At 41.8% G+C, this 72,089-nt stretch overlaps 1 long non-coding RNA gene across 1 annotated transcript; it reads right to left on the bottom strand.

Moving 5' to 3' along the window:
• Window positions 1-22,944: 22,944 nt before the first annotated feature.
• On the bottom strand, window positions 22,945-52,649 carry LOC145411182 (uncharacterized). The gene is made up of 4 exons (XR_013899379.1): window positions 52,612-52,649; window positions 33,212-33,236; window positions 24,761-24,835; window positions 22,945-22,972 (listed from the first exon to the last, which is right to left on the bottom strand). It is a non-coding gene; the product is annotated as an uncharacterized LOC145411182 (long non-coding RNA).
• Between the last annotated feature and the right edge of the window lie 19,440 nt (window positions 52,650-72,089).

The following is a 72,089-nucleotide window of genomic DNA, read 5'->3' as shown; positions in this document are numbered from 1 at the left end:
CTCTGCTAAAAATGATTTCATCCGTACTAAATGCTCTTAACTCTGCAACTCGAATTCTTCCCGCTCCTTCTGGCACCTTGCCAAAAACCTTTCTAACAACTTTACCTCATATTCCTTCCTTCCCCTTTTCTACTCTGATGGCTCTGTAGCTATTTCTTCTAATGATAAAGCAGATCTCTTTGCTCAGTCTTTCTCCTCCAGTTCCGCCTTAGACGATTCCAGTGCTGTTCCTCCATCACTTCCCCCCTCTGACTTCCTCATGGCTGACATTAATATTTCTTCAGCTGTTGTATTTTCTGCCATCACTGGCCTCAATACTAGTAAGGCCTATGGGCCTGATGGAGTCCCTCCTGTTGTCCTCAAGAGCTGTGCTTCTGTGCTTACACTCTGCCTAGGTAAACTCTTTTGCCTTTGTCTATCATCATGTACCTTTCCTTCTTGCTGGTAGTTTGCTCTTATTCAGCCAGTTCCAAAGAAGGGTGACTGTTCTCAACCCTCTAACTATCGTCCAATTGCTATAACATCCTGTGTTTCAAAAGTTTTCGAGTCAATTCTTAATAAAATTTTTTTAAAGCATCTTTCCTATCACAATCTTCTTTCTGATCGTCAGTATGGGTTCCGTCAGGGACGCTCCACCGGCAATCTTCTCACCTACCTTTCAGACTCCTGCTCATCCTCCTTTTGGAACTTTGGCGAAAGCTTTGCCATTGCATTTGACACCTCAAAGGCTTTCGATCGAGTCTGGCATAAATCTTTAATTTCCAAACTGCCCTCTTACGGTTTCTATCCTTCTATCTGTGCCTTCATCAATAGCTTCCTTTCTGGTCATTCTATAGCTGCAGTTGTAGACGGTCATCGTTCTTCTCCTAGATCTATCAACCATGGTGTTCCTCAGGGCTCTGTTCTTTCACCAACACTCCTCCTTTTATTCATCAATGACCTTCTAAGCTGTACATCTAACCCTATCTACTCGTACGCTGATGATTCCACCCTTCACCATTCCATTCGGTTTCCGCAACGTCCATCTCAGCAGTTACTTCAACATGCAAGGGATGAGGCTATGGCACACCTAATATCTGACTTGGCACGTATCTCTGACTGGGGTAAAAATAATCTGGTTGTATTTAATGCATCAAAAACTCAGTTTTTACACCTATTATCCCGACACAGTCTTCCACAGGAGTACCCTCTAAGGTTTGATAATATCCAGCTCAATCCTGCATCATCCTTGGACATGCTTGGGGTTTCATTCACTCGGGACTTATCTTAGAAAAAATCATATTGCATCTCTTGTAAAACCTGCTTTCAAGAGATTAGGTGTGCTAAGCCAACTCCGTACCTTCTTTACCCCTGCACAATTATTGACTTTATACACGGGTTTTATTCGCCCCTGTTTAGAGTACAACTCTCATGTGTGGGGAGGCTCCCCACGTACAGCTCTTCTCAATGGGGTGGAGTCAAAGGCTTTTCGTCTCATCAACTCTCCTCCTCTTACTGGCTCCCTTCAACCTCTGTCTTTTCGCCACCCTGCTGCATCTTTATCTCTTTTCTATCACTACTTCTATGGTCACTGCTCCTCTGAACTGTCTGCTTGCATCCGTCCACCTCTACGACAGGTACGTAGCACCCGTCTAGCAACAAATTCTCATCCCTTTTCTGTCCAACTCTCTAACGCAAGAGTTAATAGTTACTCCCAGTCCTTCATTTATGCAACAGGTCAACTCTGGAATTGTCTCCTTCTGTCTGTATTTCCTACTTCCTGTGATCTCCAGTCTTTCAAATGCAGTGTGTCCAGGCATCTCGAAATGATCAGATCTTGAATTTGGCTCTCTTTTGTATTGTTTTTGTTTTTTCTTGTTGGGAACGGTTTGCGCGCTCTGGCCTTTGGTTCCTTCTTTCCTGCATAACAAAAATCATAAATATAGGGCATCGTAAATAGCGTCACTCTTCAATCAGATATAACCATGCCATGATGATGAGCTATTTATCACTCATTCTCATATCTACCGTGACCTGGGTTACGGAGGCTCCCTAACACCTCTTCCTAAGCGATTTATTTTTGGATATGGCTGGTTAATAATCATTTGTACGTTATTTATGAAGAGAACAGCGATATTAGAATGAATTTATTACCACGAAGAGGACAGTAAGGAGCTGAGTGCAAAAGAAATCGCTTAGGAAGAGGTGTTAGGGAGCTTGCTTAACTGATGAAAATACAGGCCTGGTGTTTGGGTACCTTTTGGTTAGGGTATACAGTTGACATCAGAAGTACTCTCACCTCTCTCTCTCTCTCTCTCTCTCTCTCTCTCTCTCTCTCTCTCCAAGGACTTTGAAAATCCCAGTGGTGATTTCTCAGCAGGCGACAACAATGACAATGACCAGTGGACAAAAAAAGTTATCGTCGCCTGCCTCTCATTACCCACACTTAGTTTCGAAATCTTGGAGAGAAAAGCTGGAGATAAGGCCTGCGTTTTTGATGCTGACTGTACATCTAGAGGAAGAAGACTAAGTATTTACAGACACTCGCAGTATGGTGATCTCATATTTTAAACCCTTCAGTTCCATGTGTCATGTATAATTTTTGTCTTGCTACTACAAAACAATTTAACTTAACTTACGAGAGTCCCCAGGCAGCAGCAGCAGCAGCAGCAGTAATAGTAGTAGTAGTAGTAGTAGTAGTAGTAGTAGCAGTAGTAGTAGTAGTAGTACCAGTAGTCGTTGTTGTTTAACCCGAGTTTGTTTGTCCGAGCAGACCCTTCGACCATAGTTAAGTAACTGGTTCTGTGGGGCCATCGTATAGGTACTGTATAATACAGTACATACGCCGTGTAGGAATCCGGTGACCCCTTGTGGTAGACAGCGCCTCGCCTGGGTCAGACCACAGAGCCTTATAGTATGCAGAGGCTGTCTCATAGGTAGCACCGCGTAATTTATGTAGCCGCCGCCAGGGTGGCGCTGGTGTAGCGGCAGCCATGTTACACCATGCCTGATGCCCACGTTTTTGTACTGAGCTGCTTGGTGGGTTTTTGAAAGCAGCTGATGATTCCGGAAAATATAACGCCATGGTCCACTGTGAGGCTTATGAATACAAAATTGGGCACAGGAATTCATCGAAGAGAGATGGCACTACATTTCACAAGTAAGAAATATATCTTGTTGCTAATTCTATGACATTAGTGACCCCTGGTGTGGGGCAGGAAGATTCTTCCCCAGTATCCCTACATGACTGAAGCCACTAAAAGGGGCTCATTTATCTTCAGTCTTTCTCTCCATGTCCTCTTCTCTTCTTTCACACACTCTCTTGTAGATATTTCCATGTTTCTTCCGGCCTTTATCAATCTGGACATTCGGTTTCGTGACATGAATAGACTAAGGACTTCCCACTCCATTTCAACACCATTACTTCGACGTAAAACAGCTTCAACATCACTATCATTTCAACGTTAATACCACACTATCTTTTCCCTTTCTGCCATTACCTTTCTCTGCCTTAGTGTCGTAAAGGGTAAATTCTGCACTTCAGCAACCTATGGCGTTGTTTTATACTCATTGGCTAAATGTACCCCATATAATTTGTTGTTTTTGTATTATAAGCGACGAGTGTAGGTATTTCAATATGGCGGGCAAATCACACGGTCGGGGCGGAGATAGCCTCTGCATACTATAGAGCCCAGTGGGTCGGAGCAGGGTCCTTCCCACGGCGAGGTGCAGGGAAATGAGATCTGGCTCCCGGGTAGACGCTGCAGCTGCTCCACTCAGGGACACAGCACCACCACGTGTAGGCTCCTCGTCAGCGCCACCCTTAGTAGCTGGAAGGGACACACGAACTAGACAGACCTGTGTGGACATGGCGAGAATAAGGCAACATATACGTTATGTTACTGGAGCCATTAATGACTATTACTCTATATAAACACGGAAGCCTGATATTTCCCTATCATTAAACAACACATCAAGGCCGAAGTGTCGGCAAATTCTTGATTAATTACAGTAGCTATAATTATCAGTGCGATTATACTGACATGATGAGAAATAGTAGTAGTGGCAGTAGTAGTAGTAGTTGTAGTAGTAACAGTAATAGTAGTCAATTAACCAATCAAGTAGTATATAGTAGTAGTTGTAGTAGTAACAGTAATAGTAGTCAATTAACCAATCAAGTAGTAGTAGTAGTTGTAGTAGTAACAGTAACAGTAGTCAATTAACCAATCAAGCAGCTATATTTTGTATCACGTGATACATAAAAATTTAAACCAGTACTATCTATCTATCTATTTATCCATCTCTCTCTCTCTCTCTATTTAAAATGAAAAATTCTGTACAGATAAGTTCAGTAGCTATGTACGTAAGTTCTGTATTCATCTCAGAAGTAGAATCATATTTAGCACTGAACTGAAGTTTATATCACAAATTACTGAATGTACGTGTAGTTTATAACTATAATCTGTATCCCTCTCACATATTCATGGTTTTGAGCCCAGTGTATTCGTGCATTTATAATACGTAATGGGTTTTATAATATGTCTATGCCATAGGTTTCTCTAAATAATGTCAATAAACGTGGAGCCTGTGGTAACAAAAGGATATAATGACCTAAATCTACATTATTTTCTCTTTTAACTGATTTAAAATATCTAGCCTGAACAAATGCCATCTTGTGTCTTGGTAAAGGCAACCCTGCTGCTTTTGACACACTGAGGTTGCCTTCAGTTCTGGGTAAGTTATAAATCTTTTTTGAGGCATTTGCATATGCGCTCTCAACTGTAAAAAAAAAAAAAAAACTAACATACCTTTTATGTTCCACAGATATAACCCATAATCTGGCACACAGTAACAAATACAGTATTGTCAGTGAATTAAGAGTTTAAATTTTCTAGTTACTGAATTAAAAAAAAAGAATTTAAACTGAACAGAAAATCATACTTGTCTGAAAAGTTATCTTGTATTTTATGGCCTAAATACTTACATATTTCTTCACAACCTCATACTGATTCAAATATATGATACTTTGTGCCTATTTCCTATTTGATACGAATATCATAATTTTTATTTTATTCATCAACTTCATATTATTCATTTTCTGTTTAAAAATGTACATATAATTCGAATGTGCTTTTCAGTATGGGCTAATAATGCAACATCACCTGTATATGCAACTACATTTATTCTAGTATCCCAGTGCAGCAACCTATATTTGTACTTGTTATGATGGCTTCTGTGCTATCATCCTTATACCAATTAAAATGTATTGGAGAGAGAACTCCTCCCTGCCTCACACCCATATTTACAGTACAATACTTCCCTTTGCCTTCATTCCATGTTATTCTTGTACTTTGATTCCTTAAATATCGCATTAAAATTATCACTAAGTCAGGGGGAACCTGCATTCCTAATAAAGTATGTCCAAATTTAAAATGATTTATATTCTCAGAAGACTTTGGTAACTCCATATAAGCACCAAAAGACTGCCTGTTTTGTGTGTGTGTGTGTGTGTGTGTGTGTGTGTGTTTGTTGTTAGCCAGGTGCTATGCGCTCATCGTAGTGGTGGAGGGATGCACCCTGACAGTTAATAGAAGCAGTGTCCACTGATGTAGCGACAGAAAAGAGATAAAGATGCAACAGGTTCAAGGGAGCCAGTAAGAGGAGGAGAATTAGTAAGACGAAAAGCATTGGACTCCATCTCGTTGAGATGAGCCGCAGGTGGGGAGCCTCCCCACGTATGAGAGTTGTACTATACACTGGGGCGAATGAAATCCTTTTATAATGTCAAGAACCGTGCAGGGGTAAAGAAGGTACGGAGTCGGCTTAGGACACCTAATATCGTGGATTCAGATTTTACAAGAGAGGTAATATGATATTTCCAAGATAAATTTCGAGAGAATGAAACCCCAAGCATGTTCAGAGAAGATGCTGGATTGAGTTGAATGTTGTTAAAAATTAGAGGATAGTCCTGTGGAAGATTTTATGAGGTTGAAAGATGTAAGAACTGAGTTTTTGATGCATTAAACACAACAAGATTACTTTTACCCCAGTCAGAGATATGAACCAAGTCAGACATTAGGTGTGCCATAGCCTCATCCTTTGCCTGTTGAAGAAACTGCTGAGATGGATGCAATGAAAGCGAATGGAAAGTTGGAGGGTGGAGTCATCACTGTATGAGTGGATAGGGTTAGATATATAGCTTAGAAGGTCATTGAAAAATAGAAGGCAGAGATTTGGTGATAGGACAGAGCCCTGAGGAACACCACTATTAATAGCTTTAGAAGAAAACGGTGGCTGTCTACAAAAGCAGCTATACGACGACACAGAAAGGAAACTGGAGATGGAAGCACAGTTAGAAGGATACAAACCATAGGATGGCAGTGCAGAAATTAAAGATTTATGCCAGACTCGACCGAAAGCCTTTGAGATGTCAAATATAATGGCAAATCTTTTGCCAAAGCCCCGAAAGGTGGATGACCAGCAGTCTGAAAGGTAGGTTGGAAGAGCGCCAGTAGAGCGTCAAAGGCGGAATCCATACTGACGATTAGAAAGAAGGTTGTGATAAGAAAGGTGCTTTAAAATTTTTTGTTAAAGAACAGACTCAAAAACTTTTGAAATACAGGATGTTAATGTAGTTGGATGATAGAGGGCTTGAAGTGGCTACCGTTCATTGCGACTGGCTGAATGAGAGCAAACTTCCTGGAAGAAGGAAAGGTACAAGATGAAAGACAAAGGTGAAAGAGTTTATCAAGGCAGGGTGTAAGAACTGAAGCACAGATCTTGAGGACAACAGGACGGACCCCATCAGGCCTGTATACCATGTTTGTACTGAGGCCAGTGATGGCAGAAAATACATCAACTGAAAAAATATTAATGTCAGCCATGAGGAAGTCAGAGGGGTAAGAGATGGAGGGACAGCACCGGAATCATCTAAGGTGGAGTTGGAGGTGAAAGTCTGAGCAAAGAATTCTGCTTTATCGATAGAAGAAATAGCTACAGAACCATCAGAGTGGAAAAGAGGAGGGAAGGATAATGTGGTAAAATTGTTAGAAAGGTTTTTGGCAAGGTACCAGAAGGAGTAGGAAGAATTTGAGTTGGAGAGTTCCGAGCGTTTAGTATGAATGAATTTACTTTTAGCAGAGCAATGAACAGACTTAGCACAGTTCCGGGTAGAAACATTGAAGGGATGAGATTCAGGTGTGGGTTGGCTCCGGTGCCTTTTGTACGCCTTCTCCTTGAGGAAAGCTTTAGAATAAGCATGATTAAACTTTTTTTTTTTTTTAATTTGTCACAGGATATGAGAAAGGATTGTACAATTCATGCCCGCGAGAATAACCTCCCTAATGCACAAAGCACACTGAGATGGCTCTCGGACGTGGAAGCAGTGATAACTCCAGGGAAAATCAGAGAAGTACTGCCAATCAGCAGCTCCAAAATGCCACAGCCACGGCTTCATGGGAGAGTCCACAGGCCTTACTGGAGTGACAGAATATGTTAAGGTGATAAGGTTGTGGTTGGAGGAGCCCAATGAAGAGAAAAGATTAACAGAATAAGAAGAAGGATTAGTTGTAAGGAAGAGGTCAAGTATTTTGGAACTCTCTCCAAGGCAGTCAGGGATATGAGTAGAGTGCTGTCCAAGCTGCTTTAGGTCGTTGACAATAGAAAAGATGTAGGTTTGTTCGCCAGGTGGATCAGTGAAAGGAGAGGAGAGCCAAAGGTGGTGGTGAACACTGAAATCACCTAGAATGGAGTTCAGAGAAAGGAGAAATTAATGGGATGTGTTCCATCTTAGAAGTAAGATAGTCATGAAATTATTCATAGTCAGTGGAATTAGGGGATAAGTAATCAGAACAGATATGTTTAGTCTGAGAATGGCAAGAGATGCAAAGCCAGAGAGTAGAGAATACAGAGGATTCAAGTTCGGGAACACGAGGGCAAGATATGTTGTTGCATACATATACATGACAGCTCCCTTTGGATTTGAAATGAGTATAGAGAAAGTAGAATACAGAGAAGGGTTTGCTATCAGTCTCCTCAGACAGTTGCGTCTCAGTGAGGAAGAGAAGGTGAGGTTTAGAGGAGGAGAGGTGGCGTTTAACAGAGAGAAAATTAGAGAAAAGGTCACGAATGTTGCAGAAATGAAGAAGTGAGTCAGACAGTGGTTCCAGGCATCTCGCTTGGTCGTCACCGGGAGACGGGCGGATGGTGGGCGCTTTGATGCCTCCCTCCCCCACCCTGGGGACCTCGAGGCTTGGCGTTGGGCTGCTGTTTTTGTTTAATTTTTGAAGTGTAGTGTGTACTGTGGATGTAGTTTGGTGTTGACAGTTAAAGGAACTTGTACTGGAGAGCATGCTGGCCTACTCTTTGTGTTACTGAAACACTGAAAAAGTTCAGCAAAGGGGGTTGGTCAGACAACGATTCACAAGGGTCAAATCAGAGTCCTTCTCCCAGCAAGGTGTAGTGAAATATGAGGAGGCTGGGCTCCCGGTTGGACACCGCAGCTTCACTGGCCAGTGTGCACAGCGTCACCACGTACAGGCTTCTCGTGCCCGCCTGTCTCCGTCGTACTAGGCCTTGTCGATACCTACACGCTCTCTGATTTTCGGGCCGTGCCCTAAGGTGTTTGGGGGATTTCGTAACACCTCTTCCTAAGTAATTCATTTTGCAAATTGCACTGGAATATTCTCTTGTCTTATATTCAAATACTTTTACATCGACATAGTTTGGAGCAGTGAAGTACAAGAAGGTACTGAAGTGTAATCTGCAGCATAAGTCGCTAAGGATGAGGGTTTATGCTGCCTCCTATGGGGCTTATAACACGGTCCTTAATAACACCTTCCTCATATCACACCCACCTCCACAGTAATAACATAAATGAACTGCTTCTAACTCACGCTTTATTAACTCTGCCTGAACTTCCAGTTTAAGTTACTTCTTGATTCATCGCCTGGGGGTGGAGGGTTAGAAGCCTCCCCCTCCCCCCCCTTCTGCTTGTCTGACTGTCTGTTTGTCTGTGGAAGATGTAGGTCATGTGGGAGGGGAGATTGTAATGAAAGAGATTGTTGCGCCCGCGCGCGTGTTTATGTTTGTGTGTGTGTGTGTGTTCGTAGGGCCAAACTGTCTTTAGTTCTCTTCAGTGTCGTGATATAAAGATTTCACTCATCTCCTCCCCTATGCTCTCTCTCTCTCTCTCTCTCTCTCTCTCTCTCTTAAAAACAAAAACTTCAGGCTACGATACTCAGTTGTTTTTAAATAGGTGGAGACTCTCGTCCTCTTCTAGCCTGTTTCACGTAGTTCATTGGCGGAATAAGACAATACTAAGGCTAAGCATCCTTTCCATGGCACTTCTTCGTGACTAGCACACAATCTGGCGTCAAAATCAAGAGTGGGAAATTACAATTTTTCGTCTAATGAAAGAGAATTAAGACAGTGCTACAGTTTAGTATCCTTTCCGTGGCACCCCTTTGTGACTAGCATCATGTTTTTGTGTTAATCTATTGTTACAGGTCCGAAGTCGGTTTGGAGAGACGGCATTTTCACGCGTATTGAAAGTGACAAAGACAGTACTACGGCTCAGCATCTCTTCCACAGTGCTTCTTCGTGACTAGCCCCACATATTTGTTATTGCAGGTGAGGAGTCAAGGTGGAACGATGGCAGTTTTAAGCCATATCAGTGTAAACAGAGCCTAGCAGCATATTCTATTGTTTATATTTGGCTTAAGCCCAGCATTCATAACGCAAAGGCTGTAAATTTAGCTCGGGATGAAGAGCACTGAGCATAGGAAAGCAAAACACCTTCCTTGGAGACACACTTGTGCTTTTCCTTTATTACCTCTTGTGGACGGAGTCCGGCGAGGTATTGTTTTTAGTCGAGTTTGTTTGTTTGTTTTTCTGTTTGTTGGCAACATTGCGGAAAAACGGCTGAATGAAATTACACGAAACTTTCAGAATATGTGGGCAGTGGTGTCAAAGTAAAGTTATTAAATTCTGGAGGTAACTGATTGATTATGAAAGGTCAAAATCAAGGTCACGGATTTTCAGAGAGCTATAACTTGAAAATGGTTGAATATATAACATACAGGAACGCGTAATATGGGGTTTCATTTGGCACCAAGACCTTTGACCTTGAATGGCCCTGAAAGGTCAAATTCAAGGTCACGGATATTCAGGGGACTAGAACTCGAAAGTGGTTGAAGGTAGATATTTACTATCATCAACATATAGACAGATATTTACTAATCATCAACATATAGGAAATCCCATATGGGTATCTAATTGGTACCTTGACCTTTGACCGTAAGTGATCTAGGAAGGTCATACTCAAGGCCACGTAAATTCAGGGGGCTATAACTCGACACTCGTTGAAGATAGAGATATTTACTATTACAAGATATAGGACGTCTCATACTTGTTTTCATTTGGCACCATGACCTTTGACCTTGTGTCACCTTGAAAGGTCAAACACAAGATCATGGATTTTCAGAGGGCGCTACTTGAAAACATTTACGCCATTACCTTAGACTTTAATTGTGCTCTGACACAAAATTGCCGAAGCGAGTCAGTATTTAACAGCGTTAATATAATTGCTGTTGAGCGAGGTTTGTTGTGCCTGGCACCACTTGTTTATTTATATAAATATTTATTTGTTATTATTATTATTATTATTATTATTATTGTTGCTGTTGTTGTTATTACTGTTATTATCACCGTCATTGTTGTTGTTGTTGTTGTTGCAGGTGAGTTTTAATTTCTGGGTCATTGCTGTGTGAAGCATTTTTCAAAAACCCTTTCCATGGAGATATTATTCCCTTTTTGGAAGATTACTTTTGCCTGTCACAAGCTCTGGGGTGATCCATGCATACTTCTATACCACTTTTCATGCAAATATTATCTACACATCTTTTTGCATGGTTAGTTTGAACAGTCAACTGCTTTAAACCCTTCCTGGCAGTTTTCAGATACACTTTCTATAAATATACAGATATATACTGTAGATGTATCCATGCACATTACAAAACTACTTTCCTTGCAGAATGACTTTTTTGCTCTCTCGTCGGGTTAGGAGGCTCCGTAACACCTCTTCCTTAGTGATTTATTGCTGGATACGGCTGGTTAATATCCTTTTGTAGGTCGGGGCACCATCATCCACTAACTCGATGGATTTTTTTTTTTTTTTTTTTTTTAATGTGTCCGACTCTGGGCATAGGTTTCACAGCCTGCTCAAGGCCCAGTAGTCCTCCTACTTGTCATACACCCCTACACGTCATCATTTCTGCACTAACACCCACCGTCCATATTACATGCTAGGGCTGTCGCGTACAGGACTGGTGTATTGGTATTAGCAGGGGTATTTTTACGACATGTTGCTGGGTCCTCTGTTAGATCAGTAAAGTCTGATTTTATGAAATTTATATCTTTAAACTGTTCCCTACCCCAGCCGGGATTTGAACCTGGGTCCGGTAGGACTGCAGGCCACCTCTACTGACTGAGCCACCTCTCTACCGATTGAGCCAACGCCTTTGGGTAAATCTACGCTGAGTGACAAGTCATATGGTTTCCTGTTGACTGTGAAACCATTTAGTGCGCTGTATGGTAACTATATCACCAAGAGAGGCCTGGTGGGTGGGGTTTATAGCTCACATAATGCCATTCAGGGGCGAGTAAGGCTGGTCAACCTTGCCTTGCGTGTAGGGACCAGGTAGCCTAACCTACGCTCCTGATGGGGCAAAAAAGACCTGGATGAAGGATGGATGGGTGAACTTAATTCGGGTAGGTATGATTAATTCAGTATATTTATAATGAATCTTTATTTATGGGCAGCAACAAACCAATTATTCTTTAACAATATAGTAACTTCAGGAACATTACTTAAAATATTGCAATAATTTCTTGGATGTAACACTTGACTACTGCCACTACTACAACGACGACTACTACTACTACTACTACTACTACTACAAATACATATGCTGCATCTAATAACGGTACATTGCTTATAGATTTAGCATATCTCTTAATAATCACTATAGTGCTTCTCAATCAAATCTATGCTCTATTCACTTTAACTTGGAGACATTTTCATCCTTCTTTCCAGTCTTAATCCTTTCCACAGCACTTCTTCGTGACTAGCACCATTTTGCACTGTTAACCTATTGCTTTATCTCAGAAATGAAGAAAAAAAAATTATCTGTTGGCCACGGTTTAATTATTTTAATTTTACGGAGGGTTTCGACTTATTTGCAACTTGTTTCCAACCCAAATGTCTTCTATAACACTTCTTCATGACTAGCATCATATTCTACTGTTAATCTGTTGCTGCATCTTGGAACTGAAGATGGAGAGACCTAATTTTCTCATATACTTCTTTTATCTTAACTTGTCCCAGATTTTCGTCCATTTGCAACTTATTTCCCGAAGCTCAGTGGCAGGAAAAAGACAGTGCTACAGGTGTCAATCCTTTCCACAGCACTTCTTCATGACCAGCATTCTTTTCTGGCATTCATCTCGTGGTACATCAGAATCCTGAAAATGGAGAGATGGCAATTTTACACCAAGTTTAAATGAATGGAGTATAGTGATCACCTACAGCCAAATGACTGTCTGATCCCGTACATCACCATACACCTTTTACACTAACCTGACCCAATTTTCGTCCTTTTACAGCTTATTTCGCCTGGCTCAGTGGCAAAATAAGACAATACTGCGGCTCTACGTCCTTTCTATTGCACTGCTTCGTGATTAGCGCCATATTCCAGTATTAATCCATTCCTACAGCTCAACGGTGAAGTCGGAGAGATGATAATATCAGGCCAAGTTAGAGTATGGGGTGTAATAAGTTTAGTTGACGTTTCTAAGCGTCTTAGGCTTCGTATCGCCCATTCCTTAGCGACTTACTCTATGCATTACACAAAAATTATCATGGGTGTTACTGAGACAAGCTATATTGATATCAGAGCAATAATGAGACCACTAAGTTGTATGCAAAATAAATCGCTGGGGATGAGGAGCTACAAAGCCTCCTATGGCACTTAAGCCTGTATTCTCGTAGGGAAAGGAACCCCCTAACACCTCTTCCTTAGCGATTTATTTTTGGATACGGCTGGTTAAGGTAATTTTGTACGTTATTTATGCGGAGTATGGCGTTATTGAAGGGATTTATATAAGACAGGAAAGGACAATAAGGTGTAATAAACAAAATAAAAAGCTTAGGAAAAGATATTAGGGAACTTCCTTAACTGAAGAGAATGCGGGCTTTACAATGGGAGTCCTTGGAATATAAAAAAGTATTTAATATTCATCATCATCATCATCATCATCATCATCATCATCCGGACTCCTTTCCCACTCTAGGGCAGGGTGAGGAGTTGCAACGTCCAGACAGCCCAGATTTACCAACTTCAATGGGCCACGCTTCCATTCACTCATCATTCAAGCCCTGGAATCCTGGTTCTGTTTGATGTGCCAAAAACATACACCTCATTCTGTAGCTTCATATCCACAGAATTATTAACAGGAAGCTGGAATACCCATAAGTAAACATATTCATGGCAGGATGGACGAGGCCGTGACAAAAGTGATGGTGGTTGTCAGGTGAAGAAAGGAAGGCGGAATTCCTGAGTGCGGTGCGGTTCCCGGTGACAAGAGGGGCTGTGGACGGTGTTATGGGCGTGCTGGGTGATGACGTGTGGCCAGGCTGCTGTCGTCACCTGCTGATAAAACTAATACATTCACTCTGTCTCTCTTTGTCTGTGTCTCTCAGTCTGTGTGCGTGTGTGTGTGTGTGTGTGTGTGTGTGTGTGTGTGTGTGTGTGTGTGTGTGTGTGTGTGTGTGCCTGTCTGTTTGTCTGACTCTCTCTCTCTCTCTCTTATTTTACATAGTCTGATCACATTCATCTGCTTAGTAAAGATGAATTTAATTACAAATAAAGTGTGGCCTCATAACGGCACACAGCAGTAGCCAGTGCAAAGAAGTAGGTGTAAAAGTACAATGTATACTGATAGCGTTGTTAGTACAGTAATGAAAAATGCATTGCCTGCGTGTTGGTGTCGCACCTGTGGCTGGCATTACTGGGCTGGAGGGGTTCCTGAAGGACGAGGGGGACGAATCTCTCCGGGTGGGCCAGAGGGACGAGGTTGAGGAGAGAAGTCCACAGGGAGGGTGACACCAGTAGCGGGAGACGGAGGCGGAGGGGGAGGCTGTCTCCTACCCAAGCCAAAGGGGAAGAATGGGGGAAACGGTCCTGGCAAAGGCGACACAGAGAGAGGATTACGTTAACTTCAAAGTACTGCCGCTGTGTTATTACTCCGTCAAGCAGGTAGTGTAACCATCCATCCACCATTCATTCCTTTTTTCCCCATCAGGAGCGTAGGAACCCCAGAGTTTGGCTGCTCAGACTTGGAAATTAAGACAAGGGTGACCAGACCTCGTCTCTGTCTTTGAGTGGCATTGTGTGAGCAATAAACCCCAACAACTCCTTCACCTCTGTCCCTCCACCTCACTCACATACACATTCCTTGTCAGTCATTCATTTTCCGTTCACTCCACATGGCCAAACCACCTCAGAATAGGCTATTTCTCATATCACATTGAATCACACCCTCATCAGTACCACAAAATATACCTCCTCTACCCTAACTTGGCCTAAACCTGTCATTTTTCTATCTTGATTAACGAGAAGCAACGATAGGTTAACACTAGAATATGTTGCTGGTCACGAGGAAGGGTTGTGTGAAGTATGTAGAGCTTTAGTAATGTCTTTTATTGCTACTTAGTTTCATCAAATAAGCTGCATGAGGGCGAAATTCTGGACCAGATTAGAGCACAAGGTGTATAACACTCCTTGCAGTATGGGTGATTGATTGCTTTGAGGTTCCAGAACAAATTAAATATTTTCGTTATTAATGAACCAATTTTTATCAACTTTATTTTTCACTTTCTCCATTTCATTACAATTTTTCGACAATTACACCAACTTGTGACAGCTGCTTTTTTCAGCATTTAAACATTATTAAAAGCGGTAGTGTGATGAGTAAGGATGGAAGTGCCTGAAAGGGTTCAAGGGTACAACAAGGATGAAAGGTTGCTGGTTCCTTGAAAGCAGTGATAAGAAACAGGGAAGTGAGCATGGAAGTGAAAAAGTTACTACATGACAGTATTGTGATACCAACTCTAACGTATGGAAGTGAAGCTTGGACCTTGCTGGAGGGACAGAAGTCAAGAGTGAGAGCAGTGGAAATTAGTTATTTGAGGGAAGCCTGTGGAGACTACATGGAGAGACAGACTGACAAATGAAGAAGTGAAAGAGAGTTGTGGTGTGAATGTGGACGTGATAGGAAGCGTTAGGAGAAATACACTGAGGTGGTTTGGCCATGTGGAGAGGATGGAGAGTGAGAGACTGACGAGGAGAGTGTTGGAATGTGAGTGAGGTGGATGGGGGGAGAGGGTGGGGGAGGCCGAGGATGAGATGGAGGGATGGAGTAGAGAGATATGTGAGAGAAAGGGGTGTGGGCTAGGAGCAGGGCAGTGAAATGGAGGGGGACAAGGCGACATGGAGGCGATTTGTTCGTGGCTACCCCTAACGGGATTAAAGCGTCTGGCAATAGATAGATAGATAGAAACGCGGTGTTCAGAATTAGAGAGCTGTCAGTGCACGTATCCACATGGCTGGGTGCATTCTCCTTCATAATGTTTTCCTTTTGCTAATGAGAAGAGTAAGACTTGTTTTGAAATCTTTTGGCCTTAAGGTGTCCTCGCATCCAAGAAAAATCGTAAGCTAAGTCGCGAAAATAAATTGTATACGTAATGGAGTATGGCATGATCACTGAATCAATGCAGCTGACTTGCTGACGCCCCACTCAGTGCTGCGCTGAGGTGCGAGTAGTATTTCATTTGCGGCTTATGTCTCACGAAACGAAAATGTTGGGAATTTATCAAAGACAGTGTATGACTGATATAGGCTGAAGCTTGTAGGTGCAGCACTGACTCTCTTTTCCTCTGTATTTCCTTCTGCCCATGACCTCCAGTCTTTCAAATGCACTGTATTCAGATATTTCGAAAAGAACTGATCTTCATTTTACCTCTCCTACATTTTATTTTTATCTTGAAGGGAACAATTTTGCCGACTTGTCGTCTTTGGTTCCTACTTCCTTGAATAAAGCGAAAAATAAACCCCTCCTTTAACAAATTATTTATTGAGGTTAGGCTGGGAACTCATAGTAGTTAATCGCCTTGTAATTTCCATCGCATGTACCCAGGGATGCCCCGAGGAGTTTGTGATTGGGGGGGGGGTGAGGGGTATCCTTAGGCTTGACCAACTAGCCCCTTCTTTGACTAACTCACCCCTTAGTTGACCAACTCACCCCTTATTTGACCAACTCGCCCCTTATTTGACCAACTCGCCCCTTATTTGACCAACTCGCCCCTTATTTGACCAACTCGCCCCTTATATGACCAACTCGCCCCTTATATGACCAACTCGCCCCTTATATGACCAACTCGCCCCTTATATGACCAACTCGAACACATTTGACCAACACATTAGATATAGCACTTCTATTTTAAGGATAAAAAATAAGGAATATCCCTAAGATTATACACACACACACACACACACACACACACACACACACACACACACACACACACACACACACACACACACACACACACACACACACACACACACAGCACAAAGAAGCAGAAAAGAAAATAAAGAAATGGTTCAATACAGAATGTAAAAAATCAAAAGAAAGAAGAGATTTGTTGTGGAATAGATACAGAAGACACAATAGTGAAAGGGCATATAATAATTATAAACAGACAAGAAACGATTATACAAGAATAAGGAGGGAAGCCCAAAAACAGTTTGAGGAGGATATCATAAATACAAGTAATGATCAACCGAAGCTATTTTACAGCTACATCAGAAGCAAAACCAAAGTAAAAGATAAAATACAATCCATTACAGACGAGGGAATTACCTATACACAAGAGAAAGATATTTGTGAAGCACTAAATAAGAAATTCCAATAAGTTTTTACAGAAGAAAAAATTTTTGAGAGGGATGATATGGAACATGCATGCCCACACATACTACCAGATATACAAACATCAGAAAAAGTATTACAGGAGGAGCTAAGTAAATTAGACGACTCAAGGTGCATGGAACCACTGTCTGACTCTCTTCTTCTTCATTTCTGCAACATTCGCGGCCTTTCCTCTAACTTTCGCTCTGTTGAGCACCACCTCTCCTCCTCTAAACCTCACCTTCTTTTTCTAACGGAGACTCAGCTGTCTGAGGCAACTGACAGCAAACCCTTTTCTGTATCCTCCTACTTTCTCTATACTCATTTCAAAGCCAAAGGTGGCTGTTGTGTATATATACGCAACGACTTATCTTGCTCTCGTGTTCCTCAACTTGATTCTTCTGAATTCTCCACACTCTGGCTTCGGCTTTCCTGTCATTCTCTGACTAAATATATCTGTGCTGTTTACTTATCCCCTAATTCTACTGACTATCAAAAATTCTTCGACTATCTTACTTCTACGATGGAACACATTCTATCAATTTCTCCTTTCTCTGAAATCTCCATTCTTGGAGATTTCAATGTTCACCACCACCTTTGGCTCTCCTCTCCTTTCACAGATCCACCTGGTGAACAAGCCTACATCTTTTCTATCCTTAATGACCTAGAGCAGCTTGTACAGCACCCTACCCGTATCCCTGACCGCCTTGGAGAGAGCTCCAACATACTTGACCTCTTCCTCACAACTAATCCTTCTGCTTACTCTGTTAATCTTTTCTCTCCGTTGGGCTCCTCCGATCACAACCTTATTACTTTAACCTGTCCTATCACTCCGGTACGGCCTGTGGACCCTCCAGGGAAACGTCGTCTATGGCATTTTGGAGCCGCAGACTGGGAGGCCCTCAGGCAGTACTTCTTTGATTTTCCCTGGAATGATTATTGCTTCCATGGCCGTGAGCCATCTGAGTGTGCCTTGCGCATTACGGAGGTTATTCTTTCGGGCATGGAAGCATACATTCCTTTCTCATATCCTTTGACTAACGCAAGAAAGCCTTGGTTTAATCACGCTTGTTCTAATGCTGTCCGCAACAAAGAGAGGGCCTACAAAAGGTACCGGAGCCAACCCACCCCTGAATCACATCATCTTTACGTTTCTGCCCGGAATCGTGCTAAGTCTGTTCTTCGCTCTACTAAAAATAATTTCATCCATACTAAATGCTCTCAACTCTCCAACTCGAATTCTTCCCGCTCCATCTGGCATCTTGCCAAAAATCTTTCTAACAACTTTACCTCATCATCCTTCCCTCCTCTTTTCTACTCTGATGGTTCTGTAGCTATTTCTTCTACTGATAAAGCAGATCTCTTCGCACAGACTTTCTCATCCAATTCTACCTTAGACGATTCCGGTGCTGTTCCTCCATCACTTCCCCCCTCTGACTTCCTCATGGCTGACATTAAAATTTCTTCAGTTGATGTATTTTCTGCCATCACTGGCCTCAGTACTAACAAGGCATATGGGCCTGATGGGGTCCCTCCTGTTGTTCTCAAGAACTGTGCTTCTGTGCTTACACCCTGCCTAGGCAAACTCTTTCGTCTTTGTCTGTCAACTTGTACCTTTCCTTCTTGCTGGAAGTTTGCTCTCATTCAGCCAGTCCCAAAGAAGGGTGACCACTCCCAACCCTCCAACTATCGTCAAATTGCTTTAACGTCCTGTATTTCAAAAGTTTTAGAGTCAATTCTTAATAGAAAAATTTTAAGGCATCTTTCCTATCACAACCTTCTTTCCGATCGTCAGTATGGGTTCCGTCAGGGACGCTCCACTGGCGATCTTCTCACCTACCTTTCAGACTCCTGGTCATCCTCCTTTCGGGACTTTGGCGAAAGCCTTGCCATTGCACTTGACATCTCAAAGGCTTTCGATCGAGTCTGGCATAAATCTTTAATTTCCAAACTGCCCTCCTACGGTTTCTATCCTTCTGTCTGTGCCTTCATCGCTAGCTTCCTTTCTGGTCGTTCTATAGCCGCTGTTGTAGACGGCCATCGTTCTTCTCCTAGATCTATCAATAGTGGTGTTCCTCAGGGCTCTGTCCTATCACCAACTCTCTTCCTTTTATTCATCAATGATCTTCTAAGCTGTACATCTAACCCTATCCACTCATACGCTGATGACTTCACCTTTCACCTTTCCATTCGGTTCCCCCAACGCCCATCTCAACAGTTACTTCAACAAACAAGGGATGAGGCTATGGCACACCTAATGTCTGACTTGGCTCGTATCTCTGACTGGGGTAAAAATAATATGGTTGTCTTTAATGCATCTAAGACTCAGTTCTTACACCTTTCAACCCGACAAAATCTTCCACAGGTATACCCACTAATGTTTAATAATATTCAGCTTAATCCTGCATCATCCTTGAACATGCTTGGGGTTTCATTTACTCGGGACTTATCTTGGAAAGATCATATTACATCTCTTGTAAAATCTGCTTCCAAGAGATTGGGTGTGCTAAGCCGTCTCCGCTCTTTCTTTACCCCTGCGCAATTGTTGACTCTATACAGGGGTTTTATCCGCCCCTGTGTGGAGTACAACTCTCATGTGTGGGGAGGCTCCTCATACAGCTCTTCTCAATAGGGTGGAGTCAAAGGCTTTTCGTCTCATTAACTCTCCTCCTCTCTTACTGACTCCCTTCAACCTCTGTCTCTTTGCCGCACTGTTGCATCTTTATCTCTTTTCTATCGCTACTTTAATGGTCACTGCTCCTCTGAACTGTCTGCTTGCATTCCTCCACCTCTACGACGGGCGCGTAGCACCCGTCTGGCAGCAAACTCTCATCCTTTTTCTGTCCAACTCTCTAATGCAAGAGTTAACCGTTACTCCCAGTCTTTCATTTATGCAACAGGTCAGCTCTGGAACTGTCTCCCTCTGTCTGTATTTCCTGCTGCCTATGATCTCCAGTCTTTCAAACGCAGTGTGTCCAGGCATCTCAAAATGATCGGATCTTGAATTTGGCTCTATATTGTATTTTGTTTTTCTCTTGGGGGGAACTGTTACTGCGGGCTCATGGCCTTTGGTTCCTTCTTCCTCGCATAAAAAAAAAAAAAAAAAAAAAAAGACAAAGGAAAAGCAAATGGTCCTGATGAAATTTCATGTTGGGTGCTACATGAATGTGCAAAGGAGTTACGTAAACCATTATTTTAAATTTTCAAGAAATCCTTGAGTCAAGGTAAACCATCTGATATTTGGAAGAAAGCAAACATTGTCCCCTTATTCAAGAAAGGGAATAGACAAAATCCACTCAACTACCGACCAGTATCACTAACCAGTGTTGTAAGCAAGGTATTAGAAAAGCTTATACGAAAAGCTTGGGTAAATAATCTAGAACACAGTATGATAACAGAAAGACAGTTTGGTTTCAGAAAAGGAAAATCATGTGTTACTAATCTGTTGAGCTACTATGACAGAGTAACAGACACATTACAGGAAAGAGAAGGATGGGTGGACAGTATCTACTTAGATTTCAAGAAAGCATTTGACACAGTACCACACCAAAGACTTTTATAGAAACTGTACCATCAAGGAGGAATTCGAGGCAAACTGTATTGTTGGATGCAAGATTTTCTCTTAGAAAGAGAAATGAGAACAGTACTAAGGGGAAATTACTCATCATGGAAAGAAGTGACTAGTGGAGTACCACAGGGCTCAGTGTTGGCACCAATCATGTTTTTAGTCTATATAAATGATACAGACAGTAACTCTGGAAATGAAAGCTATCTAAATATGTTTGCAGATGATGCAAAAATACAAAGGAGAATTACTAACACAGACTCTTGTAAAGAGCTACAAGAAAAATTAAATAAACTTCATGAATGGAGTAATACATGGCAAATGGAATTCAATGTGGACAAGTGTCATGTAATCAAATTTGGTAAAATGTGGAAAAAGACCTGCTTGGGATTATATGTTAGGTAAGAAAGAGAGAAGGACCTAGGTGTGATTATCAATAACAGACTATCTCCGGCAGACCACATCAGTGAGAAGGTACGGAACATGTATACACTGCTTGCAAATATGAGAATAGCATTCACATACATAAATGAAGACATGCTAAGAAAGATAATAACATCATTCATCAGACCAACCCTGGAGTATGCATCAGTAGTCTGGAGTCCTCATCTCATAAAACACATAGACAAGATTGAAAAAGTTCAAAGGGCCGCTACAAGATGGGTACCAAGCTTAAGGGATCTAAGCTACGAAGAAAGACTAAATAAACTGAATCTACCAACACTACAGGAGAGAAGGAAAAGAGGTGACATGATTATGCCATATAAATGCATATCAGGGAAGGAGAAAATAGACATAAATGATTACTTAACGTATGGGGAAGCATCAGCAAGAGGACACTGCAAAAAACTGCATAAGAAGAGAGGTGATAAAGACGTAAGGAAATTTAGTTTCCCGAACAGAGCAATTGATCAGTGGAATGCACTACTGAATGAAATAGTGTGTGCCAAAACAATTCACAAATTTAAGAATATGTACGATAAATATGGTTTAAGACACGGGACAGTACGAGCTGGACTCATTCCTGTAAAGATACAATTAGGTAAGAACAATTAGGTAAGAACACACACACACACACACACACACACACACACACACACACACACACACACACACACACACACACACACACACTAAAAATGCATCCTGATGATGTAACTGTGAGTACTCATTGCACGTCACAATATACTTTACTCCATTTGTTGGAAAGGCACCCTGTTTCTATGTAAATATTTGACCAATTCTGAGCCAAGTTTTGGAGGGTGACTACCTCACCCCCCGGTGGGGCCATGCCTGCTTGTACTGGTACTTAAAGCCACCTGAACTTGGGCACAAGCCTGAATTATTGTTGACAAGAAAATAGACACCATGTAAATTATATAGTAGTCTGATTAAAGTGATTCACCCAGTCAAGACATTTGGAGTTATTTATGACCAGACCAGTAGCAGGAGTGCAGACAAATTTGCCCCTCCCCCCCTCCCCCCACCGGGCCACCGTTCAGTAGGTGAAGGGGGTCCAGGTCCAGGCACCTTGATTACTATGGCACTTGATTTGGGTTTAGACTACCATCCTGACAGGAGAGAAACCAGGCTATTTTGTACTTTATCCTCTATATGTACAGTATATATAAAAAGAAAACTTGTGTTAAAAAATATTATGCCCTCTCGGAGAACTCTCCTTTTATGTAAACAAAAATAAAAGTCTCTACTTTCCATTTTTGACCAACTCAGAAATAAACATGAGAGGGTAACCCCCCCTGGTCGGGCCATCCGTGCACGTACCTGATGAGCCTGACGTGGAGCTACAGTTTTGCACCAACTGCACCCATGTCGCTAAGAACGTCGCGTAGTCTGTGATGTTTCCTGTAGGGGAAATGGATGACTTAAGTACGGAGATATAGTACGCATATCGCAATACTCTTTTCACTTTAACTTGACAGATTTTCGCCATTTTGCAGCTTACTTTACGTAGCTCACTGGCGGAAAGACAATGCCATGGCTCCACGTCCTGTCAATGGCACTTGTTCGTGACTAGCGTCATATTCTTGTGTTAATCTATCGCTTTAACTTAACATTCAAGGTGGAGAAATGGCAGTCTTTTTAGTCCAAATTAGAGTAAGAAGAGTATAAGTGAAAATTATACATATACAAACAGTAATATCATCTTGGCTTACACTGCTGTAAACAATATACCAGACTACCACATTCAGAAAATACCAGTGTAATTCTTAAGTTTACCATACTCACAGTGAGATAATATCCGTGTAACTCTTAAGTTTATCATATTCATAGTGAGATAATATCAGTGTAATTCTCCATAAGTTTTTGTAATTTGTAATGATGTGCCGTCAATCATCAAAATTACTGAATCCTCACCTGCATTAGCCAACGCCTCCGTGACACCTGTAAATGAAAGAGAAATATGTCAGTGGAACTATCGTGATGTTATTAGTCAAGTGTGTGTGTGTGTGTGTGTGTGTGTGTGTGTGTGTGTGTGTGTGTGTGTGTGTGTGTGTTTATCATAAACACACAACTTACTATCTTTGTATATCTATCTATCTATCTATATAGACAAAGATTTTATTTTATATGTTCATGATAAACACACACACACACACACACACACACACACACACACACACACACACACACACACACACACACACACACACACACACACACACACACACACACACACACACTCCTTCCATGACTCAGTTTCAAAAGAAACGAAGGTAAACCTTGTGTGTCCAGAGCCGCCATATAAGCTACAGTGGCTGCCAGTGTGTGGATGTCAGTGTGTGGATGTCAGTGTGTGGATGTCAGTGTGTGGATGTCAGTGTGTGGATGTCAGTGTGTGGATGTCAGTGTGTGGATGTCAGTGTGTGGATGTCAGTGTGTGGATGTCAGTGTGTGGATGTCAGTGTGTGGATGTCAGTGTGTGGATGCCAGTGTGTGGATGCCAGTGTGTGGATGCCAGTGTGTGGATGTCAGTGTGTGGATGTCAGTGTGTGGATGCCAGTGTGTGGATGCCAGTGTGTGGATGTCAGTGTGTGGATGTCAGTGTGTGGATGCCAGTGTGTGGATGCCAGTGTGTGGATGTCAGTGTGTGGATGCCAGTGTGTGGATGCCAGTGTGTGGATGCCAGTGTGTGGATGCCAGTGTGTGGATGTCAGTGTGTGGATGTCAGTGTGTGGATGTCAGTGTGTGGATGTCAGTGTGTGGATGCCAGTGTGTGGATGCCAGTGTGTGGATGTCAGTGTGTGGATGTCAGTGTGTGGATGCCAGTGTGTGGATGCCAGTGTGTGGATGCCAGTGTGTGGATGTCAGTGTGTGGATGCCAGTGTGTGGATGCCAGTGTGTGGATGTCAGTGTGTGGATGTCAGTGTGTGGCTGCCAGTGTGTGGCTGCCAGTGTGTGGATGTCAGTGTGTGGCTGCCAGTGTGTGGATGTCAGTGTGTGGATGCCAGTGTGTGGATGCCAGTGTGTGGATGTCAGTGTGTGGATGCCAGTGTGTGGATGCCAGTGTGTGGATGTCAGTGTGTGGATGCCAGTGTGTGGATGCCAGTGTGTGGATGTCAGTGTGTGGATGTCAGTGTGTGGATGTCAGTGTGTGGATGTCAGTGACCCTCGGGCCTTGGTTGACAGTACTGTACGAATACCACACAGAATTACCTGTAACTGTTGATCTTTTTGTCGTTGCTTAGCCCCGGTTAGTCTGGCTGAGCAGACCCGTCGATGATATGTAAACAACTCTGCCCTCTTGTGGAATACAGCGCCTTGCCAGGGTTAGACCATGGTCCTTCCCCGCAGCCAGGTGCAGGGAAATGTGAGGAGGTTTGGCTCCTGGGTGAACGCTACAACTTCACTCCACCCAGGGTACACTGCAGCAGCACGCGTCGGCTCCTCATCAGTGCTTATTGTTGCTGTTGTTACTATTGTGTGTTGTAAGTAACAGTGACTTCAAACATATGACTGAATGTATAAGAGTTTCACCTGTCTATCTATCGATCTACCTGTCTATCTGTCTACAGACAAACGCCTTGGCTAAGGATTTTCTTCCTGTGTCTATACAAGGGAAGGAAATGTTTAAAAATACGGCCGTTAATCCCGTAAGGTACGGTCACAAAAAAATCGCCTCCATGTCAGCCAGTCCTGTCATTTCAGTCAGTCTGATCTCATCTTACTTACAGGTGTAGTTCAGGCTTCCCGTTGGACGTGGCCCGTGATGATGTCCGTGGTGTCTGTGGCGAAATTCTGGTTGCTCTGTGGGGAAAGGAACCGCCAAAAGGTGAACGAGACTATATCAGAACACGAAGGGAGAAGTAAACAGAAAATGGAGTATATATATCTATCTATCTATATCTCTATCTATCTATATCTATATCTATATCTATATCTATCTATATATATATATTGTCTTTGGTGGTGGATGTGTGTAATTACGACTGGTTGAAGGAAGGACTAGTGATGTGGTGGGGAAAGTTATATGTTGCGAGAACACATGTAATAATAGTAATGAAAATAATTATAATAACAATGATAATAATGATAATCGTAGATTAGATGTAGTAGTAGTAGTAGTAGTTGTAGTTGTAGTAGCAATAATACTAATAATAATAATAATAATAATAATAATAATAATAATAATAATAAAATAATAATAATAAAATAATAATAAAATAATAATAATAAAATAATAATAATAAAATAATAATAATAATAATAATATAATAAAATAATAATAATAATAATAATAATAATAATAATAATAATAATAATAAAATAATAATAATAATAATAATAGTAGTAGTAGTAGTAGTAGTAGTAGTAGTAGTAGTAGTAATTATAATAACAACAGCTAGAAGACTGTAACTGTCAGAGGCAGTTCCTGATCACCTGTGGCAATATTGTTAACCTGACGTGTTTTGTAATAACTACAAAACCGTTGGTCAAACAGCACCAAAACGTTTATAGACCTGGTGCAGGACCAGACAAGCCATGTAGGGCCAAGTGTCTCATCTATGGCTTGGTCTTCCCTGTATGTATGAACAACGGAATATTGTTGACGTGCAGTGCCCGATATATCGCAGTGTCATACGTCAATGTCCTTCAAATTTTTTTATATAAATGTTTGGAAAATAATTTTATCACGGGATTTCCTATAATAGTCTCGGCAAACTGAGGTTGAAGAATCATGATTTTTGGACATTTTTCGACCTGTGACCTTGAAAAGTAGGTCAAGGGCAAAGAAACACGTTTCTTGTATCTATCTATCTATATACCTAAGCTGCTTCCCCCAAGGAAAGGGAGGTAGCCGAGACAGGACGACACACTCCCAATTTACTCATCTGCTCAAACACATTCATTCACATCTTAGCCCCAAAGGGGAGAAGGGACAGATCCTCACCACATCACACCACACGAGGGTCAACTGCGCAGTGCAATCAGTGACATCTGCAACAGGGCCCGACAGCAGAGCTGGTTTACTCCCTGCCACATCATAATGAACCCATCCCCTTACCCGCACCTGACCTGATCAGCTGATCAGACAAAATGAGGGAGAATATCCCCTCAGGGCTGCATCATCATTTATTCATTCACAATTTATCTCTAGTCATTTCTATGACGCACAGCCACTCTTCCTTGCTCAACAGACATCCTTCTCGCATCCAACGCTCTCTTCACACTGTCCATCCATCCTATTTGTTTTTTGTAATAACTCAAAAACCGTTGGTCATGCTGTCACCAACAAGTGTACAGACCTGGTTTAAGACAAGACATAATTTCCGGAGTCAAGATGCGCCTCATTTGAGTTTTGGCTTTTCCTGTATGGAAAAGCAACTGAAAAGTGGGGTGTCCGAAATATCGTAATGCCAGGCATGAATGACCTTCAAACTCTTTCCATTCAAATATTTGGAAAATAATGTTATCAAGAAATTTCCTTCATGTTTATGGATCTGTAATGGTTCTGGAGTAAACTGAGATTGAGAATTCGTGATTTTTGATATTTTTGGACCTGTCACATTGAAAAGTAGGTGAAGGTCACTGAGACTGGGTCAGTGTAATAGGGTCAGGAAGCAGTATATCCTCAATAAGTATGATGAAAACCGGAGGCGTGAAAAGACGGAATAGTAATTATAATGATGATGTTAATAATAATAATAATAATAAATAATAATAACAATAATAATAACAATAATAATAACAATAATAATAATAATAATAATAATATAATTGGAAGCGCGACCCTTTGAACTGGGCAAACTTTGGCTGTCTGGACGTTGCTACTCCTCACCCTGCCCTAGGGTAGGAAACGAGGTCCAGATGATGATGATGATGATGATGATGATGATGACGATGATGATGATGACGATGATGATGATGATGATGACGATGATGACGATGATGACGATGATGATGATGACGATGATGACGATGACGATGACGATGATGATGATGACGACAACGGAGACAAAGATCTCCACCTATGGTAACAGGAGAACATCAGTAATAATAATATAAAAATTAATGAGGGAATCAAAGATCTCCACCAACGATAATAGATGGAGATCAGTATAATCTGTCTATTGCCAGACGCCTTAATCCCGTAATGGGTGGCCACAAACACCTCTACGTCGCCATGTTGACTGCCATTTGGCTGCCCTTCCTCCAACTCACATCCCTCCTCTCAAATATCCTCCTCTTTTCTACTCTGATGGCTCTGTAGCTATTTCTTCTACTGATAAAGCAGATCTCTTCGCACAGACTTTCTCCTTCAATTCCACCTTAGACGATTCCGGTGCTGTTCCTCCATCACTTTCCGCCTCTGACTTCCTCATGGCTGACATTAAAATGTCTTCAGCTGATGTATTTTCTGCCATCACTGGCCTCAGTACTAACAAGGCATATGGGCCGGATGGAGTCCCTCGTGTTGTTCTCAAGAACTGTGCTTCTGTGCTTACACCCTGCCTAGGCAAACTTTTTCGCCTTTGTCTGTCAACTTGTACCTTTCCTTCTTGCTGGAAGTTTGCTCTCATTCAGCCAGTCCCAAAGAAGGGTGACCACTCCCAACCCTCCAACTATCGTCCAATTGCTTTAACGTCCTGTATTTCAAAAGTTTTCGAGTCAATTCTCAATAGGAAAATTTTAAGGCATCTTTCCTATCACAACCTTCTTTCTGATCGTCAGTATAGGTTCCGTCAGGGACGCTCCACTGGCGATCTTCTCACCTACCTTTCAGACTCCTGGTCATCCTTCTTTCGGGACTTTGGCGAAAGCTTTGCCATTGCACTTGACATCTCAAAGGCTTTCGATCGAGTCTGGCATAAATCTTTAATTTCCAAATTGCCCTCTTACGATTTCTATCCTTCTATCTGTGCCTTCCTTTCTATCTGTGCCTTCCTTTCTATCTGTGCCTTCCTTTCTATCTGTGCCTTCCTTTCTGGTCGTTCTATAGCTGCAGTTGTAGACGGCCATCGTTCTTCTCCTAGATCTATCGACAGAGGTGTTCCTCAGGGCTCTGTCCTATCACCAACTTTTTTCCTTTTATTCATCAATGACCTTCTAAGCTGTACATCTAACCCTATCCACTCATATATTGATGACTCCACCCTTCACTTTTTCATTCGGTTCCTGCAACGCCCATCTCAGCAGTTACTTCAACAAACAAGGGATGAGGCTATGGCACACCTAATGTCTGACTTGGCTCGTATCTCTGACTGGGGTAAAAATAATATGGTTGTTTTTAATGCATCTAAGACTCAGTTCTTACACCAATCAACCCGACAAAATCTTCCACAGGTATACCCACTAATGTTTAATAATATTCAGCTTAATCCTACATCATCCTTTAACATGCTTGGGGTTTCATTTACTCGGGACTTATCTTGGAAAGATCATATTACATCTCTTGTAAAATTTGCCTCCAAGAGATTGGGTGTGCTAAGCCGACTTCGTTCTTTCTTTACCCCTGCACAATTGTTGACTCTATACAGGGGTTTTATCCACCCCTGTGTGGAGTACAACTCTCATGTGTGGGGAGGCTCCCCACATACAGCTCTTCTCAATAGGGTGGAGTCAAAAGCTTTTCGTCTCATTAACTCTCCTCCTCTTACTGACTCCCTTCAACCTCTGTCTCTTCACCGCACTGTTGCATCTTTATCTCTTTTCTATCGCTACTTTGATGGTCACTGCTCCTCTGAACTGTCTGCATGCATTCCTCCACCTCTACGACGGGCGCGTAGCACCCGTCTGGCAGCAAACTCTCATCCCTTTTCTGTCCAACTCTCTAATGCAAGAGTTAACCGTTACTCCCAGTCCTTCATTTATGCAACAGGTCAGCTCTGGAACTGTCTCCCTCTGTCTGTACTTCCTGCTTCGTATGATCTCCAGTTTTTCAAACGCAGTGTGTCCAGGCATCTCGAAATGATCGGATCTTGAATTTGGCTCTCTCTTGTATTTTGTTTTTCTCTTGGAGGGAACTGTTATTGCGGGCTCATGGCCTTTGGTTCCTTCTTCCTCTCATTAAAAAAAAAAAAATCTCTCCACTCCATCCCCCCATCTCGTCTTGTGTCCACCTCCCTGACATACTCATCTGGTCAGTCTCTCATTCTCAGTCCTGTCCACATGGCCATCCTCTCCAAATATAGTAGTAGTAGTAGTAGTATTAGTGCTGGTGGTTCTGGTGGTGGTGGTTGTAGTGTTAGTAGTAGTTAGCAGCAGCATCAGTAGTAGTAGTGTTAGTAGTAGTAGTAGAAGTAGTGGTAATAGTAGTAGTAGTAGTAGAAGTAGTGGTAATAGTAGTAGTAGTAGTAGAAGTAGTGGTAATAGTAGTAGTAGTAGTAGAAGTAGTGGTAATAGTAGTAGTAGTAGTAGAAGTAGTGGTAATAGTAGTAGTAGTAGTAGAAGTAGTGGTAATAGTAGTAGTAGTAGTAGTAGTAGCAGCACCACCACCACCACCACCACCAGTAGTAGTAGTAGTAGTAGTAGCAGTAGTGCTGGTGGTTCTGGTGGTGGTGGTTGTAGTATTAGTATTAGTTAGCAGCGGCAGCGGCAACGGCAGCGGCAGCGGCAGCAGCAGCAGCAGTAGTAGTAGTAGTAGTAGTAGTAGTAGCAGCAGCAGCAGTAGAAGTAGTGGCAGTAGTAGTAGTAGCAGCAGTAGAAGTAGTGGCAGTAGTAGTAGTAGTAGTAGTAGCAGCAGTAGAAGTAGTGGCAGTAGTAGTAGTAGTAGTAGTAGTAGTAGTAGTAGTAGTAGTAGTAGTAGTGGTAGTATAGTAGTAGTAGTAGCAGTAGTAGTATAGTAGTAGTAGTAGCAGTAATAGTAATAATAATAATCATAATCTATCTGTCTATTGCCAGACGCCTCAATCCCGTAAGGAGTGGCCACAAACAAATCGCCTTCATGTCACCCGATCCCCCTCCATTTCATTGCCCGTCGACCAGCTCACACCCCCTTCTCTCCTATAGCTCTCCTCTCCATCCCTCCATCTTATCGTTGGCCTTCCCCTCCCTCTTTCCCCCTCCACCTCACTCACGTGCACTCTCCTCATTAGTCTCTCGCTCTCCATCCTCTCCACATGGCCATACCACCTCAATGTATTTCTCTTAACTCTTTCTATTACATCCATTTTCACACCACAACGCTCCTTCACTTCCTCATTTGTCAGTCTGTCTCTCCATGTGACTCCACAGGCTCCTCTTAAATAACTCATTTCCACTGCTCTCACTCTTGACTTGTTGCCTTTCAGCAAGGTTCAAGCTTCACTTCCATACGTTAGAGTTGATATCACAATACGGTCATGGAGTGACATTTTTACTTCTAGGCTCACTTCCCTATTTCATATCACTGCTTTTAAAGAACCAGCAACCTTCCTTCCCTGTTGTACCCTTTCAAGCACTTCACCCTTCAAATTTCCATTCTTACTCATTACACTACCCAAATACTTAAATGCACTCATATTTTCCATTTCCTTATCATCCGACCTTACTGTACAACCAGTGACTTCATTTCTCTCGAAGACCATAACTTCACTCTTCCCTACATTCACCTTTAGATTCCGTTTTTTACACACACTTCCAGACTCGTTCACTAAGCCTTGCAGTTACCCTTCGTCCTCACTTAATACAGTATCATCTGCAAACAGCTGTACAAGGAGTTTCCAAACACTGCCGTGTCTCACTAGGGCCGCTGCAACATCCACTGCCCTACCTTGTATCTCTTTTATAACCCCATCCATATACAGACTGAACAACAGTAATAACAAAAATAATTAACAGGTAGGTGGGGTACCCATCATCCAGTCACTTGATGTAGTGCTGCCTTCAAGGTGACTCCAAACTGAGTGTCAAGCCACATGGCTTCCTGTAATTTAGGATTTTATCATCACTTGATGTAATGCTGCCTACTTCTTCCTTAGCCTTTATCATTCTTTTTCTGTGCCTGCCCTCCTCTCTTCCTATTTCTCCCATCTTTCCTGTCACTTCTTATTGCTTTTCTTTCCTTTACAGGTGGCTTTACATTGAGTGACAAGCCAAATGGTTTCCTGTAAGCCAAGAAACCATTTACAACGCTGAGTGGTTACCATATAACCAGACCATACGTGCTCCCTACGTGTCAACAAATGGGTTGGTGGAGGGTTAGTGCCCCTCCCCGTAAAACAAATAACTTAAAGTCAAATGGCCACCCCTTACGGGATTATGGCGTCTGGCAAGAGAGAGAGAGAGAGAGAGAGAGAGAGAGAGAGAGAGAGTTGCTGCACTGCGAAATGACGCCTGCTGGTATAGTGAGTTAAGGCGCACCGACCGAGGCCAAGATGCCTTTGACATCACCCTTTTTAAAGGAGCTGTATGAGGTGACCCCCCAACACACACACACACACACACACACACACACACACACACCTTGAGAACTACGTTCCACTTACTAGCAAACACTCCTGTGGAATGTCAGGAACTGGTCAGGTGTAGAAGAATTACGTAGTCAGTTTAATCAACACAATTTTTACAAGTTGAAATACATTAATAAAGAAAAGACAATTTTAGGTCAAGTTACACAGCACTTCTTCGTGACTACCGTAGCATCATTTTCCAATGTCAGCCTCTTGTTTGATGTCAACATTCAATATGGAAAGAAAACAATTTTAGGCCAAGTTAGATCGGCAGCAGCAGAGCAATAGTCGTAGGAGTAGTAATAGTAGTAGTAGTGGTAGTAGTAGTAGTAGTAGTAGTAGGAGGAGGAGGAGGAGGAGGAGGAGGGGGAGGAGGAGGAGGGGGAGGAGGAGAAGGAAGAGGAGGAGGGGGAGGAGGAGAAGGAAGAAGAGGAGTAACATTAACAACACTACACTCCATTTCACCGAGTCTCACCATCAGGATGTCCTCAACACCTGCAGCACTGATAAAGGTCCTCAGTTCTGGATATACCCTTTTGTATTGCCTTGTATATTGGTTCTCAAGGTAATAAACAGAGGTTCACCTAGTGCAGCGGATTACAACAACAGGACAGGTGTTGAGGACATCACTGAGGGCGCCAGACCCGGTGAAATGGAGTATAGTAAGAGCAGTAGTAGTAACAGAAAGTAGTATTGCAGTAGTATTAGCAGTAATATGAATAGCAGTTTTGGTTGTGGTAATAGTAGTAGTGCTAGTAGTTGCAGTAGTAGCAGTAGTAGTAGTAGGAGGAGGAGGAGGAGGAGGAGGTGGAGGAGTAGCAGTAGTAGTAGTAGTAGTAGTAGTAGTAGCAGCAGCTAGTTTTAGGATTAGCAGTAGTGGTGGCAGTCAGTAATAGTAGTAGTAGTAGTTGTAGTGGTGGTGGTAGTATTAGTATTACCATTATTATAATTAGTAGTAGTAGTAGTAGTAGTGATAAATGTGGTAGCAATACTGGTATAATAGCGGCGCACGACTCTGAGGTTGTTATTATCGTACCCTGGCAACCTTCCTCTCAACAGTATGTCCGATTTCGTATCACCTTATACACGAATCATATTATTATACACGAATATATTATACACGAATATTTTTAAACACTAACATATTACAAAAGAATCACAAATGTAACATATTTTACAAGAAATCGGCAGCACTGTTGAGCGGTAGGTTGCCAGGGCACGATAATTACACCTTCAGAGTGGCGCTCTGCGACTACAGTAGTAGCAACCCCAGACACATCTGAACGTGAACCCAGTGGACTGAAGTCTCACATCACCCCTCTTCTGCATTGCACCATTCTCCTCTCGGGGGGACAGGGAGAGACAGGAGAGACGATTGTATGGCCGGGCAGTGGAGCCGCCTGGTTATATCGGTGCTACCAAGTGATGGTGTTTCTCTCCGGTACCCAAGTTAGCGTTAAAATACATAGCATAGGGCAGAGGCTGGCCTTGACGCCCCTCCAGACTCTTGCTCGTGTGTTGTGGGTACGCCTCAGTCAGTGCTGTCGGTACCTAACGTGCATCATTTATTCATTTCCTATTCATTTCTGTTCATTTATTCATTTCCTATTCATTTCTATTCATTTATTCATTTCCTATTCATTTACATTCGTTTATTCATTTCCTACTGCTACTGTCACAAACACGCCCACACCAGTCGACTGAGCCGTGCCCGCAACACACAAGGTACCATCACCACTCTCACTCTACTCACCCACGTGGAACCCACCTCGCTCATCCTGGAAGGCAAAATTGAACCAGTCAGTAAATGTTGGTGGTAAGAGGGGGTGTCCATCATCCACTGACTCGATGTAGTGCTGCCTCTCTCTCTCTCTCTCTCTCTCTCTCTCAATTCCTCTACACTGAATAGTATAAAATAAAACATTCTATGCTGGGTGGTAACCATATAACCAAATGACGCTCGTTGGTATAATGGTATAAGGCGCTAGTTGAGTTTGTTTGGGTTCCAGCTGAGGGATGACTGGAGTTACTTACTTGCGCAGTGCCATCGTGTGAAGCTGGTCACCTTTGCTTTAAATATCGCGACCCAGTAGCCTAACCTCGAGCCCCTACGGTCCTGTTTATTTGGGGCAAAATGGAATTGGACGTTGTTGTTATTGTTGTCACTCAGTGTCCACGTTTTCACTACGATCACGTTTTTTATTATACGGCGCTACGTGCTGTACACAGATACACAGACCACACATACCTTGTGGTCCTGGCGAGGCAGTCTGGACCTGCCTCTGTGTTTTACTGATGCAAACCAAGTCGACATTAGAAAGACATAAAGAGAAGACGGGATGTTGTTTACTGACCAAATGGACGCAGGTTTGAATCCTGGCTGGGGCAGGGAACAACTTAAGTATTTGAGTTTCATTAAAAGCAGGCTTTACTAATCTACCATAAGACCCGACCATATGTAAAGACACTCCCACTGATACCAATACACCAGCCCTATGTGAGACAGCCCGAGAAAGTATTCAATATGGACGGTGGGTGTTAGCGCTGAAGTGGTGACATGTGAAGGTATATAGTATGTAGGAGGACTGTTGGGCATTAGGGATCGGGGTGTTAAGCCTATGCGCAGAGTCAGACACGCAAAATAAACAAATCGCTTAGTAACAGTGGTTTGGAACACTACAAAGGCACATAAAATACGACCTCAGACACTAAGAGTAATAATAATAATGGTTTAGGTACAGGAGTGAGAGAAAAGGCAGAAGGCTCTCTCCCCCACCCTCCAAAAAATACACCATACAGAAAGCAACTCAAGAGTCAATGAAATCTTAATGCTTGTATGGTAAAGACAAGGTAATTCATTCAGATCTCCTCTCTTCTGTTTCCCGGAGTGATTTCTCGTGTGTTGTGGAGACGTCTTGGTCAACGTTATCAGTGTTTGTCCTCCAGCATTATATTCATTTCCTACTCCCACTGCAACCCTCAGACCCACACCTGCAGGCTAAGCCATTCCCGGAACACATTTATATGGCATCAAGTGAGTGTCTGGCCTAGCGCTGTTTATGGACCACCCTGTATTGTTGACACTGATAGTAAGATAAAATATTAAGAACAACCAAAGAAAACTATCTATTTATCTATGTATCTACCTGTCTATCAATCTATTCTACCTACCTGTGTACTCATATCTATCTACATATTTTTTACCTACTGTAGATATAATGTTAACCATATAAAATGAACAGAATGCTAATAGCTCGCCAGAATATGCTGTGGGCTAAGTCCAAGATTTTGGCCATGTCTGAACACCCTTGATTAATGTTGATAGCTCAAGCCGTTCATGAGATATAATGGTTCTAAAGGAGGGCGATCAAAACTAGTTGACCTTTGGCAGCCATTTTGGTGACCTTGACTTTGGCTCCGAGTGCCCATTTTCGATCTCGTCCAAGATTATGGCCATATCTTGATACCCTGAAGCCTGAAGGTTTCATGTTAATAGCTCAAGCCTTCATGAGATGCAGTGGGAACACACACACACACACACACACACACACACACACACACACACACACACACACACACACACACACACACACACACACACACACACACACACTGCTCCACTAGCACATGGGTCGGACTTGTATCTCTGAGCTCCGCGCTGGGGATACCTAAACTGTATCCGTTTATGGGTCAAGCTCGTATCAGGCTAATTTCGGGGATGATCCAACATAGTAAAACAAAAAATAATAAAGAAGTATAGCCTACAGTAAGTAAACATCCATGTCAGTGACAAGGAATGTGATGAATTTCCTTATGTCAGCTGGACAACATCAAGGCTAGCAGACAACAAGAATGATACAGACACTGTGAGTAGAGATCTTTTCTTTGTCTTCATATTTTGGAAAGATGCCTTTGGAATGTGTTAAGAAAATAGACAAAGGTAAAAACCAGGATGATGACTTCTACTCAGATCTGGTTGAAAAGGAAACTTACGATAAATTAGTTGAAAAGGTGAAAAGACTAGAAAGGTTTTTTCAAATGGAAATTGAAAAAATCGAGAATGAGCTACACAGAGAGAAGGAAAAAAAATGAGGAATTAATAAAGGAAATAAACAGAAAAGCCAGATCAATATATGAACTGTCACTGAGGTAAATTCACTGAGAACAAGGGCTAATAAAATGGGATGTACAATTGTTAACCATGAGAGAATTATGGATGATTTCAGAAATGATACGGAGAAAATCGGGCAAGCAACAATCTGATAGACCAAAGTAGTAACACTGAAGAGAAAATAACACAGGTAAAGGAAATGGCGAGAAATTACCAAGATGAGGTACAAACTACCTCTGTTGAAATGGTGAAAGTAAAGAATGATTTTGATATAAGGGTAGAAGAAAAAAGCATTAGAAAGGAAGTGAAAGAAATTATAAAGAATAATCCAAAACTAGTCAGGGAAGCTGTAAAGATTAACAAATCCATTGTAATCAGTGGCATAGGTGAAGAAGAAATAAAGAAACAGAATCTCTGTCTATCTATTTATCTATTGCCAGATGCCTTAATCCCGTAAGGGGTGGCCACAAACAAATCGCCTCCATGTCGCCCTGTCCCCCCCTATTTCATTGCCCTGCTTCCAGCTCACATCCCCCTCTCTCATATGCCTCTCCACTCCATCCCTCCACCTCATCCTTGGCCTCCCCCTCCCTCTTCCCCCCTTCACCTCACTCACAGACACTCTCCTCGTCAGTCTCTCACTCTCCATCCTCTCCACATGTCCAAACCACCTCAGTGTATTTCTCCTAACGCTTCCTCTCACATCCACATCCACACCACAAGACTCCTTTACTTCCTCATTTGTCAGTCTGTCTCTCCATGTGACTCCACATGCTCCTCTTAAATAACTCATTTCTGTCTATGTATCTATCTATTGCCAGACGCTTTAATCCCATACGGGGTGGCCACAAACAAATCGCCTCCACGTCGCCCTGTCCCCCGCCATTTCACTGCCCTGCTCCCAATTAGACACTTCACCAGATCCTGTCTCAGAAATCTGCCACTAGGTTCGCTTCCATCGCCCAGCTCTGATGCGGGGTAGGCACTGAAAAAGTAGCCAGTGCTTAATTTCTTTTTAATTTTGACACAAAGTAAAACACCTCAATGCATATTATACTTATCAGATTACCCAGATGGCATGATATGTTACGAAGGAATTACAATATGGGAGCCCTTTGATTATATATAATGTATTATAAGTGTCATTTTGTAAACTCAGCTTTCATCAGTTTACTCATCTCAGTAAACATAACAGATAAAACCTAGGCAATTTTATTAGAACCATCCATAAAGCAAGATAACAGTGATTAAAATATTTGTCATTCGTTAGTATCCACAAAAGAAAATAGATGTGTAGCCGCATATTTAGCAGCATCTTTCGATATCCTGCCCTGCCTGACGTATGATTTTTCCTAACAACACGGACCTGTTGGACGTCTTGGTCATCTTAGCAACCAAAGTCTAACACAAGTATTTCTTTTAAATGTTTCTCTGGCTCCACTGCACAGCTTAGTAAGTTTACACTTCAACTCCTCGTACTCTGTTATGGTTATAGTGTCGTACCCACAGAGTTATACATATAGAGCGCGCGTCCCTGTGTTGTGGTATGGGCGATAAGTGAAGCCAGCGGGCCCGGCGCAGCGGCCATCTTAGGATGCCCACTCTACCAAGTCCCGACCTTCCCGTACAGCTCATCATAATTCACAAATACTAACCTTTCCCGAGTGTTTTTTGCATTATATCCTGATGTAAATAGATAGAGCAGTTATCACTATAATTACTTTAGCTATTTTAAGCCTTTTCTCCATTACTATTGCGCTCTGAATGAAGTGAGAAGAAAAGTTATTCCCGGTCCCCTTACCTTGTCTCTACGCACCATTTTACTTTGGATACACAAAAATCAACGATTAGAAGCGAACATATACCAATTTATTAATAGCATTACATTAATTGAGTGGATGGTGAGTGCCCTCACTTACTGGTTCTTAAATAATACTAACTTAGTGTTTTCCTAACATAACAGCCTTCTTACTTTAGCAGTGGTTGCTTTTGCAAGATGATGCAAACGTATCTTGCAATATGCAAGCACCACTGCTTTAATAAGAGAAAAATGTGATTATTATCAGGTGAACATTCAAACATATGGGAATTATGTGTTTTAAATGCAGTGCTACCAGTCTCTTTCAATACAGAATATGCAACTAGAGAGGAAATTCTGGGAATGTTACGTAGCTCTTTGTCATGACTTTTCAACATTTTCTGAAATATTTTCTCTGTGGATCTGCAGACAGACACAGCACTCATAGAGGGCTTTATCAAGCCGCCTTTGTCCTTAACCAGTATCAATGCACAACTTTTATCATTGTTCTTAATTTCTGTTGCTGTAAGTGCAGACAACCAGTCTGGACATGAAATATTTCTCTTTACCATTTTAACTGCATATCCGGCAATGTAACCTACTGCAGCTTCCTTATAATCTGACACATCTGTAAAGTTTGGACAGTCTACATAATCATGATCTTCTTGGGCAGGACTACGAGGAATGATATCATATCTTCTTGCCATCATAATATCTTCAGTTTTATCCTCTAAAGCTTTCTTCATGACACTGCTAGATGTTGCAGATGTGAGCACTTCAGTGAGGTCTTGTGCAGAGACATTCCCGTTTGACGTTTTTATTTCATGCCTCAGAAGGAGTCTCTTGTATGCTGCCATGAGGTTTAACGCAGAAGGGTTATTTCGAAAGCCACCAGATGCTCGAATTGCACAGAAAAAGAGTTCTAAGTGATCCTGTGACAGCTTATAAGTTAGAAAGTACTGGAGTGGCTTATTTACACCTACAAACTGTTTATAAAGTGCCTGAACACTCTTAATGGCAGCCAAAAAAACAATGAAAGGTGTCTTTCTAGAAGTTTTGTACATGAGGATGTCATCAGAATTAGTGATAGTCATTAGATAAGCAAATGCTTGATATAAGAATGACATTGAAACTACTTCTGTCTCAGGTTGAAGTGCTGCTTTCATTCCTCTAGCAAATTTGTTTCTCGAGTTCAGTACATCAAAAAGTTTATCAGCCATTTGCAGAAATTTAACTGTACCCTGACAATCCTTAAACTGTGGGAGATGTAATGAATCCCGACAGAAGATTAATGCATCAGCTACACTAGAACTCAGTGTTTGCGCAGCAAGTTTTACTTTCATCTTTTGAGTGTGCCATGAAAGATGGATATCCCTGAGTTTATTTCCTAAATGAAGGCCCTCCTCTTCTTGAAGTTGATGCAGTGCTTGAATATATTTCCATTCTATTTTATTTCCTGATCCATCTTTCATGCACCCACAAACAGCAAAAGTGTTGCGCAAAAGCTTGAGCATATAACAAACGTCAAGCAGCACATAAACTCTTTCTTGAGGTAATGAAGGATGTGGAAAACTTGGGTCTAAATTCTCTGGGTTCATGGAGGCTCCTAGTTCTTTTAACATGGTCATGTGACTGGATGGCCCATCACATGTCAAAGAAATAACCTTGACCCCTACATCTGCTAGCATGTGAATACATTGACGAATGAGGTTTGCTCGCTCAGATCCAGCCAGCCCGTGAATTAAAAAGTAGCCAACAGGGAGTTTCCATGAACCATTTACACATACAACCATGAAAACAAGTGCTTCAGTAGCCACAGGAGAGGAATCATCCGTGATGCCAGAAGCGAGAACATCTTACCTGTTTTGAATTAAGCGTTAGACTGGGCATCCCAATATGGCCGCTGAGCCACTTCCGGTTGCGTCACTTTCAAACCAGGGTGGCGCACTCTATATGTATAACTCTGTGGTCGTACCGCACTGCCGTTTGGATTAATATGGCTGATTCACCAACTAAGCAATCGTTCAGTACATTATTTTCAGTGGAACTACTTACTTCTTTAAAGCATGCTAAAACACACATATCAGAAGTCCTGAAGGTAATCTCGTGTTACTAACTGCACACGATTTATTGAAATATATGTAAATAGACAGCACACTATTTTAGTCCCGAAGCTAAGATTCTCTGAAAGCCTGGTTATTCTTTCTTTACAGGTATACATATATGCGCTTGATTGAATAGGAAAAAATATCCCTATAAAGAGCAACATTATTATAAACTTAGTATTAGGTACAATTTCACAGGTCTTTAAAACCCTGCAAAAATATTTAATCGAAGCTGGGTGACTCTAGACCACCTGGGTGCGGATGCTCGAAACTTTAGTCCCGGTCGTTGCTCGCCAGCGCGGGACTAAGTCATCATCTGTGTTCACAATGGCTGCCGTCTGCGATGTTCAAAACAGTTTGGGCGCCATGTTGTGACGTCAGCGGGACTATCTCTGGTCGCAACTCCATCAAAATTTACGACTGGTACCGAGCAGTCCTAAAGCCCATTCGCACGGTCGTAAGGAAGCTTTGAGCCACTCAGCGTTATCTACCCCTCAAAACATTAGTTAAGGCAAGTGTTGGTAATACATACAAGCATATAGCGGTATTTTATTATGGCAAGGATCACAGGGAACTCCCTCATGCATGATTTGAGGTGACTAGTTATTGAGGCCTCTTATGAATTGTAGATGTGCAACATAATTTTATCTCATAAGACTGTGAATGCCTCCCTATGATGCCACATATTTGCTGTAAAATGTAGGCTACTCATATATTTTCATTAGGTATGGCATGTGAGCTTTTTTGCTTCTACAAACCCTCGTTCTAAGTTAGATGTGGGCAGATTTGGTATTTTTTCCGGTATATTACAGTTTAGGACACTACTGGAATTTCACATTTTAACCTCCATTCTCTAGAGTATGATTTTTGAATTCCAGATGTGTCCTAAACTGTTAATTTACTTTCTTTTTTTCCTTTAGGGACCTTTCATTAGCTCACAATTTTATTATGACCAGTATGGGCTGTGAAGTGGTAGGTTAGGGTCTTTAGATAAGGATAGGGTAAATGTTTACAAGTGCACCTGCCTTATGGTAATGAATTTGATGCCTACGTCAAATTATTCTAACTAATCCATGGCAAAATAATAGTCTTTGAGATATTAACAAAAACCCACCACCACTTTGCACTTAGCTTAAAACCTAACTTAACCTACCCTAGTCTAATCAGAAGCCTAACCTAACATTACTTAACTGCACCCCACTGACCTAAAAACAACTTATCACCGTAATCATGATGCCTTGGCTTGACAACCTCCAAGCAGGTTTAGGGTTTAGGTTAGGTTAGTTAATTTAGGTAGATTAGGTTAGATTGGGAGTAAAACATTGTTAGATAGGCCTAATGGTTATTAAAAAATATAAAATCTGTCAAAGATTATAAATTAGAAAAGAAAAACATTGCAAAACAGGTCTTAAGGAAAAAATTTTCCAGTTTATTGGCTAAACTGAATGCTTGAATTTTGTTTTTACGTCCGAAACATCACGTTGAATTCTACTGACAACATTGACAGGATCAGTAACATACTGCCAAGCTGCCGCCTTCATCCTGACTTGTTTGCAGCACTGTCAAATGAAAATTTTCCCAATATAATGTCTTGCTTCTCTGCAACACTTGTTGCATAGCCAGCAGCTTTGCATCAGTGAAGTTTGGGCGCCGAGGTCTCTTGGCTTTAGGTTCACCTTCCATTGTGCAGTAGGCTAGTATTAGTAAACAGAGAGGCGTGTGGCGAGTATCTTTGACAGTGATACTTGTTGTTACCAGCATGCACGTGTTGTCTGTCTAGCAACAACCTCCTTTATTCTCATTGGCTGCCTTTTTTGTTACATTGATTCTTATTGGTTGCTATCAGATCAGCTGGCGAACTGCCTGCCCTCTGCCGCGTGATGGGACTAACACTTAAACCCGCCCTACGACTGACCGCTTCTCATTTGAACATGGGTGGAGGTGGTCAGTCATAAGGCGGGAATAACTTATGACGGGACTAGAGAAGCGACCACCGACGGCGGGACTGAGATATGACCAGTTTTGAGCATCCGGCCCCTGGTGGCAGACCTCTGAAACAGGGTTTGGAAAAGCCTCTGATTCACACCCCCCTCTCTCATATACCTCTCCACTCCATCTCTCCATCTCATCGTTGGCCTCCCCCTCCCTCTCTCCCCCTCCACCTCACTCACATACACTCTCCTCGTCCGTCTCTCACTCTCCATCCTCTCCACATGGCCAAACCACCTCAGTGTGTTTCTCCTAACACTTCCTATCACATCCACATCCACACCACAATGCTCCTTCACATCCTCATTTGTCAGTCTGTCTCTCCATGTGACTCCACAGGCTCCTCTCAAATAACTTATTTCCACTGCTCTCACTCTTGACTTGTGTCCCTCCAACATCGTCCAAGCTTCACTTCCATACGTTGGAGTTGGTAGCACAATACTGTCAAGTAGTAACTTTTCACTTCCATGCTCACTTCCCTCTTTCTTATCACTGTTTTCAAGGAACAAGCAACCTTTCTTCCTTGTTGTACCCTTTCAAGCACTTCACCCTCCAAACTTCCATCCTTACTCATCACACTACCCAATTACTTAAATGTACTGACATTTTTCATTTCTCAAGGGACAAAAAGGAGACAGAAAATACAGTAATCCCTCCAAGACCCGACGTAATAGAGCAAAAGGCATGTCAGGGACTTGGGTTTGTCTGGGACTTGGGGAAAATGCCTCCTGGACAGGTACGTATGAACCCTAACCTAACCTAACTTTGAGAACCGCCTAAATAACTCCCTACTGGACATGCACAGCACTTATTTAAGACTCAATTCACACAAATAAGGGACAGAAAGCATGAAATAAATGAAAAGCAAGCAGAGAATTAGGAATTAGAGGTGAGTATGGGAAATAGCAGTGTACAGGGTACTTATAACACGTCTGTGACCTTGAGTTTGATCGTGTATCTGAAAAATAACTCCAGAAATGGACTCCTCTCCCTGATAAACCCATATAAAATGGTATTACGTGACAATCTATGTCATCCAGATCAAAAGCTTAACATTCAAGATGGCGGCGGCCGCCATCTTAAATTCTGAGAAATGCTAATTGTTGCACGAGTAGCGACCAAACTGATTTGTCTCTCCTAACAATGCAGAATGTATTTCCATGAAAAAAAGTTTGCAGCAGTTACCTGCCTCCTTCTCTGATTCTGACAGTACGAAGGTGCACCTGAAGCACGTACAGTAATCCAGTATTGCACTGCACTTAATCCTTTGCACTATGATTTCTAATTTCTAAACACTGCACATTCTTTTCTTACTTGCACTGCACTTGAAACTTACCAGTGTTGCACTCTGCACTTAATCCTTTGCACTCTGAATTCTAATTTCTTAACACTGCACATTCTTTTCTTACTTGCGCTGCACTTGAAACTCACCAGTAATGCACTCTGCACTTAATCCTTGGCACTCTAAATTCTAACGTCTTAACACTGCACATTCTGTTCTTAACAGAGCACAACACTGTAAATTCCCATGTGGTTTAGTGGCGAGTTTTTGCTGTTCATTCACTGTCAAAGTCCGACAGCAGGTGTTGCAGGCGGCCGAGGGGAGCGTCATTGAGACGTGGAAATGGACTACCCACTGCAGACGACTCTAAAGAAAGCCACAAACTCACATCCAGTGGCGACTTCACCTTGGCCGATGTACTGGGCTGTGACTCAGAGGTGGAAGGCACGTCTTGGTGAGGCAGTGGTGTGGAGCCAGGGCTGGGCACAGTGGGGATCATGGGCCTGAAGAAAGTGCCAATGGTTGATTGACATAAGGAACGGAGATTCTGGCGACTGATGATATGCTGCCTAAAAGCACGCACTTCCTCCACAAGTCCCATGGGCATCATCTCCCGGTCGCAGTCCGGGTGTTCAAAGTAATCCAGAATGAACTTGACATGTTCCCGGAGTGTGCTCAGCTTGGGGATGGCTGGAGTAGTGGTGCACCGAGAGGAGTTCGCATCATCCTCGCTGTCCTCGTTGGAATCTTCCAGCTGGGTACTTTTACCTGCAACTGAGGATGCAATCTCAATATTAGACATGATCTGATACCCCAAATTGCCCTCGTCGTCATCCAACCACTCACGCACCTTGTCCACATACACCTCATCACCAGCTGCATGAAGACGCGCATGGAAGTCATCCACATCAAAACCTAAAAAGTCGTGCACCACATCAGCTCTGAGAAGCAAACGAGACCAATTACTTTCCAGAGTCTTGACAGAGACTTCCCTCCATGCACTGGCCCAGTTGTAGATGGCTGACTTGAGGTTGTGGTGGCAAAGGTTTTCCAAAGTCTGCTGGCCTTGCATGTCCCGTCCCTCCCTGCGCTCGTCCTCGTCCTTGAGAACAACCATCACCTTGTACAGGAACTTCTGACGGTACAGTCTCTTCACTGCCACGATCACTCCATGGTCCATTGGCTGAATGAGAGCAGTCATATTAGGTGGCAAAAACAAGCACCTAATGCGGCCATTCTCAGCCACCAATTCCTTGTCAGACAGATATGCAGGTGCATTGTCCGAGAGAAGAGCCTTTACCTGGTAGTGTGGGATACCCAGTGTCTTCGTCTGATAATGGATGACCTCCTTGATGAAATTCTGGTGAAACAAGTCTTTGAAGATCTTGGCTGTGAATCAAGCCTTCACAGAATGGTACCAAATGAGAGGAAGGACATCCATCAACCCACAAAGGCACTGAGGCTGCTTTGCACGGCCGACCATAAACTTGGATTGAATTGGTGCATGCTGTTAGCATTGGCACAACACAAAGCAGATATCCGCTGCCTGGAGAGCTTGTGTCCAGGTACACACTTTTCCATCTCCTCTTCTAGGGCGTTCGTTGGCAGCAAGTGATGGAACAATTTCGTCAGCAGTGTTGTAGACATGACCAAGAGTGAGGCCCTCCCTGTCGACCAAACCCTTCAATTTCTGTTGAAACTCTTCTACTCCCTCCTCGTTGGCATCCAAAGCTTTGCCATGGGCCTTATGATTGGCGAGTCTATGTCGTAACTTGAACACGAAGAGCCAAACCTCAGATGCCTTGAAATCTGGGGTGTTGTGTAACCTTGCGAACTTCTCGGCAGCAGCTTTCAGCTCTGTACCATGCACCAGCACACCAGTAGCACGTTGTTGATGATACCAAATCACTGCGGTGCAGTCGATTTCTGCAAACCTAGGAGGGTACATAATCTTCCTCTGCACGTTGCAGTTGGTCTTTGATGCGAAGTCAGCCGTGTTCTGGGTGAGTTTGTCCTGGGATTTGTCGATATTGAACAAGGCAGAGTGGGCCAGGTTGAATTCTTGGAGGATGCAGGATGTTGACCATCCGCGTCCACCTTCTCCAATATCTCCCTCCTCTTCATCAGAGTCAGAATCATTCGTTTCCTCTTCTTGGGTGGTGGGGCCATCGTCACACACTCGAGTAAGAGGTAGCAGAGGAACATCATGGCTTGCAGCAGGTAGGGCACCACCACAAAAGCGAGCATGAGGGCGTCCATGGCGATGAGCGTGCACTTATGATGATGAGTAGGGGGGAAATGGGGGGGAGGCAGGGGTGCTCTGCTGGATGTCAGTGGAACTACATGCCAAAACACAGCTGTTCATCGCTGCTTGGCAAGTTCAAAGTACAGTTGAAAACATGACAGTTTTTTTTAAATGTTTTTTGGCCATTTTTGGTTTCTGAAGGCCTGAGCCCAAAATGTCCGGGACATGGGGTGTCCGGGTCTTGGGCATCTAGGTCTTAAAGAGATTACTCTATAATGAACATATTGCAGCAAATATCAGAGGATATCTTTGAGAAAGATATAGAAGACCATAAAAGACTAGGGAAATTTGAGAGAAGTAAGTCAAGGTCACTGAAAGTAACATTCCAGAGTGAAAACACTGTACTGTAGAGGAAATACTAAAAAAATGCCAAAAAACTCATGGAAAACGAAGAATTTAAAAAAGTATGGATAAGAAGATGCCTAACTCAAGAGGAATTGGGTACACTAAAGGAGAAAAGGGAGGAAACAAAAACAAAAAATGAAGAAAGATCGGAGGAGAGAAGAGTAAATTTTTTTACAGAGTAATTGGATAGCAGGTATGAGTGGTACATAACTAGAAGTTAATAAAAAGGAGGAAGGTAGTAGACCCAAGTCATGACTAGTATATAAACAAGATGATTAAGTTGATGTATTCAAATGTAGATTGAATGGTATCTAAAATATTAGAGATGAAAGATTATACCAAAGAAAAGGAACCAATTATTATTTGCCTAACTGAAACAAAATTAACCCCAAGGATATCAAACAATACCCTAAACTTAGAGGAACACAGTATATGGAGAAGAGATAAGAATTAAAATAAAGGAGGAGGAATTATAATATTAACAAAGAAAAATCTACAAGTCAAAGAAATTGAACTAGATATACTCTCACAAGTACAACTGATTGCAGTAGAGATTACTACATCTGAAGGGAAATTAATTGTGGTAAATTTATACATCCCCCCAAGGGGGGGGCATAAATGCCCCCACCGTCCGCCTCTCTCCCGGTGACGACTCAACGAGATGCCTGGAACCACTGTCTGACTCACTTCTTCATTTCTGCAACTTTCGTGGCCTTTCCTCTAACTTTCTGTTGAACTCCACCTTTCCTCCTCTAAACCTCACCTTCTCTTCTTAACCGAGACTCAGCTGTCTGAGGCAACTGACAGCAAACCCTTTTCTGTATCCTTCTACTTTCTCTATACAGTACTCATTTCAAAGCCAAAGGTGGCTGTCGCGTATATGTACGCAACAACTTATCTTGCTCTCACGTTCCTGAACTTGATTCTTCTGAACCCTCTACTCTCTGGCTTCGGCTCTTCTGTCATTCTCCGACTAAATATATATGCACTGTTTACTTATCCCTTAATTCTACTGACTGTGAAAAATTCTTTGACTATCTTACCTCTATGATGGAACACATTCTGTCCATTTCTCGTTTCTCTGAAATCTCCATTCTAGGAGATTTCAATGTTCACCATCACCTTTGGCTCTCCTCTCCTTTCATTGATCCACCTGGTGAACATGCTTACATCTTTTCTATCCTTAATGACCTAGAGCAGCTTGTACAGCATCCTACCCATATCCCTGGCCACCTTGGAGAGAGCTCCAACATACTTGACCTCTTCCTTACAATTAATCCTTCTCTTTACACTGTTAATCTTTTCTCTCCATTGGGCTCCTCCGATCGCAACCCTATTATCTTAACCTGTCCTATCGCTCCAGTACAACCTGTGGACCCTCCAAAGAAACATTGACTGTGGCACTTGGACGCGGATTGGGAGGCCCTCAGGCAGTACTTCTTTGATTTTCCCTCAAATGATTATTGCTTCCATGGCCGGGAGCCATCTGAGTGTGGCTTGTGCATTACGGAGGTTATTCTCTTGGGCATGGAAGCATACATTCCTTTCTCATATCCTTTGACTAATGCAAGAAAGCCTTGGTTTAATCATGCTTGTTCTAATGCTGTCCGCAACAAGGAGAGGGCCTATAATAGGTACTGGAGCCAACCCAACCTTGAATCACATCTTTTTTATGTTTCTGCCCAGAATCATGCTAAGTCTGTTCTTCGCTCTGCTAAAAATAATTTCATCCATAGTAAATGCTCTCAACTCTCCAACTCGAATTCTTCTAGCTTCTTCTGGCACCTTGCCAAAAACCTTTTGAAATAACTTTACCTTATCATCCTTCCCTCCTCTTTTCTACTCTGATGGCTCTGTAGCTATTTCATCTCCTGATAAAGCAGATCTCTTCGCTCAGACTTTCTCCTCCAATTCCACCTTAGATGATTCCGGTGCTGTTCCTCCATCACTTCTCCCCTCTGACGTCCTCATGGCTGACATTAATATTTCTTCAGCTGATGTATTTTCTGCCATCACTGGCCTCAGTACTAACAACGGATATGGACCTGATGGAGTTCCTCCTGTTGTCCTCAAGAACTGTGCTTCTGTGTTTACACTCTGCCTAGGTACCCTTTCACCCCTGTCTGTCAACTTGTACCTATCCTTCTTGTTGGAAGTTTGCTCTCTTTCAGCCAGTCCCAAAGAAGGGTAACGATTCCCTACCCTTTAACTATCTTTCAATTGCTTTAACATCCTGTGTCTCAAAAGTTTTCGAGTCTATTCTTAACAGAAAAATTTTAAAGCATTTTTCCTACCACAATCTTCTTTCCGATCGTCAGTATGGGTTCCATCAGGGACACTCCACTGGTGATCTTCTCACCTACCTTTCAGACTCCTGGTCATCCTCCTTTCGGAACTTTGGTGAAAACTTTGCCATTGAACTTGATATTTCAAAGGCTTTTGATCGAGTCTGGAATAAATCTTTAATTTCCAAAATGGCCTCTTACAGTTTCTATCCATCTATCTGTGCTTTCATCTACACCTTCCTTTCTGGTCGTTCTATAGCCGCTGTTGTAGACGGCCATCGTTCTTCTCCTAGATCTATCAACAGTGGTGTTCCTCAGGGCTCTGTCCTATCACCAACTCTCTTCCTTTTATTCATCAATGATCTTCTAAGCTGTACATCTAACCCTATCTATTCGTACGCTGATGATTCCACCCTTCACCTTTCCTTTCGGTTCCCGCAACATTCATCTCAGCAGTTACTTCAACAAACAAGGGATGAGGCTATGACACACCTAATGTCTGACTTGGCTCATATCTCTGACTGGGGTAAAAATAATCTTGTTGTTTTTAATGCATCAAAGACTAAGTTTTTACACCTGTCAACCTGACAAAATCTTTGACAAGAGTACCCACTAATGTTTAATAATATCCAGCTCAATCCAGCATCATCCGTGAACATGCATGGGGTGTCATTCACTTGGGATTTATCTTGGGAAGATCATTTTGCATCTGCTGTAAAATCTGCTTCTAAGAGATTAGGTGTGCTAAGCCGGCTCCATACCTTCTTTACTCCTGCAGAGTTGTTGACTTTATACACGGGTTTTATTTGCCCCTGTGTAGAGTACAATTCTCATGTGTGGGGAGGCTCCCCACATACAGCTCTTCTCAATAGCGTGGAGTCAAAGGCTATTCGTCTCATCAACTCTCCTCCTCTTACTGGCTCCCTTCAACCTCTGTATCTTCACCGCACTGTTGCCTCTATATCTCTTTTCTATCGCTACATCAATGGTCACTGCTCCTCTGAACTGTCTGCTTGCATCCCTCCACCTCTACGACAGGTGCGTAGCACCCGTCTAGCAACAAACTCTCATCCCTTTTCTGCCCAACTCTCTAATGCAAGAGTTAACCATTGCTCCAAGTCCTTCTTTTATGCAACAGGTCAACTCTGGAACTGTCTCCCTCTGTCAGTACTACCTGCTTCCCATGATCTCCGGTCTGTCAAAAGCAGTGTGTTCAGACATCTTGAAATGAACGGATCTTGAATTTGGCTCTCTTTTGTATTGTTTTTGTTGTTTTCTTGAAAGGAACTGTTTTGCAGGCTCCTGGGCTTTGGTTCCTTCTTCCTCGCATTAGAAAAAAAAATAACTTGGGGAAAGAGGCGAATATGTAGACCTGGCAGAGAGTAAAATTCAGAGTCTAAGAGCATTAGTACAAAGAATGGAGGAGAGATCTGAGAGATTTTTATTAACTGGAGATTTCAGTACAAATATAAATTGGAATACTCTACAGTAGATGTAAGAAGCCATGAAAGGTGTTGGGACCAAAAGCTCCTGAATCTTGTGCAGTTTTTCCTAACGCAACATGTAAAGGAAAACACCAGAAAATGAGGACTTGATGATCCATCAGTATTAGACCTTATGCTTACCAGACAAGAAAATGATATTGACAACATAATGTATCACTCTCCATTCGGCAAAAGCGACCATGCAGTATTAAATTGCAACTTCAGGATTGCATTTGACAGTAATGAGACTTACAAAAAGAGCCTAGACTACAAAAAGGGAAACTACCGTGACCATAAGTAGTACTTTTTAGAAACAGATTGGGAAAAGGAGCTTAGAGGACAAGATTTAATTGTTATGTATAGAAAATTTTGTGAGCTTTATGAAATAGGAGTTCAAAATTACATCCCACAGCACAAAAAAGCAGAAAAGAAAATAAAGATATGGTTTAATACAGAATGTAAAAAATCAAAAGAAAAAAGAGACTTGTAGATCAGATACAGAAAACACAATAGTCTGAAGGCATCTAACGACTATAAACAGGCAAGAAACGATTATACAAGGATAAGGAGAGAAGCCCAAAGACAGTTTGAGGAAGACATTATAAATAAAAGTAGTGACCATCCACTCACTCAATGTAGTGCTGCTGTCAGGTGTCTGCCCTTCCCTCTCCTCTCTCCATTCCTTCCATCCTCTTCCGTCTTCCTTTACTTCATTTTTTTATTGTCCTTCTGCCTACGGGTAAGTTTACACTTCCTCTTCTGTCTTTCTTTCCTTCATTCTTTCTTTCCTTCATTCTTTCCTCTTCCTTCTGCCTGTGGGTGACTCTACACTGAGTGACAAGCCAAATGGCTTCCTGTACACCAGGAAACCATATACTATGCTGGGTGGTAACCATATAACCAAATTTTGGCGCCTGGTGGTTTAGTGAGTAATTATTGCGCTCCAATCGGATTGAGCCAGTGAAGGTTTATATCCAAGGGGTGGTTGGGGTTGATTGCTCATGTAAAGCCATTCAGGGATGAGTCAGGCTGGTCACTCTCATCTTAAATGTCGGGACCAACTGCTTAGCCCCGGGCTCCTACGCTCCTCATGGGGCAATATAGGATTGGATGATGGATGGATCAACCGAAGCTACTTTACAATTACATCCGAAGCAAAACCAAAGTTAAAAATAAAATACAGTAATTTCGGACAAGGGGATCATCTATACACAAGAGAAAAATATTTGTGAAGCAATAAATAAAAATTTCAAGTTTTTACAGAAAATAATTTTGAGAGATGATATGGAACAAGGATGCCCAGACATATTAACGGATATACAAATATCAGAAAAAGATATACAAGAGGAGTTAAGTAAATTAGATAAAGGAAAAGCAAATGGTCCTGACAATATTTCATGTTTGATGCTACATCTATCTATCTATCTATCTATTGCCAGACGCCTCAATCCCGTTTGGGGTGGCCACAAACAAATCGCCTCCAAGTCGCCCTGTCCCCCGCCATTTCACTGCCCTGCTCCCAACTCACACCTCCCTCTCTCATATACCTCTCCACCCCATCCCTCCATCTCATCCTCGGCCTCCCCCTCCCTCTTCCCCCCTCCACCTCACTCACATACACTCTCTTCGTCAGTCTTTCACCCTCCATCCTCTCCACATGGCCAAACCACCTCAGTGTGTTCCTCATAACGCTTCCTATCACATCCATATCCACACCACAACGCTCCTTTATATCCTCATTCGTCAGCCTGTCTCTCCACGTGACTCCACAGGCTCCTCTTAAATAACTCATTTCCACTGCTCTCACTCTTGACTTGTGTCCTTCCAACAATGTCCAAGCTTCACTTCATGATGCTACATGAATGTTCAAAAGAGTTAAGTAGACCAATATGTTTAATATTCAAGGAATCCTTGGGTCAAGGTAAACTATCTGATATTTGGAAGAAAGCAAACATTGTTCCCCTATTCAAGAAAGAGAATAGACAAAATCCACTCAACTACCGACCAGTATCACTAACCAGTGTTGTAAGTAAGATATTAGAAAAGCTGATAAGAAAAGTTTGGGCAAACCATCTAGAAGAACACAATATGATAACAGAAAGGCAGTTTGGTTTTAGAAAGGGAAAATCATGTGTTACTAACCTAGTAAGCTACTATGGTAGAGTTGCAGAAACATTACAGAAAAGAAAAGGATGGGTGGACAGTATCTACAGTATCTAGATTTCAAGAAAGCATTTGACAGAGTACCACATCAGAGATTTTTATGGAAACTGTACCATCAAGGAGGAATGCAAGGCAACCTGTACTGTTGAATGCAAGATTTTCTCAGAAAAAGGGAAATGAGAACAGTATTAAGGGGAAATTACCCATCATGGAGGGAAGTGACTAGTGGAGTACCACAGGGCTCAGTGCTGGCACTAATTATGTTTTTAGTGTATATAAATGACATAGACAGTAACACTGGAAATGAAAGCTATCTAAATATGTTTGCTGATGCAAAAATACAAAGGAGAATTACCAACACAGACTCTTGCAGAGAGCTACAAGAAGAAGTAAAGAAAGTTCATGAATGGAGCGATAAATGACAAATGGAATTGAATGTGGACAAGTGTCATGTAATTATGTTTGGTAAAAATGGAAAAAGACCAGATTGGGATTATACGTTAGGAAGTAAAACCCTTCAAATATCAGAAAGAGAGAAGGTCGTAGGTGTTATTATCAATAAAAGACTATCTCTGGCTGACCACATCAGTGTGAAAGTAGGGAACATGTATATACTTCTTACTAATATGAGAATAGCATTCACATACATAAATGAAGACATGCTGAGAATAATAATAACACCACCCATCAGACCAACCCTGGAGTATGCGTCAGTAGTCTGGAATCTTCATCTCAAGAAACACATAGATAAGATTGAAAAAGTTCAAAGGGCCGCTACAAGATGGGTACCAAGCTTAAGGGATCTAAGCTACGAAGAAAGACTAGAAAAACTGAATCTGCCAACACTACAGGAGAGAAGGAAAGCAGCAGACATGGTTATGCTATATAAATACATCTCAGGGAAAGAGAAAATAGACATAAATGAGTATATAACCTATGATGAAGCATCAGCAAGAGAACACTGCAAAAAAACTGCATAAAAAAAGAGGTGATAAAAACGTAAGGAAATTCAGTTTCCATAATAGGGCTATTGATCAGTGGAATGCACTACCGAATGAAATAGTGTGTGCCAAAACAATAAATAAATTTAAGGATATGTATGATAAAAGTGATTTAATACACGGGACAGTACGAGCTTGACTCATTTCTGTTAAGATACAATTAGGTAAGAACAATTAGGTAAGAACACACACATAGGAAGGCAAAAACACTATCGCTCCGCCTTCTGAAGGCGGGCGATAACGGTGTTGTATATAACGACACAATTATCACAGACATTGAAATACCTGGAAATGGAAAGCTGAGGCCAGGCCAATGAAGGCCAACAGCAACACACAGACGACCTGATGTGTCCTCATGTTAGGGCGCCACTGACCCTGCCGTAACAACCCATCTCTTATATACCCACCAAACGCCCACACTCTCGCCCCTATCAACACTCACCCCCACCCTCTCCACCAGCACCCACACTCATCCCCACTCCCTCCAAACCACCACCTCTCACCCCCACCCCCTCCACCACCATGCATACTCGTCCCCACCCCCTCCATCACCACCACATTTCACCTCCACCCCCTCCCCACCGAAAAGCTTGAACTAATATGTGCTGTCACCCCTCCTACACACATTTCACTGTCCATACTCCCTCCCTCCTTTCCTCCCCTCTGTCTTCCCTCCACTCCTTTACCTTTCTTCCTCCTTCGTTCTTCTCTTTCCTCCACTTCTTTTCTCTCCCTCTTCCTTCTCTCTTTTTCCTTCACTTCTTTACCCTCCCTCCTCTTTCTCTTCCCTCTTTCCTCCATTTCTTTCCCCTCCCCTCTCCTTCTCTTCTCTCTCTCTCTCTCTCTCTCTCTCTCTCTCTCTCTCTCTCTTCATTCAGCGCCTGAGACCACACTCAATCCCCATTCCCCTTCCCTTTCCTTCTTTCAGCCCCTCCACTCTAACCTTGAATTTCTTTTTCCTCCCCAGCTCCTCTTCCCTTCCCCCTCCCTCCTCCCTCCCCCTCTCCGCTCTCTTCTCTCCAGTTTCCCTGCTGCTCTGCTTCTCACTCTCCCATCCTTGCCTGGACCGCTCATCTGGTTCCTTCCTTCAGTCATTTTCAATTCTTTCTTTTACTTTTCCCTTTCCTCTTCTTCCGATAATTCCATCCCCCCCCCCCCAATACACACATCCCTCCCCACGCCTTATACTCATTTCCTATGAAGGGTCTATCATAATTTAAATAAAATTGTTTTCTATCAGTCTTTAAAAAAAAAAGTATTAAAAAATGAATGAGTGTGTGAACAGATAGTAGTCCCAGTCTCCATACACTATGATCAGAACTCGAGTTCCAGGGAAATATGTGCTTGGCTACGAGTGGACGCTGCAGCTGTGTCACCAAGCGTGTAGGTTCCACGTCGGCGCCAATGTGGGAGGAATAATAAATCTGCGTGGTTAGACCATAAATACAAGATTACATTAGTCTTGTTCGTAATGGAAAGTTACGATGACTGGACTCTATGATATGGCTACAGCCTGAAGATTACCTGTGTACCTGTCATTACTACAAATTTCCACGCCTCTGTTCAGTTCACTTTATATTTCAATGTAGGCAGGGGCGCCCACCATCCTCTCACTCTATGTAGTGCTGCTTCGCTGAGTGACAAGCCGACTATTGTCCTAACTAAAAAAACTGTTTATAACACTATGTGGTAACCATGTAGCCAATGGACGCCTTGTGGCCTAGTGGGTTAAAGTGCTCCAACCAGACAGAGCCTCAAAGGGTTTGTGTGCGAGGGCTGGCTGGAGTTTATTGTTCACATACTGTAATGCCATTCTGGGACAAGTGGGGCCAGTCATTCTCGCCTTAAATATCAGGACTGAGTAGCCTAGGATGGTGCAAGAAATGATACGATAATGAATGGACATAGAGAGCTCTGTTAAAAGCTCCGGAGACGGCTCAGGCTGTTGGTATGGGCGTGGGTGTGGCACTGAGAGGAGAAAATGAATAAATGCTGCAGGATAAACACCGATATCGCTGCTTCGGCCGTCCCTGCAACACACGATATGTCACGCAGTGGAGTGTATTTCAAATGGTGTCGGCATTAAGATTTTCGATAGGAATAATGCATTTCTAATCTATTATTTCTACCGTCAGAGGATTTCATTAAACACTATAGGCGGCCTATTGTAGAGAAAACCATTATTTTGCTATTGTATAAACTCCCTTATTTATGCGATTGTATGCTTCATTCAGGGATTGTACAGTATATGCTCCATTACTTTTGCCATTATGTATATTTTTTTATTTCTTCCATTGTATATGTTATTTTATTTCTGTTATTGAATATGCTCCTTTATTTGTGTGTTTATATGTGTTCCTTTGTTTGATTATATATGCTCCTTCCTTTCTGTGATTGAATGTGCTCCTTTATTTCTGTGTCTCTATACACTCTTTTCTGCGGTTGTGCATGTTTCTTTATTTGTGAGATATTATGTTTCTTTATTTTGCAGAGATATTACGATCCTTGATTTCTGCTAGTGTATATTCGCCTTTATTTTCAGATTTTAATGCATAACTTTTCTGTCTTTCCTATAAAATTTCTATGGTTGTTCTTTCTATTAATCATTTCTTTTTTTTTCCTGCTGTTTATCGGAGGGAGTGGTGGGACAGGGAGAGTGTTCCTTTTTCCTGTCCTTTTCTCACACATGTTGGTTAAATCTCTGGTAAAAGAAGTTATCTGGGAATAGGTTTTCTGTGGTAGTGGAGAGGGGCGCTTTCACGTGGTGGCACCGATAAGACCGGGTTGTGGGGCTGCCCGGTTATACAAACGTCCCTCAACTGTTTCCATTTATCCTTGAAGTTGATGAACTGCAAGAGGATGGCAACTTCGACCTGCAGTCCACCAGGTTGCCGTTTCAGATGAGTCCGGGGTTGCAATTACAACAACTACTACTGCTGCTGCTACTACTGGCAGGGTAGCAGCAGTAAGTACTGCCACATAAATCAAGGAGTAAGACAAGGAGAAGTGTCTTCGCCATTACTGTTTAACTTTTATATCAATGATATTCTTAATCATGTTTCATCATGTACTGAAGGATGTATTTTTGGTATTTTTAAGTTTAATATGTCATGATTTTAGTGATAGCATGTAGAACTAAATAATATTCATGCATCTTTTAAAAGCATTTTTGACGTTTTAAATATATAAAGATTGCCACAGTTTTGTTCTTATTTAATTCACGCTGTGTCCCACAGTATGGTCTTGCCTTATGGACTAGAAATATAAATTTTAAGAGTATTATATTTAATTGTTCTGAAGTGGCATACAATAATGCTCTGAAGAGACTGTGATGATCCTGTGTATGCCAGTAGCCATATCAGTGTCAGTAAGTGCCATCAGCTGCCAATGGCACATCACACAGCTCTGACCCAAGCAAGGTACACAAGGAGATTACTGAATAATCACAACTCCTCTGTTAGGAACAATATTCCATATTTATTTAAATACTTATTAATAGTTGCTTTATCGAAAAATTAAAATAAAGTGGATGTTCATACAGAAAATATAGATGTTATAATTTCTGGTTAATTTGGTTACAAAAGCATGAAGACAGGCGAGGTCCTTGTTTATGCTATGGATATTAGTGTATTAATGGTGTGAGACTGATGTAATGAAACAGCGCATGTATATATATATATATATATATATATATATATATATATATATATATATATATTGTGTGTAATTTTTTATATTTCATAATGTCAATTCCATTTTTAACCCTTTTTCATGAAAAGTTTTTAAAAATTTGGAATTCTATTTTAACGCATTTTTCTTTTTGATCTATTAATTTTATAAACTCGTGCCATTATTTTTTTTACTAACTGCCCGTTGATTTTTATAATTAAGATCATAATAATAAATAGTAATTGATTTTAGTGACCATTTGATTATTGGTTAGGATATAAATAATCAGTTATATTTTTTTACTTGAGGCGCTGTTTATGTATATACATTAAACATCATTTTCTTAAGTCTGTTTGATTATCAGAAGGGTATTTATTTATTCCTACTTTTTCTTTTATCAACAACTTTTTAAAAGACTGTCAGCTAATTTTTCATGTGTATTATTGTGTGTTTATGCCAATGTCACTTCAAGTAAGTGTATATCTATTAATGTTTACCTAATTATGTGTATGCACAGTACGGGAGTGTGTGGACGTGTTTTATGGAAAAGATTTACCGAAATACTGTTATGTATATCCAGATACTGTATGTACACAATGAGTGAGCACTGATTTTGAGATTATACATTATGAAGGAGACTGGAATCTGTATATCATATTATTTATTCTCAGGCTATGCAATAACATTACGAAATAAAGTGAAATGAAAATACTACTATTACTACTACAACTACTACTACAGTACCTTATCTGTAATTCATTTGTACTTCTATGTACTCTCACCTTTCATCGTTCCTCTCATCCATCCTCACTGTTTCCTTCACTTCCGTCTCATCTTCGTCCTCGCTCATGCACCTTTGGTTTCTGTTTCTTTATCTTTCACTATTTACAAATATCCTGCTCTTTTAATCTCTTCCTCTAACTCTGTTTCACTCCTCATTCTTCATTCTGCATACAATACCCTGCTTTTCACGTTCTTCTCCTCGCTCTGTTTCACTCTTCGCCCAACACCTTGCTTCAGTGTCTGCATTTATCTACTTTGTGTATCCACTTTCAACCTTTTCCATTTCTTTATTTCTTTTCCTGGTTTTTCACTTCCCTCTCCCACTCCCATCCTCTCCCTTGTTACTTCCTCTTCTTGTTTTTCTCCTTTTCTTATCTAACACCAAATCCTCTTTTATCATTCTCCCACTCTCTTCTACTTCATCATTCTTTCCTGTCTCATCATCATCATACACCTTACACCTCTCCCTCCCTCTCCACATCTCCCTCTTTGCCTCACCATCATCCTCTCCCACTCCCCCTCCTGTTCCCATTCCCTCTCCTTTTCCCCTCCTTTTCCCTCTCCTCTTGCTCACTTTCTCCCTCCTCACCCCTCCCTCTCGCTCCTCCATCTCTTGCTCTGAATACCAGTCATAACACATCACACCTGGCCAGACCACACCTGTTCAAGCAGCCATGATGAAGGTATAGCCGTGTGCTTTGGATTCTCGGTACACTTGTGGCCACACCTGCTGGTCTCTCTCATAGTTAGTCACGAGGGAGTCATGTTTTCTCGCTAGTGTTAGGATATTCTGGTGAAGTATTAGTCATTCACTCTTACCTGTGGAGGGAGAATATACGAGAGAACCCTTTTTTAAAATACTGACGGGGGGAACAAAGTAGTGAAAACATTGCTAAGGCTGACTGATCCGTCCAGGCAACACACAGGAAATCAGCCGTGGCCTTAATTAACCCCCTCACTGCCAGGAAGTTCTATCCATCGATCAGCCAGTCCTTTTCTACCCGTCACTAGGAACGTAGGGGTCCTGCGATAGGCTATTCAGTACCCACATTTACGGCTAGGGTGACAGTAAACCCCAACCAACTCTCGGATGTAAACCCTCAGGCTCCATCCGGTTGCAGCTCCTTAGCCCACTATACCACCAGCCGTCATTTGGTTATATGACTACCACCCAGCATAGGAAATGGCTGCCTGGTTTACAAGAAACCATTTGGCTTGTAACTTGCTTTAATGTCGAGACTCCCTTACACCTCTTACTCGGCGATTTATTTTTGGATACAGCTGGTTAATATAATTGTGTACATAATATATAAAGAGTTGTATTATATTTAAATGAATTATATAAGACAGAACAGTATAGCAAAGTGTAATAAACAAAATAAATAGCTTAGGAAGAGGTGTTGGGGAGCTTCCTTCACCGACAAGAATACTGAGCTAAGTACTGTACCTAGCCCCGGACCCCTACACTTCTGGTGGGGTAGAAGGACTGGACTGGATGATGGGTGAAGGATATTCAAATGTTGATACACTTCCTTCAGTCCAAAAAGAGCAATAGAAAGTAATATTTTTGTAATAACACAAATGCCAGAATGTCTCAGTACTGGAACTTGATTCTCCCGAAATTGCCCCACTTAAAGTACAGACAAGATATGTAAAATCCATCCTAGACAATTTACCTACCAACAAAGCTCCAGGCCCAGATGGAATTCCGCCAATTGTTTTGAAAAAGTGTTCCCCTGAACTTGCCTAAATTATTCAGACTATGCATACGTACTTCTTTATTCCCAAATTCATGGAAAGAAGCCAATATCCACCCAGTTCCGAAGAAAGGAAGTTCGTCTGACCCCTCCAATTACAGACCAATAGCTGTCACATCTTCTTTTGGTAAGGTATTTGAAACTTTAATTAATAAGCATATTGTTAAACATCTTGAATCCAACAACTTAATTAGTGATAGACAATACGGTTTTCGCCACGAAAGATCCACCATTGACATACTCAATCTCTTAACTCATACCATCCATCAATCAATTGATCTTTTTGGAGAAACTCATGCAGTAGCTCTTAATATCTCTAAAGCTTTCGACAGAGTATGGCACCGTTCCCTGCTGTCCAAACTCCCTTGCTATGGACTAACGTCTTTTGTTCCTTTAATTTCTTCTTATCTTAGTGACAGGAAAATAAGAGTAAAAGTAGATGATGTATATTCGAATTTCCACTCAATTAACGCCGGCGTGCCGCAGGGATCAGTTCTGGCGCCAACCCTATTTCTGGTTCATATTAATGATCTCTTATCTGTCACTCACAATTCCATTCACTCATATGCAGATGACTCAACACTACATAGTTCATTCACACTCAGACATCCATTTACAAAGTCTAATATCTCTACCTCTCAACTCAGTACAGCCATCTCCATAAATCAAGATCTATCTACAATCAGTGAATGGGGACAAAACAACCTTGTCTCTTTTAATGCTAGTAAAACTAAATATATACAGTTTACTAATAGACAGATATTGCCAGATTCGTACATTACCTTCAGTGCTACTAATATTCCCATCTCCAAAAGTATTGAAATTCTTGGTGTCTCACTTAACAATGCCCTCAGCTGGACCTCTCATGTCAGATCAATTGCTAAAACCGCCTCAAAGAAACTTGGATTATTGTACAGAGTCCGTAACTTCTTCGCCGATGAGCAGTTAGCTATAATTTATAAGAGTCATGTGCGCTCTCAGCTTGAATATTGCTCACCCTTGTGGAATGGTTGTGGAGAGGTTGCATTAAGACAACTAGACAAAATTCAGAATAAAGCTGTTAGAATCATTAACAACCCTGCCATTACATATAAACTACCTCCCCTGCAAGTAAGGAGGAATGTTGCCTCCCTTGCATTATTTTACAGATATTTTTTTGGCAAATGCTCAGACGAGTTGCGTCCATGGTGCCACCTCTCCATGCCTTCCCTCGTGCTACACGGGCGTCTGGTAGCGCTCATGACTGGAATGTCACTCAACCATATTGCAGAACTTCTGCCTATCAGAATTCTTTCATTCCCCGAACTGCATCTCTCTGGAACTCGCTTCCCCAGAGTTGTTTTCCTCCAAATTTCAACCCACAACTGTTCAAGTCTAATTGTTACAGATATTTTATGAACAGAGGACACCAGTAATCTGGTGTATGGATTATTATTTTTTTTACCCATTTGTTTTTCCTTCCTCCGTTCTGTTATTTATTAAAAAAAAAAAAAAATTGAAGATGTTTTCAACACAAAGCCTGTTTCCTCGTCGGTTGAGGAAGCTCCCTAATACCTCTTCCTAAGCGATTTATTTTGTTTATTACACCTTGCTGTTCTCTTCTGTGTTGCACGAGTCTTTCCAGTATTGCCATACTCGGAGTAGGTAACGTACACAAGGAAATTAACCTGCCATATCTGAAAATAAATAGCTACGGAAGAGGTGTTAGGGAGTTTTTTAACAGATAAAAATAAGAGGCAGAGAATCATTGTGTGTTGTCAGAACCAAAAAAGCTCAAAATTAAATTTATGTACAGTTTAAAAAAGATGATTTTTTTCTTACAGTCATTGTTCTGTCGTGACACACAACGGTAAATGCTGAGTTTGTAAATGAGAGGAAGTGCTGAGTGTGTAAATGATAGGCAGTGCTGAGTGTGTAAATGATAGGCAGTGCTGAGTTTGTAAATGATAGGCAGTGCTGAGTTTGTAAATGATAGGCAGTGCTGAGTTTGTAAATGATAGACAGTGCTGAGTTTGTAAGTGATAGGTAGTGCTGAGTTTGTAAGTGATAGGTAGTGCTGAGTTTGCAAATGATAGGTAGTGCTGAGTTTGCAAATGATAGGTAGTGCTGAGTTTGTAAATATTAGGTAGGTAGAAAGGTGTGGGGAGGAATGAAAAAAGTGTTTAGATGTCGTTCGCTTAGAATGGATGTAAAGGGAAGGCTGTATGAAGGTGTTGTGGTACCGACTGCGTTATATGGGGCTGAAACATGGCCTATGGGTGTAGAAGAGAGGAAAAGTTTGAATATAATGGAGATGAGGTGTCTGAGGAGTATGTGTGGAGTGACGCGTATGGATCGAGTGAGAAATGATGAAGTGCGAAGGAGAACTGGAGTTGTTCGGGAGATGGCTGGTAGAGTTGTGCAGCGGGTGTTCCAATGGTTTGGGCATATGGAGAGAATGGATGAAGAGCGATTGGTGAAAAAGATGACTAGATCTGATGTGAGAGGTGTAAGGCTGAGAGGAAGACCACGAATAGGATGGATGGACAGTGCGAAGAGAGCGCTGGATGCGAGAGGGATGTCTGTTGAGCAAGGAAGAGTGGCTGTGCGTGATAGAAATGACTGGAGGGATATTGTGAATGATTAAATGATGCTGCAGCCCTGAGGGGATATTCTCCCGCTTTTTGCCTGATCAGCTGATCAGGTCAGGTGCGGGTAAGGGGATGGGTCTATTGTGATGTGGCACGGATAAACCAGCTCTGCTGTCGGGCCCTGCTGCGGATGTCACTGAATGCACTGCGCAGTTGATCCTCGTGCGGTGTGGTGCGGTGAGGATCTGTCCCTTCTTCCCTTTGGGGCTAAGATGCAAATGAATGTGTTTGAGTGGATGAGTAAATTGAGAGTGTGTCGTCCTGTCTCGGCTACCTCCCTTTCCTTGGGGGAAGCAGCCTAGGTATATAGATAGATAGATAGATAGTGCTGAGTTTGTAAATGATGGGTAGTGCTGAGTTTGTAAATATTGGGCAATGCTGAGTTTTTACATAATATGTAGTGCTGAGCTTGTAAATGTTAAGTAGTGCCGAGTTTGTAAATACTAGGTAGTGCTGAGTTTGTAAAGTATAGGTAGTGCTGAGTAGGTGGAGCTGAGGTTAAAAATATTAAGTAGTGCAGAGCTTGTAAATGTTTAATAGTTAGAGGTGACAGTGTGTTTGGTAGTGATGAGTTTGTAAATATTAAGTAGTGGTAGGGTTGTATTTGCAGGGTAGTGATGAGTTTAGTTTGTAAATGTTAGATAGTGCTGGGTATGTTATTGTTAAGCGGTGCTGAATTTGTAACTGATGTGAAATGCTGAGTTTGTAAGTTACTGTATAGGTAGTGCTAAGTTTACATAATTTATGAGGCTACATAACCGGTATGAAAATGCTAATACAGGTTGATAAATGTTATAAAGATGTCTGCTGCATGATACAGTACTTCATATTAGTTCATTCCATCCTGACATCTATGATTCTAATTATAGTTTTGTCGTTCTAACTTGGGCCAGATTATCATCCTTTTGCAGCGTTTTTCATGTTGATCTTTGGCGGAAAAAAAGGCTGTACTACAACTCCATTAAATCCTTTCTGTAAGAATTCTTCGTGACTAGCATAATATTCCAGTATTTATCTATTGATGCAACTCAGCAATTACGATGAAGAGATGGCAATTTTAGGCTAAGTTAGAGTAAAACGAGTGAAATTCCAGTTTAAGAGTAGAAATCACAGGTTGGAGCAGACTTCATATTAAAAAGCTTTGTAGTGTCTTTGGGTTGCGATCATTTTGTAATGAACTCTATTTGAGGTCACCTGAGTACATATAAACATTTATATATTGCATTAAAATAATTCAATACTTTTTTGACTGAGCCACTTTCGTCCACACATCCTTCATCCAGTCCTTTTTTGCCCCATCAGAAGCGTAGGGCCCCGGGGCTAGGCTATTCTGTCCCGACATTTAAGGCAAAGGTGACCAGCCTCACTATCCCTGAACGGCATTATGTGACCAACAAACCCCAACCATCCCTCAGATGGAAACCCTTACAGGCTCAGTCCTGCTGGAGCATCTTAACCCACTAGACCTCCAGGAGTCCTATGGTTGTAGATATAAAAATTTCGTACATCCGGTGCAAGGGATTTAGTCTATCTATCTATCTATATACCTAGGCTGCTTCCCCCAAGGAAAGGGAGGTAGCCGAGACAGGACGACTCACTCTCCATTTACTCATCCATTCAAACACATTCATTCGCATCTTAGCCCCAAAGGGGAGAACGGACAGATCCTCACCGCATCACACCGCACAAGGGTCAACTGCGCAATGCAAGCAGTGACATCCACAGCAGGGCCCGACAGCAGAACTGGTTTACCCCTGCCACATCATAACAGACCCATCCCCTTACCCGCACCTGACCTGACTAGCTGATCAGACCAAATGCGGGAGAATATCCCCTCAGGGCTGCGTCATCACTTATTCATTCACAATTTCTCTCCATTTATTTCTGTCACGCACAGCCACTCTTCCTTGCTCAACAGACATCCCTCTCGCATCCAGCGCTCTCTTCACACTGTCCATCCATCCTATTCGTGGTCTTCCTCTCAGTCTTACACCTCTCACATCAGATCTTGTTATCTTTTTCACCAATCGCTCATTATCCATTCTCTCCATATGCCCAAACCATTGCAACACCCTCTGCTCAACTCTACCAGCCATCTCCCGAACAACTCCAGTTCTCCTTCGCACTTCATCATTTCGCACTCGATCCATACGCGTCACTCCACACATACTCCTCAGACATCTCATCTCCATTACATTCAAACTTTTCCTCTCTGCTACACCCATATTCCATGTTTCAGCCCCATATAACGCAGTCGGTACCACAACACCCTCATACAGCCTTCTCTTTACATCCATTCTAAGCGAACGACATTTAAACACTTTTTTCATTCCTCCCAGCACCTTTCCTACTTCATTTATTCTAAACTTCACTTCTGCATCTATTCTTCCATCCACAGCAACATGTGACCCTAGATATTTAAAACAATCTACCTCCTCAAGCAACTCACCATTCAAAACTATATTCATCCCCCTACCATCTATCAACCTCGTACACTTCATCACTTTACTCTTATTCTCATTTACTTTCAATTTCCTCCTTTCACACACCCTTCCAAACTCCTCTACCAACTGTCTCAATCTCTCCTCTGAATCAGTCACCAGTGCAGTATCATCTGCAAACAGCAGCTGCTTCAGATTCCACTCTCCTCCATCAACATTTACCAGACTCAGACCACCTAAAACTCTTGCATTCACCTCCCTTACAACACCATCCATGTAAATATTAAACAACCAAGGCGACATCACACATCCCTGTCGCAGCCCCACTCTCACGGGAAACCAATCACTCACAGCATTTCCCACTCTTACACACGCTCTACTATTTACATAAAAACTTTTCACCCCTTTTAGTAACCTACCATCAAGTCCATACAATCTTAAAACAGTCCACAAAGCAAATGTGACCCGCCTCACTATCCCTGAACGGCATTATGTGACCAACAAACCCCAACCATCCCTCAGATGGAATTTAGTATGAGGCAAATATCTGAGCGATGGGTTATCTGTAATAATGATGTGGGAAGATGGCGAGGAATATTGAAGCAACGTGGGTGGAGCAGTGACGTAATGAGAAAGTGGATTTACTGACGCAAGTGCCTCGCCAAACACCCACAACACCTGCACCATCCGCCATCACTGCCGTCCCTCACCACATGAACGCTGACTCACTCCTGCCTATCTATCTACTCGTATCTATCTATCGTATACCCGGAAGGCAGTGATTTCCAAACCGTGGGGAGAGTATTATGTGCAAGGTGGGTGCAGTGTCATGATAAAAGATTTAAGAACTAGCTTCAAAATGTCTGGATTTTTGCCGGGAATGATTTGAAAGTAGAATTTACATTAATCTTTGTTATAATTGATGACCATTATCCCTCCCTCCCTCTCTCTCTCTCTCTCTCTCTCTCTCTCTTTTTTTTAAATTTCTGACTGAACTTATCTCTTTAGCCTATATTTCACATTTTGGCAATTCGCACAATAAACAGATGAAGACGATGCTGAGACACGAACCTTAAGTAAAAAACTCTGCAGAACATTGGAACGTGTGTGGCCGTCAGCACATAAACATCAGACTTATTCACTTCAGCTGTGTCACGCTTGGCTTTCCTGTGTTTTGTGGTTTATTTTTTCAGGTCACTGAATATTAACTCCTTTATATCATGCCTTGAATGAAAGGAAATACACAAATAATGTGACCACCACTTCGCATTTCATTCTCCCTCCCCTACCTACCCTCCGTCCTCTCCCTCACTCAACTCCTGCGCCATCGCGGCTCGTCCCCCCACGCACCTTTCCTATTCTCTCTGGTCTCTCCCTGTCAGCCCCTCTTTCTCCGCTGTGACTTGCCGCGCATAAAGGAGCCAGCATGAGGCACGGGGTACCGGGGGATAGGTGATTAATGACCACGGCTGTACATATCACCCATAGATCAGTGATAATATAACCCTTACACCATTGTATCTCTTTCCAGCGTCTATGAACCCAGCGATAAAAAATAGCCAGAGGAGACGAACGGATGAGAGAATTTGGTTCATAATCCTCTCAGGCAAGGAGGTTCCCTAACACCTGTTCCTTAGTTACTTGTTTTTTGTTTTTTTGATATGGGTGGTTATTATACTTTTGTGTCAATTTTGCAGAGCATGGTGATACTGGGAGGATTTATGTAACACAGAAGAGGATAGTAAGGTGTAATAAGCTAAGTAAATCGCTTAGGAGAAGGTTTTAAGGAGCTTCCATAACCGACCAGAGTACGGACTTTTGATTGTGCCTGTTCCCATCGTGATCTCTATGCAGTTAAAGCCTTCATTTCTTGAACGCATTATCTATAGCGTTATTCATACCACCAGACAATTTCACGCAGCTTACGACACACGCTTCACATGCGAGGGGTTGGACACAGCCTGCATTGCTCTTCCTTGCTGGAGATCTGTCGTAAGTGGCACGAAATTGTATGGTGGTATAATTACTTTGTTTTCATCTGACGGAACTGGGCCACTCCCGCAAATTAAACACAAAGTTGTGGTTGCCTGACATTCAATGACCCTTAGTGACGAGGCAGAAATTAGTCTCCTTGGTTACTAAACAAATTTATTCCCCAATCTGGCTACCAATGGCCATCAACTGAACTGCAAGAGGTTGCGGAGCCTTGTCAGAGGCAAACAGACAAAGATGCAAACAGACAACAGCAAGACCAATATACAAACAACAGCGCATTGGATTAAACGGGTTAATTCTTATCAGTATTAACCCGCCCCGTCCCGACCACTTTTTCACCACTGGTACCCCCCAATCCCGACCATTTTTGGACCCAAATTTTTTTTGCTAAAACTTTCGCTTTTGGTCAGAAACAATGGTCAATCACCAAGAAAGTGTTCACCGGGGTCCATAAGTGGCCTAAACAGGTATACCTTCGTTACACCTGGTACCGTGTTCTGTGGAGGTGGTCTGTGGCTCTCACGTTTTCTATGGTATTATAAGTCTGGGAAACCAATAAAAGTAAGTAGATTATATATATATATATATATATATATATATATATATATATATATATATATATATATATATATATATATATATATATACTCGCATGTCGTATATATAGATTTTTTTTTTTTTACCTACATCACTTTTTGTGAATGGAAGCTACATTATACACGCTGCTTAAAGTTCCTTGTACATAACGAACTGAGTAAAAATCCAGACAAAAGCATGCATTAAAAATCTGCGGAGAATGTTTTCAAACGTTTAAACACTTTTCCAATATGGAATGAAGGAAGAAGAAACAAAATTTTTGATTAAAGCGCACACACACACACACACACACACACACACACACACACACAATAGGAGGCGGATTGTGGTCTTTATAAATGCAATGGATACGACTTAAGGGACTGGAGGTGGTGGATATGGGTCAAGGGAGAATGCAGGGAATTTAATTAAGGTTGAAATGAAAATGAAAAGGGAAAGCTATAGAGAGAGGGAGTTCGAGTAATGAGAGGACAAGGGGGTCATCGATGAATGAACAGATTACAATAAACTGTGTTTCCTGTCTTTTCTGTGCTATAATATGAGTACTCCTCCTAGCTGAGCTTTTAAGTAATTATTTAATGAAATTCATAAGGCGTATAATATTAGCACACGACGGAAAATGCTAATCATTCAATTCACCTTCCATTATAAGCGTGTTCCCGTAATTGGATTATACGGTACCGGCGGGGATGTGGTGCTCAGAGGAATAAATATTGCAGGTCCGGATTACAGTATGATGCTGGAACAAAATGAAACATGATATGAGGAAGCGTGAGAAAAATGGTTGTGGTGGAAGGAAGAGGCTGTGTGTGAGGGAGAGTGAATGAGAGCAGGCGTTGTAAATGAAGCGGGAATGAGCTGGCTGACAGGGAAGTGTGAGGGGATAAAGAATGATTGGTTGAAGGTACACCAAGAATGAGTGTAAGCGAGGGTGAGTGCGAGAAGAAAATGGAAGGAGTTTGGAACGATGACTCAGCTAGTGCGAGGAGGTAAAAGGAAATGTATGAGGGACGGTGTGAAGGAGTGAACGAAATAAGGTAAAAGAATGAAAAATGAGAAAACTGTATAGATTTGTTTATGAAAAAATTCGAGTGAGGGTGAAGAACTCGGGATGGCGTTGTTAGAGAATGATATGTAAGGAACACAGTATGACAAGTGTAACGTGATAAAATAATTGAAAGGTAGTACTTATATTGAACATGGTTTGAGCTAACCATTTCGAGACCATCTCTGCTATGTACCTAGTCTTGGAGATGCATGTCCACCTTTTACCTCCTACACTTGCTGAACTGTATAACAAATGACATCGTATAATAGGGTCGTTATTTATCTTGCGTCGAAAGAAAAATAAATAATAATAATGGTAACTGTCTAAATAAACCCGGTGATTTAAAGTACCGTGATGGAGTTAGTGATGCTGTTGGTCGATACGGGGATCAGTGACTATTAGGTAGGATGAAAGATGTTCTGTGGCCATTTGTTCCCTGGGCTCTCTCTCTGTCTGTCTGTCTGTCTCTCTCTCTGTCTGTCTGTCTGTCTGTCTGTCTGTCTGTCTGTCTCTCTCTCTCTCTCTCTCTCTCTCTCTCTCTCTCTCTCTCTCTCTCTCATGATGGCGGAGTCTGACTGAAGTTGTCCCTTCACCTACCACTCTCTACAGTTCCTTAGTCTTGTTGAAACCATACTATTACAGGTCATCTATCACTGACTCGGTGCCCTCTTGCCTGTTATTTATTTCTTGCTGCATGCTCCCTTCCATGATAGACTCTATTTTGATATGCTTCATTTATACAGGGATGACCAAGGAATTATAACAAATGGCGAGTCATTACACAAACCGACAACACAGTTAATTTTAGTTTATGGTGGAAGGACTACGGGTACAGAGATTACTGAACGGCCAGGGGGTACATGGAACACAGCCTTGCAGAGACGAGATTATGTATATCGTATTCGGACTGACACTTTGCAATATACCGTCAAGTCAATTAAACACCTCAAAGAACGAGGCCTCGGTGCCGCCTTGCCGTTGGGGTCTAAAAGTGATATTTCCTTTCAGTTTCCTACACCCTGATCCATTGCAGTAGGGGCCAAGGTAAAGAGAACTGAGGAGGTAGTATCACCCTCCCGTGTCCGTGCAGGTGACGTGAGGTCACATAAGATCAGAGAGAGAGAGAGAGAGGGGGGGGGGGATTGGGAGGGAAGAGAGAAAATGGGGAAGCCAAACAAGTGAAAGAGCAATTATGATATATACTTATGCAGAGGAAGAGAGAGACGGGGGGGAGGGGAGGTCGGAGAGGAAGAAGAGGACAGAGAAAGAAGGCAATTTAAGCAGGAACGTTAGCTTTTATACAATTATTACAGATACAGTATCTTAATATCGACCTGTAGAAGAGAGAAGCAAGTGATCACACATTTCTTTGATAATATCAGCATTTTTCCTAGAATACCTTTACTAATTACATAAATAATTGGATAATAACGTCACCTATGAAATGATAACACGGCGTGCCGTCATGCATAAGTAAAGACACATTTTGGCCAAGCGCTCCGCTGGTGTGAAGCCACCTCTGCAACTCTCCTTACCTTGGTGGTGGCGACTGTGAATTTTTGTTAATACGGCCACGATGGTTGACAAATATAAGCAGGAATACAGCATCGAGGCGGCAGCGAGGCCTCGCTATTAGAGGCGTTTAATGGAACTGATGATATATATATCTATCAATCTATCTGTCTGTCTATCAGTCTCTCTCTCTCTCTCCCTCTATGTGTGTGTAATATATATATATATATATATATATATATATATATATATATATATATATATATATATATATATATATATATATATACACTAATGCCTTTTATTAGAATATCGACAGCATGCACACAAACAGGAGACATGTACTAAAATTGTATATTATAAACTAAAATCAAAGTTTAATTAAAATGAATTTCTCTATTTTCATAGATTCTCAGTTAAAAATACTGGCCCAGAAAGAGGTGTGCTTCCTACAAGTGATTGATAGCCACTGATATTTGGTATGAATTGTCCACTGTTGTTAGTTTCATTTCGAGTTGTGTGAAGCTTCAGTTGCCCCATTTTCGTAATTCGGAAAAAGGTTTGTTTTTTGAAGCTGTAATTGGGTCAGTGTCTCATAGATCTCTGTTCAGTAATGGTTTAAATTTGCTTATGAAATATTTTTCCTTTGATTTTCTTAATATAGGATCATCCTTTTTTACTTTATAGAAGGGCATAATATTGAAGTTTGGAGAACATTTATTTGCACATTTAGCTATGTGGGTATTAACATATAAACCTTTACCGTGATTAATATGATCCCTATATAGGTTAGTACGAAGCCTGAGATTTGAGGTCTCGCCTATATAAATCTCTGCATCCACCGCAGCGAATTACGTAAATGCAGTTTTGTGTCGAGCATCCCATGTTTTCGTTAATTTGGAATGTGTAGTTGACACTGGGAAAAGTGAATTGACTGCCTTCAATTATTTCCATGCAGAGTTTACATTTTTTGTCGTCACATTTCTTCACTTTGAAACTAGATATATTATTAAACCTAGCCCTTGTTAAAATTCTTTTTAGATTATTGGGTTGCCGCTTTGCTTTAATTAAGGAGACGTCTTGATATATTTCTTGTGTTTCAGGTGCTTTTTGAAGAACATTAATTGTACATGAGACTTCTTTAAAGTGATCATCATAATTTGGGTTATAGGTTGTTATATATGGTATTGTGTGTGTAGCACTATCTGTTTCTTTATTACTGCAGCTCCGAAGGTTGCCTATGGGTATTTGTTTTGCTTTTTCTATGCCATTTTTTATTATACTTTTGGGATATCCACGTTGTTGAAGAAAATCTTTCAGTTCACTTAATCTTATTTCTTTTAACTCAGGTTCTGAAACTATTGCGCATATCCTCCGTGCTAAATTAAATGGTATGTTATTTTTTATGTGTCTGGGGTGATTAGAACTATATGTTAGATAATGTTTTGTATCAGTTTCCTTGTAATGAATGTCAGTAATTATTTTCTTATCTTGCTTAATGAGTTTTATGTCTAGGAAAGTAACTGTGTCTCCACTTGTGTCACATGTAAATGTTAGTTTGGGGTCCAGGTTATTCATGATGTTTATGAGTGTTGAGAAATGTCCATCTCTCTCGTCCCAAATCATAAAGATATCGTCTAGGTATCGCATATAGTTCTTTTCCATTTTATCCGCTATTGTTTTACCAAAATGTGCTGACACCTGAGAATATAAGGTGTTTTCTAAGTAACCCAATACAAGATTGGCATAATTTGGCGCAAATTTTGTCCCCATTGCTGTTCCTGACACTTGTAAGTAATTTTGCCCATTAAATTCGAATGAGTTATTTTCCAAAATTAAACTGCATCCTTCTTTTATTAGATCTGCAGGTATACGATTTGTATTATCATAGTGTTCATCAATCCAATAAGTGATAGCTTCATATCCAAGTTCATGGCGAATATTGCTATATAGGTTTACCACATCAAGAGTTACGAAAATTTCATTATCATCTAATTTAGTAGGAATCTTGTTTAAAAAGTCTAGATTGTTTTTGATATATGAAGGTATGTATTTCAGAAAAGGTTGCAGTAATATATCTAAGAAGTGACTGAGACGGTGGGTAGGGCAAGCTGGTCCCGCAATAATTGGTCTCATTTTATATATATATATATATATATATATATATATATATATATATATATATACCTAGGCTGCTTCCCCCAAGGAAAGGGAGGTAGCCGAGACAGGACGACACACTCCCCATTTACTCATCCATTCAAACACATTCATTCACATCTCTCAAAGGGGAGAAGGGACAGGTCCTTACCACACCACACCGCACAAGGGTTAACTGCGCAGTGCAATCAGTGACATCCGCAGCAGGGCCCGACAGGAGAGCTGGTTTACCCCTGCCACATCATAACAGACCCATCCTCTTACCCACACCTGACCTGACTAGCTGATCAGACCAAATGCGGGAGAATATCCCCTCAGGGCTGCGTCATCATTTATTCATTCACAATTTCTCTCCATTTATTTCTGTCACGCACAGCCACTCTTCCTTGCTCAACAGACATCCCTCTCACATCCAGCGCTCTCTTCACACTGTCCATCCATCCTATTCGTGGTCTCCCTCTCAGCCTTACACCTCTCACATCAGATCTAGTTATCTTTTTCACCAATCGCTCATTATCCATTCTCTCCATATGCCCAAACCATCGCAACACCCTCTGCTCAACTGTACCAGCCATCTCCCGAACAACTCCAGTTCTCCTTCGCACTTCATCATTTCGCACTCGATCCATACGCGTCACTCCACACATACTCCTCAGACACCTCATCTCCATTACCTATATATATATATATATATATATATATGCTCCCAATTTTAAGTGACAGTTGTCTTTCTTGAAAAATACACATAATTTTCTTTTTAACACACGTGTTTGTGTTTCTATGCATTTCACGATGTTTAAATGTAGGGCGCTACGATTTTCCTATATATATATATATATATATATACTAGCAGGGGTAACCTGCGTTGCCCAGGCCAAAATGGCACACACTGTAATCCTGTTTGTTCTAGTTCAATCTTTCCACTCCAGAAAGACCATGTACCTCTTATGCTTTTGAAGAGGGATTATAAGAGGTCCAGGAACTTTCTATTTCAGTTTTCGCAGACTAAAGCATAGTATCTGTGCCCACTTGTTTACTATTATCGGTGACCTGAAATGACCCCGGAGGTCAACCTCACATAGCCTATGTCCGAACTGGAGGTCAAGTGAGTCTCTATGACAAAAATCGGGCTGCTGGGTCCAGTCGTTCGAGCACGTATTACCCATGATCTCAA

The sequence above is a fragment of the Coenobita brevimanus genome, chromosome 88 (assembly GCF_032717465.1).
Source record: "Coenobita brevimanus isolate Jiangsu-jjx chromosome 88, ASM3271746v2, whole genome shotgun sequence".
In the NCBI taxonomy this organism is placed as follows: domain Eukaryota; kingdom Metazoa; phylum Arthropoda; class Malacostraca; order Decapoda; family Coenobitidae; genus Coenobita; species Coenobita brevimanus.
Note: the sequence above shows the minus strand (reverse complement) of the source record. Positions and strands in the feature narration are given on the sequence as shown.